Source organism: Alnus glutinosa, chromosome 4 (genome assembly GCF_958979055.1).
Source record: "Alnus glutinosa chromosome 4, dhAlnGlut1.1, whole genome shotgun sequence".
Classification (NCBI taxonomy): domain Eukaryota; kingdom Viridiplantae; phylum Streptophyta; class Magnoliopsida; order Fagales; family Betulaceae; genus Alnus; species Alnus glutinosa.
In genome coordinates this window covers 7,298,399-7,370,487 of record NC_084889.1, presented here as the reverse complement: position 1 = coordinate 7,370,487, position 72,089 = coordinate 7,298,399, and the positions used below count along the sequence as shown (strand labels likewise).

The 72,089-nt window shown below is 36.5% G+C and overlaps 1 protein-coding gene and 1 pseudogene across 1 annotated transcript; both read left to right on the top strand.

Annotated features, from left to right (window-relative positions):
* The first annotated feature begins 2,953 nt into the window (after positions 1–2,953).
* LOC133867164 (laccase-14-like) lies at positions 2,954–6,652 on the top strand. Its single transcript, XM_062303860.1, has 7 exons — positions 2,954–3,249; positions 3,398–3,549; positions 4,002–4,246; positions 4,350–4,475; positions 4,817–5,414; positions 5,511–5,872; positions 6,276–6,652. Exons 1-7 carry the CDS (start codon positions 3,052–3,054, stop codon positions 6,482–6,484), a joined length of 1,890 nt encoding a protein of 629 aa, XP_062159844.1. The 5' UTR covers positions 2,954–3,051; the 3' UTR covers positions 6,485–6,652.
* Positions 6,653–27,369: 20,717 nt separating this feature from the next.
* LOC133866085 (putative laccase-9) lies at positions 27,370–68,198 on the top strand (annotated as a pseudogene).
* Positions 68,199–72,089: the final 3,891 nt, after the last annotated feature.

The following is a 72,089-nucleotide window of genomic DNA, read 5'->3' as shown; positions in this document are numbered from 1 at the left end:
AAATTATTAATATCTAGCTCTTAAGTTGATTTGAAAAGTATTAAAATTACTCGAACTACCTTTATTTATTTGCTACGTGGTTAGGCACGTAACAATTTGCCAACAAAAACACGGACAAAAATAATGCCAGACAAGTATGATTGTTTCGCATCATTCATTTCCATGCATACGCATGGCGAAACACTAGTAAATTAAATATGCTGGAAGCCGAGAAATAAATCTTACAAGAAAATCAAGATATGAATTTTATTGCAGTATAGAGTTACAAGCAATAAAGTTGTCACACCCTAAAAAATTAGACTCATATTGAATAAAATAGATTGTCCACATTAAGTGTATTAACTATTAACTATAAAAGTGCTCATATATGCTAATTTTCACATTAGTTCCTTAATTATTAGGTGGGAGTGAATTTTATAACTCTACGGAGCTCCAATTGTAGCTTGACTATTTTTTTTAGGGTGATAATGTAGATATAGTTCTTGTTTTTCCTGCATTGTTACAAATGATATCAGAGCAGCCTAATAAAACCATGTAACGTTGAAGCATTACATGACATGGACCCTGACAAGGAAGTCAAGAATTTGATTTGAGTGAAGATTGTAACACCCCAAAAAGTTAGTCCCAGAATAGAAAAATTGAGTGGGTACATTATAAAGGTGTTCGTGGGTGCTAACTTTCACATTGATTCTTTACTAGATAAAATTGAACTTTATAAGTGATTTTAGAAAACTCAAATTGAAACATGACTAGTCTATCATATTTCGGACCTCAAATATTCTATGTTTAAAGATTGTATCGGGAAAAGACGGCACACATCTCATTTTTTAAGTTAATGTAGTAATATCTTTAATATGATCAACATAATATATATATTTCATCTTTTTCAAACAAATCTTAGAAAAATGGAGTTGGATGTTGAACTATAGAATGAAGTTCTCTAGTGGTATGAAATTCAAACTTGATTTTTCCCTTGATTGGTTGGCCGAGCTACAACTCCTCCTCTCTCTCTCTCTCTCTCTCTCTCCCACTCCTCCCCCACTCCCACTCTCTGACAATGGGATTCAACAAAACTCAAAAGATTCTTCTTGATCAGCTCAGTCGAAAGAGAGGAGGATCTTTAGGATACGTTATTTAATTGAAAAATGATTTTGTACAATTCATTTAATAACTCTTATAGAATTAAGATATATTAGTGGGATCCATGAATGATGGGACCTACATGCATGGATCCACCAATATAACCTGAATTGTGTAAAAATTATGTAAATAAAATATGCAACGAACACATCCTCATTTAATTTGGTTGAAAAATGGCCAGTACTACGATTAATCGTAGATTTTTCTTTTTCTTCCATTGGGTAATTGATTTGTACGTTGGGCGGTCAGTTTTCTCCAGGATCCACGCAGGCCGAGGAGTAACTTGACGATTAGTTTCTCATCGCAGACCGTGAGTAATGAGAAAGTATATGTAAGATACTTAATTTTGTCACACTCTTCACACTAATTGTGTTCGATTTCCGTGATTCAGAGCCATTATTTGAGGACAAAAGAGAGAGAAAGTGGTATTTTAGTGAAAGTGGCCCAAGTGGGCTTGAAAGAAAAAATAATTGAATGGGTGGGAGAAAGAGAGATGGCTGATTGTCAAGATGCTTAGAGTGCTAGGGTTTGATCTTGTTTTGACACATACGCTGCTTTTTTATTTTTTTATTTTTTTTTTATTTTTTTTATTTTTTTTATAGAGTTGCACTATTTTAATGCCATTCAAGTAACGTTGGAAAGATTCTTTTTTCTTTCTTTTAAAAAAAAAAGAATAAAAAAAAATTAATCATTTCTCAACCGTATTTGTGTATGTCCAACTTTTGATAAATTGAAGTCTAGCTAGTATTATATGGATACAATATACATGCAAAGACTTGTGAGAGATAATTAGGATTGGGTGAATTTTAAATTTTGGATCTTTGAAATCTGTCTATTATGGAAGTAAATGTGCAAAATGATTAATGATGTTGGAAAAACTTGTAAGAACTAATATAGAATAAATGATTTTGCCTTAAATCCTTCCATGTGATTTTTTACAATATATTTTTATGCATCAATGCAATCTAATTAATTTTTTTTTTTCATTTGAATAAAAGTGTAATGTAGGCTAAGTTTATGACATGCAAGGGAATTAAACTAATCAGTCCACTATCCCAAATCCGTAGATCAATTCGCAAATCAGGAACTTAGAAAAAATGGACTATTCCCTTCTAACCCTTTTTCTCTCTAGAGATCTTGTCTCTAATAGGTCACTGCATCAACGTTTTTTATACAGCCTACAGGATATCAATTACACAATAAAGAAAATAGAATTTATATTATAAAATTAAAAGAGATTCGTTTGTGAAATTTTAGAATAAAAAATAGAATGACTGATTCATCATGAATATACAAAACAAAGCACAAAATGCTGTGGATGGGAAAGGAAAGGTGACGATTAGTCACAGATCTTTTGGATGATCACATGGCAAGCACGTTTTGTTGATTAGTCACTTGTATAAGTTGTATGTGCATAAAAGCATATTTTTGTATATTTTAATATTTATATTTGTGAAAAAACTAATTTATGTCTTTTTTTTTTTAATAGAGTTCGACCTCTTTAAAATTGAATTTCGAATTCCGCCCATGCTGATCCTCGCTTTTGGATGCTCTAAGACATGATGGATTTATGATCACAAATCACAAATTAAAATAGAATTAGCTAGGTTGATTAGTCAACTTAATCATATATATATTTCTTAAAATATGGGAAAACCATAAATTTGTCTTGCTTTTTGTTGACAACAGATCTTATAAAAGAGGACTTCGATCTCGCTGCTCTTTTCTTCTTCAGACAACTGCACTCTGTCTCTCTCTCCATCCTATGCACGTGCATGCGTCCCTTACGACGTCCGGTAGTTAACGCAGTTTGGTAGAGATCTTGACGGTCCGGTGTTCATCATTTTATTTTATTTTTTCCCAGCTGACATCGATCGACGGTTCCTCTTAAAGAAGGATCTCAAGCTTGTCATGATCTATATATATATAAGTCTTCAAAATCAAGAGGAATCTCAGATGTATGAAATAAACAGTGCCTTCAAAGGCGAGAAGTGTCAGAAAATGAACAGCAAGAACATGAATACGATGGTAGAGTTTCTGGGCATTATGCTTCTTCTTGGACAGTCTTTTCGCATGGTTCAAGGCGATGTGCATTTCTACGACTTTGTTGTAAGTCCTTACCCCTGGTTAGAGAAGCATCATTGCGTATCGGCTTTTCCTTTGTTCATCATTATACTACCCTCAATTTCTACGTATATGGTACATATATATTAGAATAATGATCACCATCATGATATGTTCTTTTCTTGTTTTGTAGCTTAAGGAGAAAAACTTCACGAAGCTGTGTAACACGCAGAGCATACTGGTTGTAAATGACAGTTTTCCAGGGCCAGTAATCCGGGTTCATAAAGGGGATACGGTTTATGTTAATGTCCACAACCAAGGATATTATGGGCTCACTATTCACTGGTAATGACTCTAGCTATTTAAACAACATCTAGGCATGAACTTCTATGAAGAAGCCACAGCTTACAAAAAAAAAAAAAAGAAAGAAGAAGAAGAAGAAGAAGAATATTAGATTCTCATATGAATTTATGTATGTTAATATGTTTTAGTGATTTTTTTCCCCCATATGATATAAAGGCGCGGTGAGAATAATTTTTGTGTTTGTTTTCTAGATTCAAAATAAAAATATTAATAAACAATTCAGAACACAACACACTCAAATTTGTTTTCACACTTAGGTCAAGTAAAAAAACATTTTTTCAAACTAAAAATATGATAAAAAATAAAATAAAATAAAATTCCTAAACCAGCATTAGCAAACATATCCTTTGGTTTCTTGGCTATCTCTAACATTTTGTCGTGATTCACAGAAAGCTGACTAATTCTATCGATTCGGTATTATAATGTCATTACAGGCACGGTGTGAAGCAACCAAGAAACCCGTGGTCAGATGGTCCAGAATACATCACACAGTGTCCCATTGAACCTGGATCAAACTTCACGTACGAGGTAATATTTTCTGACGAGGAAGGAACCCTTTGGTGGCATGCTCATAGCGATTGGACACGAGCCACAGTTCATGGTGCCATAGTTATCTTGCCGCCTATTGGATCCACCTATCCATTTGCCAAGCCGGACGAAGAAGAGATCGTTGTGCTCGGTATGCAAATATATGTCTTTCTCTATTCATGAGGTGAATACAAGTTTGTGACTAAAGCAATAAACTATTACACGTATTTCAATTTTATTGAACATATATGCAGCGGGCTGGTACGAAGGAAACTTGAAGGAGTTAGTGGATGAGGCCTTAAAAACCGGTGATGACTTGCCACATTCTGTTGCTAATACCATAAATGGCGAACCAGGAGATTTTTGTCCTTGCTCCAAGGGTATGTCTTTAGCTTTGATTTGGCAGCTCAGGTATGAGAGGCATAAGGTGTTAAATCATCACTTATCCCTGAAATATTTAATTGAAATGTGAGGTGAATGATAAAAATACGATTCGAACTCAAAACTTATACTCTGATACCATGTTAAATCACTACTTATATCAAAAGTTTAAATTGATAGAAAAATGTGAATTTAATTATTTAATTTATATTCTAATATAGGGAGACGGATACTAGTAGAATAAAAGTGTAGTATATTGTGTCGCCAAATACAATTGTAGTATTTTCATCTCAAAAATTACCTGTTGAACTCAGATTCAATGATCATCTTAATATTGCAGGAACAACATACCGTTGGATGGTTGATTACGGGAAAACCTATCTTTTCCGTGTAGTCAATGCTATCATGAATGCAGACATCTTCTTCGCAGTTGCTGGACATAATCTCACAGTTGTTGGGATGGATGCACGTTATATCAAACCGATTTCCACAGATTACATCATGATAAGCCCGGGACAAACAATGGATGTCTTACTCACAGCAAACCAGTCTCTTGGCCATTATTATATGGCTATTAGACAATACTCAAGCGAAGACGCCTCTGTTACCGGATTTGACCACGTCAATACAACTGCAATTCTACAGTACAAAGGCAATTATACTATCCCATCATCTCCTTCCTTTCCAAGTACACTTCCTCTTTACTTGGACTTCATGGCTGCCTTGACCTTCACCAGTCGTATAAGGAGCTTAGCGAGCAAGGACCACCCAGTAAATGTTCCCCTGAACATAACTGAGAGAATGTACATTACAGTTTCCATGAATTTGCTCTACTGTCCAATTTGTACAAAAGCGAATGGTAATGAAACATTAGTTTCCACCTTAAATAACATAAGTTGGGTCAACCCAAGTACTGACGTGCTACACGCCTACTACAGGTTGTTCCCTATACTCTTTCCTTGTCAAACATTGTATTTGTTATCAAATATGGTCGTCTATTTTAAAATATGATCAAGCTGAAACCTCTTGCGCAGGAATATAAGTGGGGTTTACACCACAGACTTTCCGGACTACCCGCCTTCATTCTATAACTTTACAGGTGATGAATTTGCGCCCGAAAACATTTTATTAACAAGGCAAGGGACCAAGGTGAAGGTGTTGAACTATGGCGAGGCAGTGGAGATAGTTTTTCAAGGGACTAGCGTGCTAAAAGGCTCGGTGAATCATCCGATGCATTTGCATGGATATAGCTTCTATGTAGTTGGAACAGGTTTTAATAATTTTGATAATGAGACAGATCCAAAAGGGTTTAATTTGGTTGATCCTCCAGAAGTGAATACCTTTGGAGTTCCTAAGAAGGGATGGCTTGCCATCAGATTTGTTGCAAATAATCCAGGTATTTCTATTGTTGTTGTTATTGTTATTTGTCTATTTTTTTTTTCTTTTTCATTTTTTTTTTTAAAATTCTTTTTTTTTCCTAATAAAATTCCTTTGATTTAATAACAGAACTAAATGTGCACTTGAGGCATACCATGGGCATGAGATTACGATTTATTTTGGGTGGAGTCAGATTATAAAATCTCTAAATTAATGTTGCTCTCAACCACATGGATATAATAGTAATGAAAAAGAGAGTGTGTGCGTGAAAGAAATATCCAAATGGTATTTGGCCGATCACAAAATTATACAAACGTATGCAATAAGAATCAAATCTTGGCATCTGGAATTTGATGAAACAGAACATTAAAATGTGAATGGTATACTTCATAGGCGCTAACACATGAAATGATTTTTCGCAGGTGTGTGGTTTTGGCATTGTCATTTTGATCGACATCTGAGTTGGGGTATGAACACTGCATTTATAGTAAAGAATGGAGCCACTAGTGAGACAAGCATCCGCGAACCCCCTGTTTACATGCCTTCTTGTAAAGTTCCGTCAAAATCTAGGATACAATACAACGATGGGTTGGATGAAGAAGTTATGCGGAACAAAACAAGACTTGATTAGGTCCTGTAGTTTTATTATCAAGACAATGGTGTTTTCGTGGTAGCACTAGTAGTTTTAGACTTGTATTGTTCTATCGTATCCTTTATGTCATCTTTTAGACAGTAATTGTCTTTTATCCTAATGCTCTGACAAAATAAACAAATCAATGAAGAGTTATATTTTTTACAATTATTTTCTTTAGTGAGATATTTTGTTTGAGATTAAGATTTATCTTTTTGAGTTGTGATTCCTCTTCCATTTCAATGGTGAGACTCTTCCAAACTTGATTGTTGGTCAGTGAGACTCCGTTTAACTTGGATTCCTATCATTATTCGGTTAGACTCTAAATTAAGGTGGGATTTAATTTAATTTTGTTTTGTTCTTCCTTTGTCCTAGATCAATTATTAGTTTTAATTTATGATTTCTTTAATTTATAAGAGTGAAAGATGTTTTTACAATTCAATAAGTGGGCGTTGCCCTAAATTAATTAATTTAGGTAATTCAATAAATGGCAACAAATGATGTTGCCTTACATTATGTTAGGTAATTAAGTCATTAAATGGGCGTTGCCTTATGGTTTAGTTGTGAGTCAATTAACGCATGCTTTGTACTCCATTGGAGGTAAATTTGATGGAATAAAATTATGAAAAAAGTTGTTAGGTTTTGTGTTGTCTAATTCAATGTCCAAAACTTAAGTCTTATTTGCTTGGAACATGGTTTGTTGTGTACTTAGGTCTACAACTAAGTATTACATGCGCAAGCATTACATGTAGAAGAGCGAGGCCCATCTGCTAAGGAAAATAGCACCCCCGCCAAGCGGACCCAAGCAACTAACAGCGCCAACAGGAATTGATGCAGGGGGACCCGAGTCAGACGATGCTGAGTTGTCAGATTGCACATTGATGGCGCTATATTACCTGGAGCAGACAGATTAGCACAAGATTGACAAGAAATCGTGATCTAGCCTAATTTGGGCAATTTTCGAGTGTGTTGCAGTATTTTAGTCATAACTTTGGTTACGAGTATCCGATTCGCTCATATGACCCCAATTCGAAAAGCTCTCTTCAATGCGCACGTTGTGGCTAGCCAGCTATGCTTGGTGCCCAGAATACACTATTTTCCTTTCCAAAACCCTAATTTTAGATTTTTTTTTTCCTTTTATGGTAACTTTTCTTTTATCGATTAGGAGGTGATTCTGAGCCCGATTTGGGCCAGATTTTTGCCAGCCGACTTATTTTATTCTATATTTCATTTAAATAAGCTAGGTTATTAGGGTTTTGCTATTTTTGACAATTTTCAACTATAATAACCCGGCTTATGGGCATTTTTTGGCAGACAATTTTGATTAATAATATTTTTTCTCAAAGTTTCTCTCTGTGTTTTGGGATCATTATTCTGTTTTCTTCCTTGCAAGCTGCCCGTTGAATAGCCTGCAAAATAATCGCTATTCTGTCCAGCGTCAGGAATGGGGAAAAAGATTTGGGAGAGTTTGCCTATGAAGAGTTCATGGAAGGTGAAGACAAGTAATTTGTCAATTGCATCATCGATCCAACGGGTGTTACTAACACCGAAGCAAGAGGAGAAGACGATGCAATGAAACAATGTTAACATTTTTAAGGCTCGTTACACCATCAACTAGAAGATCTACAACTTGATAATTGACAATGGGAGTTGCGAGAACATTATCTCCAAGGCCCTTGTAGAAGCCTTCTAGTTGAAGATGGAGAAGTACCCAAAGAAGATCAATTGGATCAAGAAGAGAGCCAAGATATGGGTGTCAACCACGACATTAAGTTGTCGCTGATATAATTTTATTTTTGGGTTTATATATATATATATAATGAAACAATGTTAACATTTTTAAGGCTCGTTACACCATCAACTAGAAGGTCTACAACTTGATAATTGACAATGGGAGTTGCGAGAACATTATCTCCAAGGCCCTTGTAGAAGCCTTCTAGTTGAAGATGGAGAAGTACCCAAAGAAGATCAATTGGATCAAGAAGAAAGCCAAGATATGGGTGTCAACCACGACATTAAGTTGTCGCTGATATAATTTTATTTTTGGGTTTATATATATATATATATATATATATATATATATATATATATATATATATATATATATATATATATATATTATCCATGCTATCGTCGTTGCTAATGATATATTCTTGTAGCCAATACCTTTCCGCTACACACCATGCACAGGATAAATTTCCCGCTAGGTTATTAGCAACGACTTGTTTGTTGTTGCTAATATGGATCGTTTCTTTGCATTAGCTACAACATTTAGCAACGATAAAAAAAAAATAATTAAAAAAAAAAAAAAATCACTTATCAGCAACAAGTATTTAGTTACTACTAAAAATATGGTCGCTAATGACCAAATTTATTGTAGTAATTGATCTTGGTAGCTTTTTTTTTTTTTTCTTTTTATTATTATTATTTGTGCGGGAGTTTAGTTTTATTGCTTTTAGATGGTTTTTGTGCAATGGGTTGTTGGTGGTGTGACGGTGTCATCTGGGTGCATGTGTTAGTAGCTGGTTTATTGAGCCAGATGTGCTTAGAATTTATTTGTACTTAAGCTGATGCAGGAGAAAATCAGACACAAAATTTGAAGATTTGATGATTATTTCTTGCATAAGATCAGCCCAAGAAAGGAAAGAATCGTACAAAATATTTGAAGAATATTTTTTAATTTTAGATAATTTTTTTTTTTCATTTATGGTAACTTTTCATTTATTGTTTAGGAGGTGATTCTGAATCCGATTTGAGCCAGATTTTTGGCAGCTTACTTATTTTATTTTGTATTTCATTTTATTAGGATTATTAGGGTTTTGCTATTTTTGGTAAAATCCTAGAGGTCAAATTTTCAGCTATATTAACTCGGCTTGTGAGCGTTTTTTCTGGCAGTTGTTGATTATTGATAATTTTCTTGTTTTCGGGGTAATTTTCCTGTTTTCTTCCTTGCAAACTGCTTGTTGATTAGCCTACAGAACAATCGCTATTCTGTCCGGCGTCAATTGGTATAAGAGCTTCAGCACTTTCCTGAGACGAGTTCTTCATCAGTTTCGATGGCTGGTGGCCGTGGTGGTCGTCGTGGGCAGGTTCCGAATGAGGAAGCTTCGTACCGTGATCGTAACGTTCAGGATGTGATGATTGAGGATTTGTAGAGGCAAGTTGCAAAGTTAGCCCAGCGCCTAGCGGCGCAGGAAGTCGACAATCGTGAGATGGAGAACTGCGATTCCGATTCCACCTTCGACAACCCGTATCACAATCCTGCTCTATACTGGGAACAGCATGGTCGGGATGAAGAATTTGTTGATGAACATGTCACGGTAGAGAGCTGGAGCTGAAGCTGAATGGTGGAAGAAGGAAGGAAGGTTGAAGCTTGAGAATAGGAAGGAAGAAGAGAAGCTGGCTTGAGTTGAAGTTGAGTTGAAGTTGAGTTGAAGTCTCTGGAAGTCGACTGAGTTAATGGGAGTGGGTGGTTATCTGTCTTACACGTGGCAGTTAGATAGTAAATAAGAGATGAGTGTAGTCCAGCTGGAAGGCATGCTGATAGGCCAAAATGGTGCGTGGAGAGGTCCTAGCCGTTCCTGTGTTTCATTTGGTGCAGTTGTCGTTTTAAGCTACTTTTAGTTATTGCGTTTTATGTGTTGGGGTTTGCATTTTATTAACTGTCTGTAAGGCCGGTATATAAGGCCATAAGGATGGAACAGTAGGTCATCTTGCTTGTTGCTTGTTGCTGTGAAAACAGTATTGGAGGGAGGGCATCCTCGAACTTACCATTTATTTGTAATTTCAGTTTATTAATCCATTTCTACAACCATTACTACGAAACTCTTCATCAATTTCATCCCCAAACCCATCCTTAATCCGTGACAGTAGAGTTGACTGTTACAATTTGGTATCAAAGCCTGATCCACATATAAAAACCCGATCAATGGCAGCAGAGAACCCCTCACGAAACCAGGAAGATGTGGTCACTCGTGAAGACATGATGGGTCTTTTACAGGCTCAAGTAGCTCAGCAGGAGGACGTGAACAGACAATTTTCAGCTAAGATGCAGAAAATTCAAGAGCTCTTGGAGAAACAGTCCAGAACCCTTCCGAGTATTCAGGAATTCATGGAGAAACAATCCAAAACTAACCCGGGCAGTAGAAATGAGACGCAACAATTTGTGCTCCATCCTCAGGACTACGGTGGGGGAGAATCATCTGGATCTGGTTTGGAAGATGGGTTGCTGAAACCGAAGTCTGTGAGGTTGGATTTTCCACGCTTTGACGGCGAGGACCCGGAGACTTGGTGCTGCAGGGCTGAGCAATTCTTCAAATACTATAGTACTCCAATGGGGCACCGGCTGTCCATTTCTTCATTTCACATGGATGGCAAGGCGTTGGTCTGGTTCCGGGAACTACGGGCCAGTAACCCCGCCATTTCTTGGGCAGAATTTGTGAGGTCCATGCAAATTCGATTTGGCCGAGGCTTGTATGATGACCCGATGGAGTCCCTGTCCAAACTAAAACAGGAAGGGCCATTAGATGACTACAAGAACTAGTTCGACACCCTGGCTCTTAAGGTCCGTAACTTACCAGAGTACCACAAGCTCAGCTGTTTTTTGGGGGGGATTAAGGGACGAAATCAGAGTGCCTGTGAGGATGTTCAATCCCGCAACTCTGGTGGATGACTATTCTTTAGCTAGGATGCAAGAGGAATGTGTGGCTACATGTAGAAGGTACCCACGACCTACTGTCAATTCTGGCCAGTTTTAGTACTCAGGCCAAGGATTGAATGTTAACCTACCAATGGGATTCACAAAGGGGAATGTTGTTTCCAGTTTTAATCGGAAGTCCCATTAGGATCAGATCAAGCAGAAGTTCTGACCACCAGGAGGAGGTGGGCTACCGGGAAATGAAGGGCTGAAGCCGAGCCAAGCCTTCGTTCCGGTTCAGAAGATTTCGCAAGCACATATGGAGGAAAGGCGACGGAAGGGCCTGTGCTATACCTGCGATGCGAAATGGACACGAGGGCATGTATGTGCTGCTCCAAAGCTATTTATCCTAGAAGCAGTAGAAGGCGATGAAGGGGAATTGGTCAAAAATCCAGATCAATTGGAAAAGGACCCTGGTGAATTTTTCTTAGAGGAATTTCTGGAAATTTCACTAAATGCCATTATTGGCAGTCCCAGCCCTAAGACTATGAGGGTAGTCGATCTCCTGAGGTTCCACCAAGTGGTTATCCTAATAGACTCTGGTAGCACTCATAATTTTGATGATACTAAATTAGTAGCCACCTTGGGAATTAGACCAGTGAAGCAGGATGGAATCATGGTCCAGATTGCTAATGGACAAGAATTGAGGAGCCCAGGCCGAAGTCAAGGAGTGGAAGTGAAGGTGCAGGGAACTGTGTTCAGAACTGAGTTGTTTAGCTTGCCATTAGCTGGCTATGATGTTGTGCTTGGAATACAATGGCTAAGGACCTTAGGTCCTATTGTGTGGGATTTCACCAAACTTCAGATGGAATTTCAATATGAAGGCAAGAATTGTATGTTACAAGGGTTACAAAGGGGGCCAGATGTGAGCTTTGCTGAGGGGTACTCTTTCAAACTGTTGAAGCAAGAGCAGAAGGGTATATTGCTCCAGCTAGTGAGCAACTCAGCAGAGTGTTGGGCAATTCAAGGGCAGAAAGGGGACACTGCAGAGCTTTCCGAGTTGCCTGAACCCATTTCTCCTATTGTACAGGAATACATGGATGTCTTCCAAGAACCAAAAGGGTTCCCCCCTAACTGCTCTTATGACCATTCTATACCATTGCAGCCAGGGGTACAGCCTGTTTCAGTCAGGCCCTATAGGTACCCCTACTATCAAAAAGAGGAAATCGAGCGGATCGTCAAGGAGCTACTTGAATCAGGGGTCATCAGGCACAGCAATAGCCCTTTCTCCTCCCCGGTTTTATTGGTTAGAAAGGCGGACGGCTCTTGGCGCATGTGTATGGATTACAAAGCTCTAAACAAGGTAATAGTGAAAGATAAATTTCCTATACCTATTGTTGATGAACTATTAGATGAATTGAGGGGAGCCAAAGTTTTTTCTAAGCTGGATTTACGATCCGGCTATCACCAAATACGAGTGGTGGAGGCTGACATTCCTAAAATAGCCTTCTGAACTCACGAAGGGCACTACGAATTCTTAGTTATGCCATTTGGGTTAACTAACGCACCCTCCACTTTTCAGAGCCTTATGAACCATATCTTTAAACCTTATCTAAGGAAGTTTATCCTTGTTTTCTTTGACGATATCCTGGTGTACAGTGGGGATATGGGGTCCCACCTTTCTCATTTGCAAACAACTCTTGAGCTCTTAAGACAGAACATGTTATTTGCTAAACTGTCTAAATGCAAATTTGGGAGTGATAAAGTAGAGTATTTGGGTCATATAATTATTGCGCAGGGAGTATGTGCTGACCCAGGGAAAATTTAGGCCATGGTGCACTAGCCATTTCCTAAAAACATTAAGGCATTGAGGGGATTCCTGGGATTGACTGGATATTACCGTAAATTCATCAGAGGCTACAGTTCTATAGCTGCCCCTTTGACTTCTATGCTAAAAAAGAACTCATTTGAGTGGAATGACACAGCTAGGGAGGCTTTTCAGGTTTTAAAGGGTGCTGTAACCCAAGCACCGGTTTTGGCCTTGCCCGATTTCTCTAAGCCCTTTATTATAGAGTGTGATGCCAATGGAGTTGGCATAGGGGCTGTATTAATGCAGGGAAAACAGCCTATAGCCTTCTTGAGCAAGGCCCTCAAAGGAAAAGCCTTGTACATGTCCACCTACGAAAAAGAGCTATTCGCCCTAGTCACTGCCGTTCAGAAATGGAGGCCTTACCTTTTAGGGCAACCCTTTGTGGTGAGAACAGACCAACAAAGCTTAAAGTTCCTGCTGGAACAGAGAGTTGGTACCCCCTTCCAGCAGAAGTGGATAACCAAACTCCTTGATTATGACTTCCTTGTGGAGTATAAAAAGGGGGCGGATAACCGGGTGGCGGATGCGCTTTCTCGAAAGGAGGAGGGGGTTGAGGAGATAACTCTTTCCTTACTATCTATTCCTACTCCTAACTGGACAACAGAACTGAAACAGCAATATGCAGAAGATGAAGACCTACAACAGCTATGGAATAAGTGGAATAACAACGAGCTAGATACCCAGAAATACTCTACCCGAGATGGTCTCCTCTTGTATAAAAACAAAATCATCCTAGGACGCTTCCCTCAACTTAAGACCCAAGTGTTGACATTTGTACACAGTGATCCCACAGCTGGGCACTCCGGGTACGAGAAGACTCTACATCGGGCCAAACGAGATTTCTTTTGGAAGGGCATGAGGTGAGATATAAAAAACTTCATTCGAGAATGTGAGGTTTGCCAGAGGTGTAAGTATGAAAATACCTCCCCTGCAGGGTTACTTCAACCCCTCCCAATCCCTATTAAAGTTTAGACCGACATTTCCATGGACTTCGTGGAAGGACTACCTTCATCTAAGGGGCACTCAGTGATATTGGTGGTGGTAGATAGGCTGTCCAAATACGGTCATTTTATCTCCCTGTCACACCTTTATACTACAGCTATGGTGGCTCAGTTATTCATTTTTCATGTGTTCAAACTACACGGCATGCCTCAGTCCATTGTCTCAGACCGTGACCCTACATTTACTAGTGTGTTTTGGGGTGAGCTATTCAGGTTACAAGGGACTACACTCAAGATGAGTACTAGCTATCATCCACAAACAGACGGGCAGACGAAGATAGTAAACAAGTGCCTGGAAAACTACCTGAGATGTTTCACTCAGGATAGTCCTAAGCATTGGACCAGTTGGCTGCCATGGGCAGAGTACTGGTACAATACTTCCTGGCATGCCTCTACAAGGATGACCCTTTTCGAGGCCGTGTATGGGACACTCCCACCCCGGTTGCTGAGCTACATTCCGGGCACTACCCGAGTAGAAGCAGTTGATGAGGTGTTACGCAATTGGGAGCAGATCCTTAGTTTACTCCAGCACAACATGAAAAATGTCCAGCAACGAATGAAAAAGTATGTAGATTTAAGGAGATCAGAGAGAAATCTTGAAATAGGGCAACAAGTCTACCTGAGATTGCAGCCGTACCGGCAGACGTCAGTGGCATACCGTCGTGCCCTAAAACTTGCCCCCCGTTTTTACGGGCCTTTCACCATCATCCGCAAGATTGGCGATGTAGTCTACGAACTGTACCTGCCTCCAGATGCCCGGATACATCCCGTCTTTCACGTATCCCAACTTAAACCCCAAGCTGGGATCGTCTTCCTTGGCCCTACCAAGGCTTCCACCAGTTGATGCTCACGGGGTGCTCCGTCCTGAACCGGTGGAGATCCTGACTCGCCGTTCACGGCCGAAGGATAATCGTCCATTCATTGAAGTTCTTGTTCGTTGGGAGGGGCAAACAGTAGACGATGCCACATGGGTGGAGTATCACTCCCTCGCAAACGCCTATCCGCACCTTGTGGGCAAGGTGCTTTGATAGGGGGAGGTATTGTCACGGGTAGAGAGCTGGAACTGGAGCTGAATGGTGGAAGAAGGAAGGAAGGTTGAAGCTTGAGAATAGGAAGGAAGAAGAGAAGCTGGCTTAAGTTGAAGTTGAGTTGAAGTCTCTGGAAGTCAACTGAGTTAATGGGAGTGGGTGGTTATCTGTCTTACACGTGGTAGTTAGATAGTAAATAAGAGATGAGTTCAGTCCAGCTGGAAGGCATGCTGATAGACCAAAAATGGTGCGTGGAGAGGTCCCAGCCATTCTTGCGTTTCATTTGGTGCAGTTGTCGTTTTAAGCTACTTTTAGTTATTGCGTTTTATTAACTGTCTGTAAGGTCGGTATATAAGGCCATAAGGATGGAATAGTAGGTCATCTTGCTTGTTGCTTGTTGCTGTGAAAACAGTATTGGAGGGAGGGCATCCTCGAACTTGCCGTTTATTTGTAATTTCAATTTATTAATCCATTTCTACAACCATTACTACGAAACTCTTCATCAATTTAATCCCCAAACCCATCCTTAATCCGTGACAGTAGAGTTGACTGTTACAGAAAAGTTCCAAGAAGACGAGTTCATTGATGAGGAGTTCATACATGAAGATGTTTATGATGATGTTGAACATGAAGATGTTGAAGATCCTTCACAAGGATTCGTGGATTGGGATTCTTCACCAATTTATGATATTGATATCATGGATGAAGATCTTATGGGAGATTCTTTGTCGTATGATCAAGAAAAAAAATATGTAGTAGATTTAGATTGGGTCTCTCCAATAATTTGTGAGGACATATATCCTAACGAAGAGGATTTATTGAATGAGGTAAGTTTTCTGGTTGATGAAATAAAATTTATTGAAGAAAATAATGATTACCATGTGTTTGATGAAAGTCCACATAACGAGGGATTTCAGTGGAGTAATAAGGAAATTAGTTATGTTGATTTCATTGGGATTGAAAGATTTCTATCAAATTCCCCTAGTAATAAGTTGGATTTTGGTTTCGGTGTGTTAGCTGACAATTTTAATTTTTGTGGTCAAGAAAGAATTGATAATTCTTTGAAGACTTTTATGGAGTGTGAATTGGAGAAAATAAATGAAAAACGTGAGAAGATTGATTTATTTCAATTTAGTGTGAGGCTAGTCGTTGTGATGGGTTGCAACTTGTTTATCTCCTGGTTTCAAGTTACTTTGTTATTGAGAAATACGGGATGTAATGAATTGATCGGCCATCCAAAAGATCGAGGTAAAGATGATTCGAATTCGAGGACAAATTCTTTCCAACCCGGTGAGACTGATGCAGGAGAAAATCAGATACAAAATTTGAAGATTTGATGATTATTTCTTGAATAAGATCAGCCCGAGAAAGGAAAAAATCGTACAAAATATTTGAAGAATATTTTTTAATTTTAGATAATTTTTTTTTCATTTATGGTAACTTTTCATTTATTATTTAGGAGGTGATTTTGAACCCAATTTGGGCCAGATTTTTGGCAGCTTACTTATTTTATTTTGTATTTCATTTTATTAGGATTATTAGGGTTTTGCTATTTTTGGTAAAATCCTAGAGGTCAAATTTTCAGTTATATTAACCCGGCTTGTGGGCATTTTTTCCGGCAGTTATTGATAATTTTATCGAATTTCAGAGTTTGTCTCTGTTTTTGGGGTAATTTTCCTGTTTTCTTCCTTACAAACTGCTTGTTGATTAGCCTGCAGAATAATCGCTATTCTGTCCGGCGTCATAAGCTTTCTTATAGTTGGCCGTGTTTAGAGTCGATTTCTTCTTGAATTAGGTTTTCTGTGAAGGTCTGGTTTTGATCATTTTTATTGCTTTGATACAGGATACAACTTGTTTTGCCTATTTCCTCTTGCTCATAGAACATATACGATTTTTCTTCTTCTTGTTCTTCTTGTTTGGGATCGCCCACCAATAAATGGAAGGGTTTGATTTGCATTGATTCTCTATATATTGGTTAATTTGTTAGAGAATTTTGCTTCTCATTGTAATTTTAACAATATTTCTTTGGGTTTTTTTTTTTTTCTTCTATAAATTACTAATTTATTCTTCCAATTATATTATTCTTGATTTTTTTGGGTCATAAAGGCTTATTCTTGATTTGTTGGGTCATAAAGGCTTAAAAGAAGTAAAAACAACATAATGGTTATACAATCATTTGTGGTGGTTATTTGTTGAGTTATTTTGGTTTGACCTACGGTCCTTATCTTATTGTTTTGCCTTTGAAGTCCTTTGATTTTTCATGTGATAATGCACGTACATCTTGGTTGTTTTTGTAAACCATGCAAAGCCTTATTCATCTTATACATTTTTTTTTTAAACAACTCTACCTTTAAATATGTGTAACTCAAATGTGAGTAAAGTAAAAAGTAAAAAAAAAGTAAGAATAAAGAAAAAATAAAAATAATATTTAAATAGAGTAGAGAAATATTTTAAAAATTTGATGTCGGATGATTCTAAAAAGTGATCAGCTAATTTTAGGTAAATAATAATTAGCTAGTTGGATACACATTATGGATGTGTAGTGGTAGCGTTGAAGAACTGCTGCCATATATATTTAAAAAATGTTAAAAGCATATACTGTAGTCCATATGCATGTGGCAGCAGTTCTTGAACGCTACGATGCCACATCCATAATGTATTTGACGCCGCACATTGGCGGGACCAGTACCACCTCACCTAAAAGTCACCGGCGTCAATTCATCAGCACTTTTTGTATAGCAACCTTTTTCTGTAATTTATGTGCATATAATGACATTGAGTGTGACATTACATAGAAAGAGGGTCCCTACGTACCCTGTAGCTGGCATACGTGCATGAAAAATAGAAAGTTACCAAGAAAAAAGCAAGGACACAAATAATGCCAATTAAACAGGTACAATTATTGTAACGATTGTATTGGATCATTCATTTCCATGCATATCCATGGACGAAACACTAGTAAATTAAATCTCTTATATCTTGCAAGAAAATCAAGAGATGAATTTTATAGCGGTATATATAGAGATGCACAAATAATGAAGTTGTACGTCACGTGTCAAAAAGTTAGTTTTATATATATTGAAAAAAAATAGATTATTGCTCATGTACGTTGAGCAGATGAATTATAAAAACATTCAATATATGTTAATTTTTATATTGATTCCTTATTTGGTGGGACTGAAATTTATAAAATAATTTTAGAAAGCTCTAATTGCAATTTGATTAATCATTATAGAGTGATAACGCAGATATGACTAGTGTTTTTCGTGTGCCGAACGTTACAAATAATATTAGAGCAACTTACTAACACTACGTAATGTTGAAGCATTACATGACAGGGACCCTGACACAGAAGTAATGAATTTGACTTTTGAGTGGAGAAGATTGTGTCCCCCTTGTGTCCCCCAAAATTGATGTGTCTCTTAAAATCACAATTGAATCAAAATTTAATAGTGGTCTATCATAAATTCAACGGTGATTTTAAGAGTTACAACAATTTTGGGGGGACATAAGGGTGATATGTAGCATTACTCTTGAGAAAATAGATTGCCTAAATTGAGTGGGTCACTACAAAAAATCAAGCTTTTAGCCACATGCAGTTAGCGACGTGCTAGTAGCGACGTGGCTAATTGTGGCCAACTGTGCATTTCGCTACGTGACCAAGGTGTCCACGTCGCGACACATCAGCGACGTGGATACTCACCACGTCCCTGACGTGTCAGCGACAACGTGGTCATTTACCACGTCACCATGCAGCGACGTGGCCATTTAGGCCACGTCGTCTTCGTTGGCCACGTGGCCAAGACACGGCCCCGCAGAAGGCCACATGTCTATAAGACACGTGGCAACATGCAGTGACGTGGCCATGTCACTGAATGTAACGACGTGCCAGTTGGCATGTCGTTCAATGTTGCCACGTGGCAAAAAGTTTGCCAAAAAAAAAAGGATTATGTACTCCTATGGTCCCTAAGTTTTCATAACTTTATTTTTTAGTACCTGAGTTTCAATTTGCATCACAGATAGTACCTTAATTTTAGGAAAAGACCGAATTGATACCTCGGTTAAGTTTTCCGTCCAAAAACTAACGGCTCACCAATTGTCAACCTCAGAGGTTGACACGTGACACTATATAAAAAAAATTAAAAATCTTTAAAAATTAATTAAAAAATAATAAAATTTTAAAAAAATATATTAAAAATTAAAAAAAGCTGGCCGGTCTGGGGTGGTTCGGCCACCCCTTGGACAGAAAAAAAAAAAAAAAAGAAAAAAAATGGCTAGATCAGTTTTACCTTTGGGGGTGGCTGAACCCCACCCTCCCCCCGCCCCCCGTGGCCTTTGGGGGTGGTTCGGCCACCCCCAAGAGCCAAACCCTCCAAATTTTGTTTTTTCTGTTTTGCCCTTGGGGTGGCCGAACCACCCCTATGGCCCTTGGGGGGTGGCCGAGCTACCCTCAAAGGCAAAACCGATCTTGCCATTTTTTTTCCTGTCCATGGGGTGGTTCGGCCACCCCAGACCGGCCAACCACTCCCTTGGCCAAAATGTCGTCTATAAACACAACCACGAACCAATCAAGGTACATGTGAAAGACCCGATTCATTAAGACCATGAATACAGATGGTGCATTGGTCATGCCAAATGGCATCACTAGGAATTCGTAATGGCCATAACGCGTACGTATTGCCGTCTTCGGAATGTTTGCCTCCTTCACTTTAAGTTGATGGTATCCGGACCGCAAATCGATCTTAGAAAATACCGTGTCTTTCTTAAGTTGTTCAAAGAGATCATCAATCCTTGGCAATGGGTACTTGTTCTTGATCGTCACCCGATTCAGTTCATGATAGTCTATGCACAACTGCAAGGATCCATCCTTCTTTTTGACGAACAATACCAGTGCTCCCCATGGTGAGACACTAGGGCGAATAAAACCCCGGTCTACCAAGTCTTCAAGTTGTATCTTTAACTCATTTAATTCAAATGGTGCCATTCAGTAAGGTGCCTTATGAATAGGTTGGGTTCCCGACATCAGATCAATAGTGAATTCAATCTCCCAATCTGGTGGTAATCCTATTGTGATTTCTGCGAAGACGTCTGGATAGCCGCTCACTATAGGTATGTCTTCTAATTTGTGCTCCCCACCAGATTCGGCTTTGATGTAAGCAAGAAAACCTAGCGCGCCATTTCTAATACTCCGCCGTGCTTGAATCGCAAATAAAATAGGTGGTGTGGCTCGGACATGAGTCCCACAGAATTTAAACTCTACATCATTAGGTAGATGAAATACAACTTCTTTCTGTCTACAGTTAATCTGAGCATAGAATTTTGACAACCAGTCCATCCTTAGAATAATGTCGAAACCTAGCATGTGAAATACTGCTAAATTTGCTGGTAAGACTCTATCTATAATTACAATAAGACAGTCCACAACCATTTTTCTACATGTTACCACGTCTCCAGCAGGTGTTGATACAGTTATGTTTTGATCTAGCGGTTGAGTAATCATGCTACACAATTTAACATATGTAGATGATATGAAGGAATAGGTAGCGCCAAAATCAAAAAGTGTGCTAGCTAAATTCCAAATAGAGGAATGGTACCAGTCACCACATCTGAATATTCCATTTCACCTTCATACTCATCCTCATTGCCTCCAGGAGTGAGGGAGTATATCTGTGCTTGTGCGGGGCGTTGTTGTTGTGCTTCCTTCGTAGGACAATTCCTCGAATAATGCCCAGGCTTCCTGTAGCACCCCAGATTTTAAGACATATAATTTAATGTTTTAAATTGAATTTCGGATCTAATAATAATGTTAAAGAATATATATTTATTTCATTAAATAATCGTTCGTTTTATAAATTGTGTTATAAAAATATTCAATTGATTTATGAACCTTGTTATAATAAAACAGATATTTATTTTACACTCAAAAATTACCGAGTTAATAAATAGACAAGATAATTAATCATTAGATTAATTAACTTTATTATATAATTGTGCAAAATATGATTTGACACTTTATTATTTAATATAATAATAATAATAATTGTGTAATAATATTCTTAATAAAATATCATTAATTATGAAATAAACTAGACTAAAAATGGATTTAGATTGATATTTTTAATGAGACGGTCTGTATTAAAAAGACCCGGTGTATAAAACTCAAACAGTTGATTATGATCTCTCTGGGCGTCATCCCTTGCGTCGCATCCCACTGAGTTTTTATAAACCAAAACAAAGCAACTCCAGCACGTTTTCCAGCCTGTTCTCCAGCTCGTTCGTCCTCCACTCTGGTTTTAATAAACCCTCTAGCTTGATTTCCAGCTTCTGCACTCATTACTCTCACCATTTTCATAACGGAAAACCCATATGGAATAAAAGCTACTGGCCTGAAATTTATGAACTTCTAGAGAGAGAACTGGGTCTTGGAGGAATGTCTTGGTGTCGTCTTGACTGGGTCTGAAAAGGGGTTTTGGTTTGTGGGGATTTCCTGAACGGCTTTGAACATCGGCACTATTCTTGTTGGTGGTGGTCGGGGGATTTGATTGAAATCTCTGAAACTTTCATCGTTGCTCTCTCTCTCTCTCTCTCTCTCTCTCTCTCTCTCTCTCTCTCTCTCTCTCTCTCTCTCTCTCTCTCTTTCTCTCTCTCCAGGAACTGTGTATGGAACCAAGATAAAGGAAGAGAAAAAAAATAAAAGATAAGAGGAAGGAAGAGAGAGAGGAGAGAGTTTTTTTTTTTTTTTTTTTTAATTATTCATTTTACCCACGACATCATTTCATTTAGAAAGCCAAAACCAAATCTCAACCGTCCAAATAACTACAGCAGATTGCTGTTAAATTTTTTCACTGCATGGAAGCGGGATCCGAGAATAAAACCTAAACGTATTAACTTACCTAAAAAAAAAAAAAACCTAAACGCATTATTTTTTTATTTATTTTTGAAAGGGTTATTGGAACACAGAACACATGTTTATTGAGAAAAGCAGTAATAGTTAGTTAGAAGGGTACATATGGGAATAAAACTCAATTTTTTCAACCTCTAATGAGATATTGACACATCATCTAAACACACACAACACATTTGACATGAAAACACTGGATTTTATACGAAAATACCAGATTTTTTTTTTCTTTTTTCTTTCTTGCGCATGAGTGCAGGAGCTTCATGCACTCCTACGCGAGAGATGAGCGCAGGAGCTCTCTTGCACAGGAAAAGTTTCCTGCGCGAGAGCTCCTCTCTTTTTTTTTGTAGTAGTTGCTCTCTCTTTTTCAGTGTATTCTTTTAGCTCTAGCTCCACCTTTTTCATCTAAGTTCCTAACCTGTGTGTTAGTATTTTATATTGGTAACATTCTGGTTGACAAAAACGATTTATGTAACGATTGCTCTTTAACAAGATTATGGAATCTATTCAAAGTCTTCAAGGAATATGGATAGTGTCTCATTTCATGCCATGTGCTTTGGTCACAAGTTTCTAGAAGATATCCATGAAGATTCTATGCAATAATCAATTCAGAACAACCGGTTCCTGTGCAACCATCCGGACGGGCCTTTGAAGGCGTCCGGAAGCCCCGCAAAGTCTAGAAGCTTTAGTGTTGCAGCTATCCGGACGACTGAGCTACATCGTCCGAACGCTAGGTCAAGCTACTCTGAGTTCGACACGGAGTTGGATTTTAGATGACACTATTTGGGAAGGTTCTGCCAGGTGTCAAACGACGTGGCAACACGTCCGGACGCTACCCAGTGTTCTAGAATATTCTGGGTCTCCTTTATAGATGCGAAAAGGAGTGATAGCATTGACCGTCCGGACGCTCGGTCAAGCCATCCAGACGCTTGGTCAAGCCGTTAGGACGTGGTCCTGTTTTGTTAAGAATTGCGCTATTCTGGAAAGGCGGTCGCAGAAGACCATCCGAGAGTAGTTAAGTAACCGTTCGGACGCCGTCCTATTTTGTTAAGAATTGCGCTATTCTGGAAAGGCGGCTGCAGAAGACCGTCTGGGAGCAGTTAAGTGACAGTCCGGACGCGATCCTATTTTGTTAAGAATTGCGCTATTCTGTAAAGGTTGTCGCAGAAGACCGTCTGGGAGCAGTTAAGTGACCGTTCGGACGCTACTAGCTAGAGTTTGAATTTGAACAAAATTAGGTTTTCTGTAAGCCTATAAATAGATGATTTTAGGCTTGTAACTTGTAAGAATTCAGTATAGAATTCCATAGTGTTTATAGATGGTGTTTAGGGAGAATTGAAGATCCGCTAGCTCTCTAGCCGTTGCTAGTATGTGCTCAACTGTTCGTGTGAAATCTATTTTAGAGGTTGGCCCTGAGGTTAAGGATTTCATTAAAGACCCCTTCAAGTAGGAGACATGGTTGGAAAGCGTTCAAAATGGGTTTCGTGTCAGAGTCATAGGAACGATCGCTGCATCGGGGTATGTGAGTGTTAATTTCTATGTACTAGCTTTGTCTTCTAAATAGTGGATATCCTTGGACTAGATGTTTCTTCTTTTTAGCATATTTTTTGTTTTTGTTTTGCTGTTATTTTTCAACCAAAAAAAAAAAAGGGAAAGATGCAGAATTTTATTCTCTTATCTAGCTTTTTAGATATCCTATGTATTTTTACCAGATGTCTCAGTTCTTAGTGCATTAATTATATTGGCTTTTATATAACTGAGGGTTCATGTTTGTTATATGCAAAGTTTTCCTACTGCATTTATTTGATAGATAGTTGCTTTCCTCATGAGATGAAAATGTGCACTATCCAAGGCTCCCCTAAGGTACATTTTTTTTTTTTATCTCTGGTTTTCTGCTTCTGAAAGTTCTTTTAGAGAGATTATTTATGTGATAAGATTGTTAAATTGACCATCTCGCTAGTTGAACCTAGCCCTAGAAATTCTGGCTTCCTCTCTAGGTTGCAGCACCAAAAAGAAACAAGCAGTTATACTTTTGAGCTCATTATTATATGAATAAATTCATTGCTTCTATGTTAACTTAGCTATATACCTTGTCCTTCATAGTGCAAGTAAAAATTTAAAATAGCGATGCTTCTTAAGGGGAGAGTATCAGATGAGGGTGACTAGGCCCTAATAAGATAAGGTTTGACTTTTGAATGATCTAATTGTGAAAAAATTTTCTTTAGAAAATTTAGTTACTTTAAATCATATCAGCGAAGATCATACCTTACCGAGAAAGTCTTTGCACATACACGCATTGCATGAGTTAAGTATACTGTTAAAAAATTCTTCTACAAGGAAATTTTTGCTAGTTAATTACTTAACTCTCTGTTATATTTTAGCATCTGTGTTAAAATGCTATTGAACTGCGTTATCAGTTTTTTATACATGCGTGTTCTGAAATTATTTTTGGGAAAATATTTTTTTGCTATTTTTCTCTTTGATTTCAGCTTTTCTGTGTGAAGCGTCCGGACAGTTTGTTCTGTATGTCCAGACGAGGAGACATCGTCCGGACGGGGAACCCTATAGGGTTCTATCGCATTCCCCCTGCACCGCACGACACTCCTCACCTTTTCTGTTTGGGTTTTGGACATTTGTGCGTTATTTTTCTTGAGTTTTCATGTGCTTTTCTCACGTGCACTTGTCCTTTTGTGTTTAATATCCATCCCAGGTATGTTTCTCTACCATTTTTCATGTTCTTTTTCAATTTTTATGTTTAAAATAGTGGATCTTTAGGGATTTTTTATTGTTGTTGTTTATGTGAGTTAAAAGTTTCTTTACTGATCATATTCTCTATGTTGGGTTGAGATATTGATATTGTCTGTGTTGTGGAGTATATTTTGGATATTCATGCTGTCTGTAATTTTTGGGATAGTCCATTTTACAACCGTCATAATGCCCAAATTTTTTTTAACTAACGGGATTTAATGTTTTCATGTTATTTCTTGGAATATTTTCCTTGTTTTAGTCCAGGAATCTGTACATGACAAATGTCTCCGCATGGAAAAGCGGCAAGTTCTATCGGAGCGGAATCTTCTCCGCGTAGATTTGAGGGATCCAGTCCTATTCCCTATTGGCTAGATGATTCGGGAGAATCAGTGGGAGTATCTCTACAACTGTGCCTGCCCTACTTTTCCCATACTAGTGCGATAATTCTGCGGCCATATGATTGTCACTCAGGATGATGACAGAGGCCTGATCATGAAGACTTTAGTCAAAGGGCACACCATTCAGATTGACCCACAGCTTATCAGTGCTGTGATCGGGGTCCCAGTGCTACGTGTTCCAGGGGTTCCATTCCCTGAAGGAGTTATGGCTCCCAGCATTGACTGCCTCGTGGATTTCTTTGGGGCTCGACCACAGGGGGAGGAGAAAGCCTACTCTCATATCAGGATTGGTGCCTTTGCTCCTATGCATAGGTTTTTGACAAAAATTGTGGTGACAAACTTCTGGCCTCAAGCCCGTTGGAGTGAGCTTACCCTCAAGAATGCCAACCTTCTGTATGCTATCGTGATGTGGACACCCTTCTGTATGTGCAAGAACATTATGCACACATTGCTTGAGGTTCGTGATGAGACGAACACTAGTCTGTCCTTTGGGTGTTTGATCACTCAAATCTATCTTCAGTTTGTGACAGACATTTCTGATTCTGAGCCTAGATCGAGGATACCGGATCCTCTTGGAAAACAGACTCTCATGAAGTCCAATGCTCAGTTACAGCATGAGGGTCAAGGCGAAGTTTCTCAGCCTCCACCAATTCAAGTTGACACTTCAGCTGCTGCATCATCATCTCAGACTGTACCTCCTACTTTTAACATTGAAGCTGCTTTTGCTCAGCTTATGTCTGCTATGGGATCTCTCCAGCGGGAAGTCAATATTATTGGAGAGCGTGTCGAGCAGAGTCAGATCGACATTCGGGAGTTCTTGAGCTATCATCACCCGAAGCCTGATGATGATGAGGATTGAGAGTTTTCATTGCTCTCTTTATTAGTTCTTATTTTGTTGTTATTGTTTAAAAACAATTTACCTTTATGAGACTTTGTGTATTTTTCATACCAATGGTTTTTCTCTAATACTTTGTTTACCTTTTGTCCTTTTGAGACAAAAATTGGGAGTTTTTTTTTTTGTTTTTGGACTAGGAATGTATTTTCAAACCGGTCAAGTTTTTTTTGTCCCAAAATGGCCAAAGGGAGAGTTTATTAGTATTTTATACTGGCAACATTCTGGTTGACAAAAACACTTTATGTAATGGTTGCTTTTTAACAGGATTATCGATTCTATTCAGAGTCTTCAAGTAATATGGACAGTGTCTCATTTCATGCCATGTGTTTTGGTTCACAACTTTCTAGAAGATATCCATGAAGATTACATGCAATTATCAATTTAGAACAATCGGTTTCTATGCAACCGTCCGGACGGGCCTTTGAAGGAGTCTAGACGCCCCACAGTGTCTAGAAGTTTCAATATTGCAGCTGTCCGGACGACCGACCTACACCTTCCGAACGCTAGGTCAAGCTACTCCGAGTTCAACACGGGTTTGGATTTCAAACGACACTATTTGGGAAGGTTCTGCCAGATGTCCGGAAGACGTGGCAACATGTCCGGACGTTACCCAGTGTTCCAGAATATTCTGGGTCTCCTTTACGGATGCGGAAAGAACTGACAGCATTGACCGTCCGGATGCTCGGTCAAGCCGTCTGGACGGTGTCATGTTTTGGGAAGAATTGCGCTATTCTGGAAAGGTGGTTCAGAAGACCGTCCGAACGCAGCTAAGTGACCGTCTGGACGCTACTCGCCAGAGTCCGAATTTGAACATAATTAGGTTTTTTGTAAGCCTATAAATAGATGGTTCTAGGCTTGTAACTTGAAAGAATTCAGTATAGAATTCTATAGTGCTTCGAGGGGGTGTTTAGAGAGAATTGAAGATCCGCTAGCTCTCTAGCCGTTGCCAGTGTGTGCTCAACTGTTCGTATGAAGTCTATCTTAGGGGTTGGCCCTAAGGTAAATGATTTCATTGAAAATCCCTTCAAGTAGGAGACTTGGTTGGGAAGCTTTCACAATGAGTTTCGTGTCAAAGTCATAGGGACGATCGCTGCATCGGGGTATGTGAGTGTTAATTTCTATGTACTAGCTTTGTCTTCTGAATAGTGGATATACTAGGTTTGGCTGCCCCAGAGTGGTTTTTTTCTTCACAGAGTTTCCACTTCGTTAACAAAATATTTGTCTCTTTTAAATTCCGCAATTTAATCATTTTGTTGCACACTATCACACACTTGGTAAATTAGAAGTCAAATTTTATTTTCATTGTGTACTCTTTTCTCACAGTGGCACTTACAATTTCAGCCTCAATTCGTTGAGTCTATGAATTTACATGGAAACTTGTAGTGGGTCGTAGAGGGAGAGATTGAAAATGGGGTTATTGAAAAAGGATTGGGTATTTTCATGTCTATTGTATTTTGTTGTTTTTGATGACTTGTCCACTTATAATTGGTTGTTGTAAAATGAGGGATTTATAACCCATCCGGACAGAAGGTATTCCCTGTATATGTGTGTGTATATATATATAACAAAGATATACATTGGTTTCTCGGCTATCTCTAACATATAATTCTATCGATTGGGTATCATAATGTCATTACAGGCACGGTGTGAAGCAACCAAGAAACCCGTGGTCAAATGGTCCAGAATATATCACACAGTGTCCCATTGAACCTCGATCAAACTTCACGTACAAGGTAATATTTTATGACGAGGAAGGAACCCTTTGGTGGCATGCTCATAGCGATTGGACATGAGCCACAGTTCATGGTGCCATAGTTATCTTGCCGCCTATTGGATCCACCTATCCATTTGCCAAGCCAGACAAAGAAGAGATCATTGTGCTCGGTATGCAAATATATGTCTTTCTCTATTCATGAGGTGAATTCAAGTTTGTGACTAAAAATCGTGAGCAAAACGTCAGTGCGCAGTGGATGAAATAAGTACTCATACATTAGCGTACATCTAATTCAATTTTGTTGAACATGCAACGTCTTGGTACAATGGAGATTTGAAGGAGTTGGTGGATGAGGACCTGGAAGCCAGTAATGCCTTGCCACATTCTAATACTTATACCATAAACGACGAACCGGGAGATTTTTGTCCTTGCTCCAAGGGTATGTCTTTAGCTTTTGATTTGGCAGATCAATTTCATATAGTGTCGCCAAATAATGTCACTACAAAAAATTTAGATTTTAGTAACCTTGCTTTTTTGCACGTTACTAAAGTGTAGTAACCTTACTTCAGTAACATGATTTTCAGGTTACTAAACCCATAGTTACTAAAATAATTTTGGTAACTTGAAAATCGTCATCACGTTATTATTTAGTAACATGGAAAAATTTGCAGGTTACTAAAATTTTAGTAACACGCAAAAGTGTTGCATGTCACTAAATAGTAACGTGCGACATTTGAACGTTACTAATTTTTTTAAAAAAAATAAATAAAAATAAAAATTCCCACGTTACTAAAGTATATAAAAAAAATTAAAAAAAAAATTATAATTTTTAGTAACGTGTGTTCACACGTTACTAAAATTATGTAAAAAATAAAATAAAATAAAATAAAAAGGTTTACCCCCAATGCACCCCTCTGTTCATCTCTCCCTGCAGCTTTGATCCGGCCATTTTTTCAGTGGCCCTCACCAAGCAAACCGCCCGGAGGCAAGGTTCTGAGGAAGCAATTGGCCACAAAGACTGCCCGGAAGTCCACTCTGGTCACTGGCGGAGTGAAGAAGCCCCACAACTCCATCCTTGACCCACTCAGGAAGGACTGGACGAAAAGGGTGGCAGCCATGTACTGGGTTTGACCAAAGTCAATCTTTCCAGCGGGGATGAACATGAAGCCGACTTGGGAGCTGGAGTCACACAACACGAAATATATTTTTAAAAAAAATAAAACAAAGAAGATGAAGTATAAGAATTTAAAAATGACCCACGAGGATCACATAGCTGATAAAACTTCTGGACATCTGCAAATTCAACCCCAAAGAAACGAATTAACAAAATTTGCAAAAAAAAAAAAAAAAAGAACAAAAAAGAAACTGAAACCCACAAAGACGAAGAAGAAAGGAGAGAAGAGTAAGGTACCTTTTCCTTCTTGTTTCTCTTTAAAATTGTAGCAGATTTCAATAATTGCAATAAATAAACCAAAATCTGAAACAAAGATGAGAGAGACTGATGTCGGAAGATTGACAATGTCATCTCGGACAATATCCGAGATGAGGTTTCTGGATCGGCACACAGCCGAGATGTGTTGGGAGTTGTCTCGGCAAATAACCGAGACCCATCTCGATCCCATTCGGCAAATAACCGAGACCCAGCTCGGTAAATTGAGTAGAAGACTCCTATGGAAGGATCAGCTGAGCAGAATTCCTGGAAAAGCAGTCGAGTAGATTTCCTGGAGATTTTTGTGCGGAAATCATGGAAGAGTTGTTGACTTCCATATTTTAATTGTTTTTGTCGTACTTTTCCTTAAACCATGGGATTACCATGTCCATCCGATCTCCTCTCATTAATGAGGATTTGATGGTATTTTTACTATTATTTTATTCCTTTACAAGCCACTAGGGCTTCACTATAAATAGGGAGGCAATGTAAGAAGCATTATCATTTATTATCATTGAATTGAAGTTATTCCTTTCAACTTGTGAGTTGATTGTTTGTATTTGAGAACGAAGTTTCTCTTTCATTGTTTATCCCTACGCTTGCGCTACGTCAAAGACGGAGCTGAGATATGTCACAAAATTTGAAAAAAAAAAAAAAAAAAGAACAGAAAAGAAACGGAAACCACAAAGACGAAAAAGAAGAAAGGGGAGAAGAGTAAGGTACCTTTTCCTTCTTGTTTCTCTTTAAAATTGTAGCAGATTTTAATAAACCAATATCTGAAACAAAGACGAGAGAGAGAGAGAGAGAGAGAGAGAGAGAGAGAGAGAGAGAGAGAGAGAGAGAGACGAGAGAGAGACGAGAGTTGTGAGAAATGACTGAGTTGAGAGAGAGAGAGAGAGAGAGAGAGTAAATATATATATATTTGTTTTTTTTTTTTAAGAAAAATTCTTTTTCGTTTTTTTTTTCTTTTTTCTTTAATTTTTTTAATTTGTTTTTTTTAAATAACTTTTTAATTGGTTTTTTTTAAATTTAATTTTAAGTTAATTTTGGGTTTTTTTTTAATTTTTTTTTCGTTTTAATTTTAATTTTTTAAATTTGTTTTTTAAAAAATTTATTTTTATTTGATTTTTTTTTGGATTTATAAACATTTTTGTCTTATTGAAAAAAAGACATTTTTGCCTTATATAGTATGTTAAACTAACATATTAATTAGTTATTAATACTTACTATATAACATATATTGTATAGCTAGTATATAACTAACTATAAAATATAGTTTACTTACAATATATATATATATAAACACATATATTAAATTACTCATGGTTTACCGATCAGATTGGAGTAATACACTTTGATTGATCAGATATTCTATCAATCCTATGATCCCGTCATGATCGATCGGACTAGTACTTATTAGGATCGATCGGACGTTCGATCGAACCTTCACTGTGCCAAGTATGATTGATCGGACTAATTAATGCACTATGATCGATCGGATGATCTATCGATCATATTTTTTTATCATGATCGATCAAACTACTACACTAGGATTGATCGGACGTTTGATCGGACCTTCACTAATACACTATGATTGATCAGATTGTGTCATGATTAATCGGACTAATGCAATAGGTTAGAGCATTCTTAGCAGCTTCCCTTCCCTTCCTCTTCATTTTCCCTAAATGTAGGGAATAAAACTACTTTTTGCTTCCCTATCAAAAAACACCCCACAACAGCTTCCTTTCATTTTTCCCTATATCATTAAAATATTATTTTGTTACTTTTACTTTAATTAAAAGTAAGAAAAGAAAGAGATAAAAGTAAGAGATAGATTATATTTTTAGAATAAACAATTGATTGGGATGTGAACAGTGCTTCCCAATGCATTGGGAAGCACTGTTCACTTTCTAGGGAACAGATAATTGTAGGGAAGCTGCTGTGGGATGGTTTTTTTGACTTTCTTAAAATTTTCCCTAAAATTTAGGGAACAGATCCCTTGTAGGGAAGCTGCTAGTAATGCTCTTAGATCGGATGTTTGATCGATTGGAGTAATGCACTTTGATCGATCAGATATATATTCTATTGATCTTATGATCCTGTCATGATCGATCAGACTAATGCAATAGGTTCGATCAATCGAACTAGTACTTATTAGGATCAATCGCATGTTTGATCGAACATTCATTGTGTCAAGTATGATTCATCTAACTCTAGCACGATCGATCGGACTAATTAATGCACTATGATTAATCAGATGGTCTATCGATCATATTATGCTATCATGATCGATCAGTGTACTACACTATGATCGATTGGACGTTCGATCGAACCTTCATTGTGTCAAGTCTGGTCGATCAAACTCTATCACGATCGATAGATCATCCGATCAATCATGATAGATCAATAGGATCGATAGATCATCCGATCGATCATGATAGATCAATAGGATCAATAAATCATCCGATCAATCATGATTAAGGCTGTAAACGAGCTGGTCCGAGTCGATTTTTGGCAATCCTGGACCGGCTCGTTTTAAGGAGAATTTAAACAAGTCGATCTCGAGCTCGAGCCCAGCTTAAGGACCTTTGTCTGGGATCGACTCGTTGGGGTAATACCCTAACTCGGGACCGAGCTCGGGACTGTTAAGTCAGTCCTCACGAGTACATCCGAGTGCTCGACTCGCTCGAGTCGACTCAAGCTCGGATCAAACCCAAAAACTTGTTTAGGTTCGATCCGAGCCCGAGCTTCGGGTTCAGGGCTCGGCCTGTCGAGCCCTAATTGGGTAGCTCGGCCCAATTAGGGCTCGTTTAGTTCAAATTTCGAATTTGGTAAAAATAAGTGGAAAAAAAAAAAACTAAACAACTTCAGCCTTCAGGGGTTGAAGAGGAACAACCGAACAGGCACAACACAAGCACAAACCGCAAAACAATATCAAACCAAAATCTCAAGAAAATGGGTCTCCTACAGAGACCAAAACCAAACAGCACAAAACATAAATACAAAGAGTATAAAACTTACACTAATATATATATATATATTACAAATCATCGATGGCGGAAGAACCACTATTAGAGACCGGCAAAGATGGAGGAAGACGGTGGAGAGCAACTCGCATGGCATCAGGCTTCCAAAAATTGTGGATCACAAGAGTCCGGTCCGGTTGCAGAGAAGAGAGGGAAAGAGGAGAAAATGAAAAGAAAAAGGGGGGGGGGGAGAAGCTTTCTCTCCCATGGCGGGAAGCATAGTGAAAAGAACTGTGTGTGAGAGAGAGAGAGAGAGAGAGAGAGAGAGAGAGAGAGAGAGAGAGAGAGAGAGAGAGAAAGAGAGAGAGAGAGAGAAGGAAAATGAAGAGTAACGAAGGAAATGAAACGGCGCATGAGAGAAAGTGCAAAGGTCTTTAAGGGTTTCTAGAATTGAACAGTCAAGATCGTTTGATGTGTATGAGCTCTTTTATCCACAGCCGTTTGATCAAATTTTTAAGTTAGTGGGGGTAGTTGATTGCATTTAATGCAGATGATAAGAAGTGAACTGTTAGGATGTGCTCAGATAAATCAAGTGGCTGAGATGTGTTCGTGAGTCTCTATATCTGCATGAGCGACACGTGTTATCTTTAAAAAAAATATCAAACGGCCAGATCCAAATCTGACCGTCAGATCTTTAAAAAAATCAATTTGATATTTTTTTTTCTTAACGACTCATCGTGTTTCTTCTTTTTCGTTTTTTACTTTTATTTTATATATATATACACACAAATTATACCTGTGTCTTGTCTTTTTTTCTTTGAAAATTGACAAGTCTCTTATCTTCTAATCTTGGTTGGCGTGCGTGGAATGGAAATAGCGGGAAATAAGGGATGTGAATTTTTTCCAATGTGGAGGTGAAATCGAAATGGTGTAACCCACTATAAAAAATTAAAGGTTAGGATTTAATCAAAATTAATCGCACGGTCAAAAATCAGTCTTAAAAATGCATCGTTTTGGCCTTTTTTGGAATTGAAATTTGTATTAATTTTATGTCATTTAATGGAACGGTTTTTGAATTACCATTCAATTAAATGCACAGCTAACATTAATGCCCATTTTAAGCATGTTAACTTATATGTTGAACCATAAATGGATTAAAAAAATACACAATTTTTCATTAACATTCAATTCGATGCAATCTTTTTTTAACATTAATGGTAAGCTAATTCAAAGCATAACATTAATGCCCATTTTAAACTTATTAAATTATTGAACCATATAAATTATTCTTATTAATAATTAGGGAGATGATACACTCACAACCCCCACCCAACTCTCACACAACTCCCACTCACATGTGTGTGGGTCCCATGCACGTGGATCCCACACACATGTGAGTGGGGGTTGTGTGGGAGTTGGGTGGGGGTTGTAAGGCAAGCATTTCCCTAATAATTAACCTAAATTACTTAATCAATTTTTGAAAACTTATCCTTATTGACTTATTTGGAATATTGGATTCTTAATCAGCTTTTGACCTTATTAACCTATTAACATTATAACATATTAACTTATTAACATATCAAAATTTCATGATTGTCACTTAGTAATAATTATACTTATTCCTAGGCTCATAGCCTGTAAATTATAAATTTTGAAATATTGCTTAGAAAATATATATGTATTTTTTTTTTAAAAAAAAAGGAGTTAATCATGTATCTTGGAAACTGCTCATTAAGTTAATCATGTATTCATGTATGATATATGACAATGATACGATGTATCATGTATAAGTTAATAATTTGTTTATAGAATTAGATACTTAGTGCCCGTTTGGGGTTGCTTATTTGCAAAAATAAGCTGTGATTTTAAAGAAAATCGCAAAAGGTGGGGCGTTTGGGGATTGCGATTTAAAATCGCATTTTCTAAAATCGTGGAAAAAACCACAATTTTTGGCAGTAGGATAGGAGGTGCTTAATTGAAAAAGCGCGAATTTAAATGAAAATCACGATTTCGCATAGCAAGCGGAAAAGAAATATATTACAAGAATACCCACCTAAAATATGTCAAACCCTTGTTTTTTCTTCTTTCTTTTTTTTTTGTTCTTCTCTCTGCCTCTCTTCTCTTTCTCACTGGCGTTGGACTGCTCTTGACTGTTCTTGCACTTTCGTTGATACTGCTCTTGCAAACTCTCTAGAATTTCTGCTTTTGCAAAGTTGCACTTTCTTGCCTATTTGTGTGGTTTTGTATGAATAAATGAAAATGCTTTGATAAACCAGTGCACATAGGGAAAGAATGGTGGAGAAGGGTAGTTCGTGAAAGAAAAGAGCAGATGAAAGTGCAGATGTGCGTATATGCGTATATGTTGAAAAATTACAGGTAAAAAGGCAGATGAAAGTGCTTTGATATACGTGTAATTGGTGTTCTGCGAAAGTTGAAACTTGAATAGACAGATTTTCAGTGAACGTTGGAAACATATTTTACGGTCTTAATTTAAATTTGCAAACATCACTGCAATGCACAGTGATCAATCACTGAGCACTGCGGTGCACAATGATAGATCATTGTTCAGTAAACAGTGATCAATGCGAGTGAACAGTGACTAAAAAGATTTTTTTTTCCTATTTTAAAAAGAAATGAAGAAAATGGTAGATTTTATTGCCAAACGCTACAAACAAAGCATAGAAAACCGTGTCTCACTAGTTTTATTTATTTATTTATACATAGAATGGTGGGTCCAAATCAATTCATCTTATTTGTGAGGTCTTAAGTTCTTAACAGAGACTGTGGGGTGGGGGGTGTCCGTCTTTTGAGTCTCAGAGTCAGACTGCAGCAAGTTCCTTCCCTAGGAAGTAGATTATGATCTCCATCATCCATCATCCTTGGTTGCTATTGTCATACTCCTCTCTATTAGATTATGTTTAAAATTGCCTCGAAAATAGAGTTTTTTAAAGTTAAAATGACTTTTTTTTTGTTTTTAACATCATCCTTAGCTGCTTTTGTCATGCTCTCTCTCTTGGATTATGTTTGAGATTGCCTCAAAAATAGACATTTTTAAAGTTAAAATGAGGTTTTTTTTTTTTGAAATATTCTTCATTTGTGATAGTTTGTACACAATACGTAATTAATATATAAGCCATAATTTAGTTTGCATAGGGGTTGAAATGGAGGGTTAAACAATATTAGTTATTTTACTGTTATAAACAAATGTCCTTGTTGGTAATTTGCTTATGAAATCCCACTTTTATATTAATGTTATCCAAACACTCAATTGATAGAAAAATCACTTTTTAATCAATATTACTAAACGCTAAGTACGATTTTAAAAATTGCGTTTTTAAAATCACACTTATTGAAATCGCTACTTTTTAAAATTGCACTTATTGAAACCGCAATCCCAAACGCACCCTTAATAATAATAATAATACTAAATCATAGGCTCATAACCTATAAAATATGAATTTGGATATAAATTATACATAGGCTATATAATAATAATAATACTTATTAGGTGGATTTGGTCAATCTCATTCTCATATTTGCAATCACCAAGATCCTTTATAATTCAAATATTGCATTTAATATCAAATAATATTTGAAATCTATACATTAAATTTGTATTTGATCTTCTAAAGAATTTGGACTTTTAATTCTAAAATACTTTCTTTTCTTTTCTTTTTTCCTTCCCAAGTGATCATCCAAGTAGTTGAATTGTATTTTATTAGGTTGCTTTGAGCACCTACTTAATTGTTTAATATTCATAACATAATTTGTAATTATATGAACATATACTTATAATAATCCGATTATGTGAACTCAAACTTATAACTTATTTTCTAATTATACATTTATAAATTATGATACAATAATTCATAATTTATATACCTAATCATAATCAAGATAAAAAATTTATATACTTACATACTTAATATATAATGATAATACTTAGATCATATGATCATATTTAATAATTATATGGAACAATTTTAGATCATATGAGCACGTGATCTAAATTGTAATGATAATACTTAATTTGAGATGATAATTAACAAATTGGTGATTCTAATCCTAATTACTTAATTGGGGATTATATGAATCAGATTATCATTGTATATGATAATTAAGTTTCAGAATTGCCGTTATATCATATAATTAGTGTGAATTCATTGTATTAGTATGAATTTGTATACTTATATGACATTATGTGACTATAATTTATACTTGTGCTTAGTTTGTAATTATCTATATTTATAATATATTTATGAATTATGAATCAATATCATATCATATGACTTATGGGATTATCTATGATAAGTATGATCATCATGAATCATAATTATCTTAATTCCTTAGTATCTAATGATCAGATGATCTAAGTATTATTATATGATCATATGATTTAATAATTTAATGATCTTAAATCTTTAATCACGTGATCTAATGATTCTTAAGTAACTAATTATAATACCTAGATCATTCTATCATACTAGTTAATATAGTTACTAGTAGTTTAGTAATATTAGTTAATATCATATATGTTAATGCTGATGCTAATGTTAAACTATAATAGTTTATACATAATGTCACACACTAACAAGCAACATAATTATATATTAACTAACTCTCTTATTACTTATATTTTAATCTAGTATATATTAACTAAGTTACTATCATGTATTTATTCGATATATTAATACTTATTATAATGATTAATGGTTAAGTTGTGATTATATTCACATTTTTTATATTATGTAAATTACAATGTTATTGTTGCACTTGCATACATTCATACATACATTAATAAACTAAATATGATATTAGTATGAATTTGTATATATTATACTTACGTTACATTATGTGCCTATAATATTATAGTACTTATGAGTTATGAATTATGTGATCTAACGATTTCTAGGAGTCTAATGATAATTCTTGGATCCTATATATGATCATATTAATATATGCATATGATATAATATAATGATTAAATGATAAAATGTTATATCATATGATCGTGTGATACTTATATGAATTATGTGATCATATGGCACAATGTTAAATCATTAGTTACTTCAATACTAAACACTTAATTTAATAATATATGAATCACATTGTCATTGGACTTACATATATTCATACATACATCAAGGAATTAACTAACTAACTAACTAACTATATATATACTATTCATATGAAGTTGTATATATACTTGTGTGACATGATATAATTATAATATTATACTTATAACTTATGAATTAAAAAATAATATTTTATAATATGAAATTATCTATAATAAATAAGAAGTAATGAAATATAATAATACATATATAAATATTAAGTAACCTATATAAATTCCTACTTTTATATATATATATCGAGCTAACGAGTTCGGCAATCGAGCCGGGCGGGCCGGGCGAGTTGAGCCCTTAACGGGTCGAGCTCGCGAGCCCCCTTCGAGTTATGTCGGGCGAGTCTGGTATGTATCACTAACTAATCAAGCGGGCTTCAACAGTAACGAGCGGGTTTCAACAGTGCCGAGCTCGAGTCGGGCTAAATCGGGCGGGTACCGAGCGGGACCTCGAGCCCGGCTGGCTCGCTTACTGCCCTAATCATGATAGATCATCTGATCAATTATGATAGATCAATAGGATCGATAGATCATCCGATCGATCATGATAGATCAATAGGATCAATCATGGTAGATCATCCAATCGATCATGATAGATCAATAGGATCGATAGATCATCTGATCGATCATGATAGATCATCCGAGCGATCATGATAAATCATCCGATCAATCATGATAGATCAATAGGATTGATAAATCTTCCGATCAATCATGGTAGATCATCTGATCAACCATGATAAATCAATAGGATTGACAGCTCATCCGATCGATCATGATAGATCAATAGGATTGATAGATCATCCGATCGATCATGATAGATCAATAGGATCGATAGATCATCCGATCGATCATGATAGATCAATAGGATCAATAGATCATCCGATCGATCATGATAGATCATTATTATTTAGTGAGGTATTAAATTTGACACGTCATTAATAATTTAAAATTTAAAATTATTTTTTAAAAAAAAAATCATACCAACTTAGTAACGTGCAAGAATTTTGCATGTTAATATTTTAGTAACGTGCAAGAATTTGCATGTTACTAATTTTGCATGTTACAAATTTAGTAGCATGCAAAAAATTTGTGCGTTACTAAATTTAATAATGTGCAAAACTAGTCAGGTTATTAATTATTTAAAATTTTATTATTTTTTTAAAAAAATTATATTGACATAATATTTAGTAACATGCAAATTTGTGCACGTTACTAAATAGTAACATGCAAATGTTTGCACGTTATTAAATAGTAACGTGCAGATTTTCGCACGTTACTAAATAGTAATGTGCAGATTTTCGCACGTTACTAAATAGTAACGTGTGAAAATTAACAGGTTACTAAAGTTTTTAGTAACGTGCAAATTGTTAGCACGTTACTAATGTTAGTAACCCACGAAAATTTGTACGTTACTAAATCCTCAATTTTTTTTTTGTAGTGGCATGTTGTAGTATTTTCGTCTTTCAAATTAATTACTTGTTGGACTCAGCTTCAACGACGATCTTAATATTAATGCAGCAACGACATACCATTGGATTGTTGATTACGGCAAAACTTATCTTCTCTGTGTATTCAATGCAATCATGAATGCAGAAGTCTTCTTTACAATTGCTAAACACAAACTCACAGTTGTTGGGATGGATGCACATTATATCAAACCGATTTCCACTAATTACATCATGATAAGCACGGGACAAACAATGGATATTTTACTCACAGCAAACTAATCTCTTGGCCACTATTATATGGTTGTTAGACATTACTCAAGCGAAGACCCTGAAATAACCGGATTAATTTGACTACGTCAATACAACTGCAATTGTACAATACAAAGGCAATTATACTATCCCATCATCTCCTTTCTTTCCAAGTACACTTCCTCTTTACTTGGACTTCGGCGCTGCCTTGTACTTCATCAATTGTATAAGGAGCTTAGCGAACAAAGACTACCCAATAAATGTCCCCCTAAACATAACTGAGAGAATGTACGTATATAGTAGTTTACATGAGTTCCCTCTACTGTCCAACCTGTTCAGGAGGGCTTGATGATGCAATATTAGGTGCAAGCATGAATAACTTAAGTTGGGTCAACCCACTTAGTACTAACGTGCTACAAGCCTACTACAGGTTTTTCCCCATTTCCCAACTACTGTATCATTGTAATGATGTATGTTGTTAAAACATGATGAAGCTTAAGCCTCTTGCACAGGAATATCATGTTGAATAATAAACTTAATTTTAATAACATTTGTTTGAGTCTTTTGTTGTTCTTGTAAGTTACTAAGAAGTGACTTGAAGAGATTGTGTCTTTTGGGTTTTCAAGAGTTATTTTACATAGGAGTTACATGGGAGTTATTTGAGATGTAAATGAATGGAGTTAATGTGAAGAAGTTAGAAAGGTCATTTGTATCTTATAAATACCCATGTTAACAAGTTATTTTTAATTAAGTTGAATAAAAGTATACAAAGTCCTCTACCAATTTATTGTCTCTCTTCCTTTTCATTCTCTCTCTTAGTGTGTGTGTGGTTTCCAATTTCCAACAAACTGGTATCAGAGCTCAGCTTATTGATCCTAGAGAAATGGCCAATTCAACCTTTCCATTTCAATTCCCTCACCTTTCCAAAGACAATTTTGATAATTTGTGCATTCGTATGAAGGCATTACTTGGATCGCAAGATACTTGGGAGATTGTAGAAAAAGGCTTCGGTGAGCCTAGTGACGAAACTCCTTTGAGTCCTAATCAAAGAGAGGCTTTACAGAAACTTCGAAAGAAGGATCAGCAAGCTCTCACCCTTATTTATCAATGTTTGGATGAGGCTATGTTTGAGAAGGTGGCAAATGCGACCACCTCCAAGCAAGCGTGGGAGATTCTCCAAAACTCTTACCAAGGAGTTGATAAAGTGAAGAAAGTTCGCCTTCAAACATTAAGAGGCGAATTTGAAGTTTTGCGAATGAAAGAATCCGAGTCGATCGCAGATTATTTTTCAAGGGTGTTGGCCATAGTAAATCAAATGAAGAGATATTGAGAAAGATTGGAGGATGTTCGTGTCATTGAAAAGATCCTTCGTTCCTTGCAACAAAGATTTGACTATATCGTTGTCTCTATTGAAGAGTCAAAAGATTTAGAAACCATGAGTGATGATCAACTCATGGGATCTCTTCAAGCCCATGAAGAAAGGCTCAACAATAAGAAAGAAGAGCCATTGGAACAAGTTCTTGCTACAAAGATTTGTTTCAAAGATATGGAAGAAGAACAAGAAATGAGTCAAAGAGGACAAGGACGTGGACGTGGATGAGGCCGTGGCCGTGGTAGAGGAAGAGGAAGAGGCGAACGTAATAGTTTGAATTACGAAGAGAGAATTCAAGCATCAAGAGGACGAGGAAATAATTTGAAGCAATATGGAAGAAGGTATGATAAATCTCAAGTTAAATGTTATAATTGCCAAAAATATGGTCATTATGCTTGCGAGTATAGAAGCTATACTAACAATGTTGAAGAGAAAGTTAATTATGCTGAAAATGAGGAAGCAGAGCCCACTTTGTTGCTAGCTTATAAAGGATAAGAAAGAGGAGAAAAGAACTCGTGGTATCTTGATAACGCAGCAAGCAATCATATGTGTGGAGACAAAAACAAGTTTGTGGAGCTTGATGAATCAATGAGCGGGAATGTTACTTTTGGAAACTTGTCTAAAGTTCCAATAAAAGGGAAAGGTACAATCTTAATTTGCTTGAAAAATGGAGAACATCAATTTATTACAAATGTTTATTTTGTTCCAAGTATGAAAAGTAATATTTTGAGCTTGGGACAACTCTTGGAAAAAGATTATGAAATTCATATGAAAAATTGTAGTCTTTTACTAAGAGATGACAAGAAGGATTTGATAGCCAAAGTTCCCATGACAAGTAATAGAATGTTTTTATTAAATATTCAAACGGATGTGGCTAAATGTCTCAAGACTTGTTTGAAAGATTCATCTTGGCTTTGGCATTTGAGGTTTGGACATGAAAATTTTAGCGGATTAAAATTGTTGGCACAAAAGAAGATGGTGAATGGCTTGCCTTCCATTAAGCAACCGGATCAACTTTGCGAAGGATGTCTTGTTGGCAAACAATTTTGGAAAAGCTTCCCAAAAGAATCTACTACAAGAGCAAATGAGCCGCTTCAACTTGTTCATGCGAATGTTTGTGGACCAATTAAGCCATCTTCATTCGGTAAAAACCGTTACTTCCTTCTTTTCATTGATGACTTTAGTAGAAAAACTTGGGTCTATTTTTTGAAGGAAAAATCTTAAGTCTTTGAAGTTTTCAAAAAATTCAAAGTCTTTGTAGAAAAACAAAGAGGTTATTGTGTTAAATCCTTGAGATCCGATAAAGGAGGCGAATTCACATCTAATGAATTTAAAGAATTTTGTGAAGCAAATGGAATTCGTCGTCCTTTAACGGTTCCGAGATCACCACAACAAAATGGTGTTGTTGAAAGAAAGAATAGGACAATTCTCAATATGGCTCGAAGCATGTTGAAGACAAAGAGAATGCCTAAAGAATTTTGGGCGAAAGTTGTTGATTATGCTGTATATTTATCAAACCGTTGTCCTATAAAAAGCATATGGAACAAAACACCACAAGAAGCATGGAGCGGAAGAAAGCCAAGTGTCTCTCATTTGCGAGTTTTTGGAAGCATTGGCTATACACACGTACCGGATGAAGAGCGGTCCAAGCTTGATGATAAAAGCAAAAGGTACATTTTCATTGGCTATGACTCAAGTTCTAAAGGCTACAAGCTTTACAATCCAAATTCCGGCAAAATTGTGATTAGTAGAGATGTAGAGTTTGATGAAGAAGATTTTTGGGATTGGAGCACTCAAGAGGAAGAAAAATATGATTTCTTTCCTTTTCTTGAAGAAGAAGAAGAAGAAGAGTCGAGAAACGAAGAGGTCACTACACCTTCTCCATCACCAACAAATTCTAGTACACCGTCGTCATCATCTTTGAGAGGAAGTTCTCGTGAAAGGCCACCACACATGAAAAGTCTCCAAGAACTCTATGAGGTAACATATAATTTAAATGATGATCTAACTCTTTATTGCCATTTTGCGGATTGTGAACCAATAGGTTTTGAAGAAGCGGTGAAAGATGAAAAATGGAGAAATGCCATGGATGAGAAAATCAAAGCAATTGAAAAGAACAACACATGAGAGTTGACGACTACTCCAAAAGAACAAAAATTCATTGGAGTGAAGTGGGTGTTCAAGGCAAAGAAGAATGCTAAAGGAGAAATCGAGAGATACAAAGCAAGGTTGGTTGCCAAGGGTTATAGCCAACGACCCGGCATTGATTATGGCAAAGTTTTTGCTCCTGTTGCATGGTTGGAAACCGTAAGGATGGTAATTTCTCTTGCTGTTCAAAATAAATGGAAGATTTATCAAATGGATGTAAAATCCGCTTTCTTGAATGGAATTCTTGAAGAAGAAATTTATGTTGAACAACCTATGGGCTATGTCATAAAAGGGGATGAGGAGAAAGTCTTGAAGTTGAAAAAGGCATTGTATGGCTTAAAACAAGCACCAAGGGCATGGAATAGTAGAATTGATAACTACTTTCAAAAGAATGGCTTCACCAAATGTCCTCATGAATATGCTCTTTATGCTAAGGTGTGTGAAAATGGAAATATTTTGTTTGTTTGCTTGTATGTGGATGATTTAATTTTTACAGGCAACAATCCAAGTATGTTCGAAGATTTCAAGAAAGCAATGACTCAAGAATTCGAAATAACAGATATTGGCCTCATGTCCTATTATCTTGGAATTGAAGTAAAGCAAATGGAGAAATGAATTTTTATTTCTCAAGGAAGTTTCACAAAGGAAATGCTCAAAAAGTTCAAGATGAATAATTGCAAACATGTTAGCACTCCGGTAGAATGTGAGATTAAATTGTCAAAGTATGAAGAAGGAGAAAGGGTGGATCCAACAAACTTCAAGAGTTTAGTTGGAAGTTTGAGATATTTGACATGCACAAGGCTGGATATTCTCTATGGAGTTGAGCTTGTTAGGCGCTATATGGAATCACCTACCACAACTCATTTCAAGGCGGCTAAAAGAATTCTTCATTATGTCATAGGTACAATTGATTTTGGTTTACTTTATCCATCCTCTAATGAATTCAAACTTGTGGGTTATAGTGATAGTGATTGGGGTGGAGATGTAGATGATAGAAAGAGCACAACAGGATTTGTTTTTTATTTAGGGAGTTCAGCATTTACTTGGAGTTCTAAAAAGCAACCAATTGTGACACTTTCAACATGTGAAGCTGAATATGTTACCGCTACATCAAGTGTTTGTCATGCAATTTGGTTGAGGAAATTGTTGAAAGAGCTACACATGCCACAAAAGGATGCTACGGAAATTTTTGTGGACAACAAGTCGGCAATTGCATTGGCGAAAAATCCAGTATTCCATGATCGGAGTAAACACATCGACACGAGGTATCATTTTATTAGAGAGTGTATTGTCAAGAAGGAGGTACAACTCAAGTTTGTGAAGACTCATGATCAAGTTGCGGATATTTTTACAAAGCCCCTAAATAATGAGATTTTTAGCAAGCTACGAGCATTGCTTGGAGTCAGTGGAAATTAAGTTTATAAGGGGGTGTTGAATAATTAACTTAATTTTAATAACATTTATTTGAGTCTTTTGTTGTTCTTGTAAGTTACTAAGAAGTGACTTGAAGAGATTGTGTCTTTTGGGTTTTCAAGAGTTATTTTACATAGGAGTTACATGTGAGTTATTTGAGATGTAAATGAATGGAGTTAATGTGAAGAAGTTAGAAAGGTCATTTGTATCTTATAAATACCCATGTAAACAAGTTATTTTTAATTAAGTTGAATAAAAGTATACAAAGTCCTCTACCAATTTATTGTCTCTCTTCCTTTTCATTCTCTCTCTTAGTGTGTGTGTGGTTTCCAATTTCCAACATATCAGTGGGATTTACACCACAGACTTTCAGACTGTAAAATAAAATATAAGAGATAGAAAGGAAGAAAAGGAGAACACAAAAGAGAGAAAACGCTACATTGCTTCTTATTTCATTGAGTGCTTTTGATTACAAAAGATATGAATATATAGGCTAATAGAGGGGAGCACATCCCACTAATCATGGCACACAATCATGAAATATTAAAGTGAAAAATATTGAGGAAATCATGTAGGAAAATAAGGAAAGAAATTGGAGAGAAAATCAATGAGATATTCTTGATATGCTGCAACGGCTCTTTATTTTCTATCAGTCTCCCGCAAATTGATGGGAGGAACTTCCTTCAGTTTGTCTTCTGCGTCGGATCATCATCATGAAACCTATTTTTTTTTGTATGGTGGCCCGGGTTTGCAAATTGTACCTCAAAGGCCAAAATAAAGCCAACTATGAGCCAAAAGAAATTAAAGACATGCTTGGGTTTTGAAACATTACCGCAAAGCCAATAATATAAAAGAGAAGCCTGGACTTTTTAACTATACCACAAGGCTAAATTAGAAAGAGAGAGAGAGCCAAATGGCTTTAGGAGCTTAGGTTTTAAACATTACCACAAGCAAGAGATTTGAGAGTGGGCCAACAATGGGCCTCTTTTTTTTTTTTTTTCTTTTTTCTTTTTTTTTTTTTTTTAGTTTTTTCAACTCAACTTTCTAGCATCTTCTCTAACACAGTAAAATACAAAAAAGGAAAAAAAAGAAAAGAAAAAAGAAACAAGACAAATATAAAAACACGATAGGAACCGGGAAACAAAAACCAAAGAAACTCCAAAACAGGAGGATTCGCAGCTGCCAGAGGTGGAAGATTTGGGAACAATGGTGCGTCTGAGGTTTGATGGAGGCGACTCGTGCAGTGAGTCGTTGGCGGAGAGTGGAAGGTCGGCACTTGGGCTGTCAAAGGCGTGTTTGTTGGACAGAGGATGCCGGAGATCTCATGGTGGTGGCCCGACCCTCTGTGGCGGCGGCGGCGGCAGCAAAGGGCTGGTGATATGCATTCTTTTTTTTCTTTTTCTTTTTTGAGTGAGAAAATTTTGGGAGATGGAGATGAAAACTGAGATAGATTAGAAACTGGGAAAGTTTCTATGTGGATGGAGTTGGGATGTTAGGAGTGGTAGAGATGAAGCTCAGCGAAGAAGAAACCAAGATCGTGAGGTGTTAGCCAAAGGGCTTTGATACCATGTAAAATAAAATATAAGAGATAGAATGGAAGAAAAGGAGAACACAAAAGAGAGAAAACGCTACATTGCTTCTTATTTCATTGAGTGCTTTTGATTACAAAAGATATGAATAAATAGGCTAATAGAGGGGAGCGCATCCCACTAATCATGGCACACAATCATGAAATATTAAAGTGAAAAATATTGAGGAAATCATATAGGAAAATAAGGAAAGAAATTGGATAGGAAATCAAGGAGATATTCTTGATATGCTGCAACGGCTCTTTATTTTCTATCACAGACTACCCGCCTTCATTCTATAACTTTATAGGTGATGAATTTTTGGAAAACATTGAATTAACTGTGCGTGGAACCAAGGAGAAGGTGTTGAACTATGGCGAGGCAGTGGAGATAGTTTTTCAAGGGACTAATGTGATAAAAGGCTCGATGAATCATCTGATGCATTTGCATGGATATAGCTTCTATGTAGTTGGAAAAGGTTTAAATTTTTTTGATAATGAGACAGATCCAAAATGGTTAAATTTGGTTGATCCTCTAGAAGTGAATACCTTTGGAGTTCCTAAGAAGGGATGGCTTGCCATCAGATTTGTTGCAAATAATCCAGGTATTTTCTATTGTTTTTATTTTTCGTTTGCTTAGCTTGTTTCCTCTCTCTCTCTCTTCTCTCTCTCTCTCTCTCTCTCTCTCTCTCTCTCTCTCTCTCTCTCTCTCTCTCTCTCTCTCTCTCTCTCTCTCTCTCTCTCTCTCTCTCTCTCTTTTAAATTCATTTGATTTAATAACGCAACTAAATGTGCACTTGAGGCATAGCATGGGCGTGAGTTTAGGATCTATTTTGGGTGGAGTTAGCTTCAAAAATATGGTCGGTATAAGTCGTAGGTGCTAATATAATACATGCATCAAAAGATTTTTCACAGGTGTGTGGTTTTGGCATTGTCATATGGATCGACATCTGAGTTGGGGTATGAATACTGTATTTATAGTAAAGAATGGGACCACTACTAAGACAAACATCCGCCAACACCCTGTTTACATGCCTTCTTGTAAAGTTCCGTTAAAATCTTGGATACGAAACAACGATGCATGGGTTAGATGAAGAAGTGATGCGAAACTAAACAAGACATGATTGGATTGATGTGGGATGAGATAGAGTTAATTGGCCGGATCTTATATTGGTATTTAGATTTATGGTGCATCTAATTTTTAACAGCTAGACTAAAGTTATAATTTTGTCTTTTAATAATCCTCTTGGCTCAAAATCAATCAAATTATGGTTAGGAATGTTGTCAATATCTATTTAAGTCTTCTTTTGTACGGTAATGAAGTCGTAATGAATTTTATGAATAAACATTTTTCCTTTTGAGTAGTACTGACTCATTTTCTTTCTCTTTTCTCTTCTTCCTAATGGTGAGACTCCACCAAATTTTCCTTGATCTTTAGATTGTATTATTCCGGAGAATGATGTTGGACATGACAGAGTTAATTGAGTCTTATAGTTTTATTTAGGTCTTATTAATTAATTGATTTATTTATTTTTGGATTTATGTTTTATTTAATTTTTGAAAGACTTATATTGTTATTTTGTAATTCAATAATAAGGGTGTAAATCCGGACCGGATATAACCGGCCGGGAAACCGGATCCAGACATTAACCGGCTCCGGGAAATCGAAAAACCCGGGTGGTACCCGGGTACTCAGAGACGGAGCCGAGTATTTATTTCAAAACCCCGGATATACCCGGGTACCCGTCTCCGGGTAGGTTATTTAATTAAAAAAAGAAAAATTACCCCCTGCCCTTTTATCCTAATACTACACGGCTTACTATGGGCTTAAGAAGGGTGAGGAGCATTTTGTCATTTTCTTAAAAACTCTGTTGCCCTATCATTATCAAGTATCAAAACTCAAAAGAGTCAAAGTCCCTTCAATTTCCTCACTGCCGCCGCTCACCTTCAGACAAAAATCCATTCAAAAATCAAAACTCTGCATCACTTCTCTGAAATTCTGAATCATCTCCTTCTCTCCATCACAAACTCACCGCATCACGTTGAAACTGAAAAAGTCTACCCTTCACTTGTTCAGCCGCTCGCCGACTCGTCGCCAACTCGCCGCCTTCTAGGTAACCAAGCGGTCCAGCCTTCTTCTACTTCTTTGTTAAGACACCCGTCACCCACCTGTTAGATCAGTTAAGCATTAATGGTACGTGCTTGTTTCAGTGTGCATTTCTTAAATAAATCACATTAAGTGTAAATCCTGAAGGTTGCTGCCACAACAATTGGTTAGGCAGTCTTTCTTAGTTAGTCCCCTCCCTGATCTCCAGATCTTTCTCATTTCAGATTGCCTTTTCAGTTGAGTAGAACTTTGTAACCCCGTGGGGTGTGAGAACTAAGCTTTGTGTGTGTGTGTGTGTTTTGTTGAGTGCATTTGGTGAGTTATATATCTTGTGTGCATTATATCAATGTATTTGTGCTTCAATAAAGGGTTGCATAACTTTATTTTCAAGTCTTTCAATTCCGTCAACGTTTTTTATGACAAACATGGGCTTGTTATTGTATCTTTTCTTTGGATCTTAATGTAGTCAATGATATATTTTCTGAACCACAAAAAATAGGGGCATTTCATTCCTTCTGAACCACAAATAATATATATATATATTTTTTAAATACCACCCAGACCGGATAACCGGGGTACCCGGGTCCGGGGCCGGGTATTGAAAACAGAAAAACCGGGGACTCGGAGCCGGTTCCCGGTTTTTACCCAATACCCGGGAACCCGCTCCGGGTTTACACCCCTATTCAATAACGGGCTTTTCGATTAAAGTCAGTCAAATTAGGATTAATTAGGGTTTTGTTTCTTTCTATTTTAGTGTTCTCTTGTACTCCAATAGAGACAAGCTGTGACTCATCTTCTTCCTTGTTAACACAAATTTCGGTAGGTGACGTGTCGATCAGTAATTCGTCGATGTGCTCCTTCTTGGAAACCTGCAAGTAAATACTGCGTCGGGGGATGCCGACAATCCCGCTCCGATGCTTAAGTAAGTGTATCGTTTGAGAGTAAATGCGCATAGTAATGTTAAAGGAGATAATCAGTGCGTATCTCAACTTCTGAAGAGACCTTGATATTTATAGAGATCGAGGAGTAATTAAGATAGCTCCCAATACACACGGGGATTGATAATTGAAGAAGACGTGGCCTCGGTTGTACGGAAATCTCGGGTTCCACAACCGCCTATCTCGGGCGCACGATCCTTTATAGGTGACATGTCATTCGAGAAGTTTCGGACACATGATCTAGTTATGTATCATGCGTTGTGTCCCTTAAATCTCGGGTAATCCCGAGATGTCCTCGGGCTTGGGTGCTACTAAGTATCCAGGTCGACCACCTGAGTCGGGTGGTCGGGTCGGGTAAACCAGTTGGACCCAAATGATTGGATTGGGCCTGTTGGGCCGAGATGGCCAATATTTTCCCTAACATTCCTCTTCTCTCTTCTTCCCGGTAGTGAGACCGCCAAATTTTCATTCTCTTTAGACTATGTGACTCTATCCCTATAGTTGCACCTTTGATCTGTTCCTTTAATTAGCTGTATACCCAACTGGTAAGCCTCATCAATACTCAGCAACTTTTTAACATGGACCTAACTATTTGTATTTGCAAAGCCAGTGTGGCCCAGATCGACTGTTGAACGTGGACATTGGGCCTTCGAAATACAAATAGCCAGGTGTACAAATAGGTTAATTTGGATAATCATACCTTGAGATAAATGTAATAGTAGTTTTGACATGTACAATATATATATTAAAAAAAAAAGCTCTCGATGGAGGTGGCTGTTGAAAATCGGCTGGAACGACGATGAAAACTTCTTCTAAAAGTTGGTAAAACGAATAAAAACACAAGCATATATAGACGACCAGGAATGCATAAATTATCGGATGGACTCTCTCAGAGGAACAGGATGGGAAGGTTCTGTTGTGTTAATTTGCTTTACTGTTTTTAACTGCCGGAGAATATATATTCCATCATTCCATGCGGGAAGATAAGTTCGCACTTGGTCGAGAATACTTCATTTACAGGCCGAAACAGATGCAAAAAGATTTATCTGACAAATGTTTTCAAAAAACAGAAGACATTAGGGATTAATTTCACTTTTTTATTATAATAATAAGATGTTGTGTTGGGAAATATTCTCAATAATTAGTAAATGGGTTTGACAATCCATGCATGTTAACCCATTTACTATTTTTGGTCCTAGAGAAAAGCCAACTATAAGATCCATTAACCAAGCCCGGCCACCTATTAATCTTAATCCTAAGAATGGGCCCAGCCACGTGATCTACTCGGTGGATCACAGCCCGAGCCCATCCACGAGCAACTTGCGAGAAGTCTAGAGTGGATGAAAATCCCGAGATACCTGAGTATCTCGAGAATGTCGGAAAACATAATCCAGAAGTTAATCCCCACGTTTGGGAAGACATGAAAACCCATGATCTACAAGTGAAGACCCACATTCCAGAAGTGGCAGCACCCACGTCCCGGAAGTGGAAACCCACGATCAAAGAGTTGCTTTCCTCCATATCCGGAGAAAACCAATTCTGCTCCTCAATATAAATACGGACTAACCTTCAAGTATTCTCTAGCTGAAATTATTGTGATTAAGGGATTCATTTACATTCTCTCAAAAAGACTGACTTAAGCATCGGAGTGGGATTAGCGGACACTCCCAGCAAGCTCCTTTATCGATGTTCATTGTTTTGTAGAGAGAATAAGGAAACTTCTATTACTGTACCAGAAATTGTCTAACATGTTGTATAACTTGTATTGTAATTTTAAAAAACCAAAAAACAAAAAAAAAAAAACCCTCGAGACTGCCTTTTAACACTACCCATAAAAAGAATTCCAGCGTAACACGAAATAGGATCGTTTTTCAAAATGAATTCGAGGGTATCTAATTTGTTATAGTGTAAGGATATTTTAGTTCCAAAAAATATGAAAGGATAAAAAATAATCTTAAATTAAAAGGAACGTATTGACAGAATAGGATTTTGGTAGGAGGGTCGAAAAAATTCAGCCATTTTTTAAGATAGGACAGTTTTTTTTTTTTTTTCATTTTACCTCTGACATGGAAAAAAATTCAGCAGTTTAAACAATCATATATAAGGGTAGAATGGGTAAAAAAAAAAGCATATTTTGCCTGAGTAAAACATGCTCTTTTTTTTTATCCGTTCTACTCCTGGCAGGGAAAAAAATTGTTAATGTATACGGGGTAAAACGAAAAAAAAAGGGGTTGTCCTATCGTGAAAAAATTAGCTGAATTTTTTCAACCCTTCTGCCAAAAGCTTGTCCTATCTGTGCGAGTTAGAAAAGGCGGAAGGGGATATCAAACAGGGCAATCGTGAATGACACGAGCAAAGCTAGACAAAAAGTTGTTCATTGAGACCACAAAGCTGCAACAAAAGGCCACGACTAGTCTATTAGGGAAAAGTAAAAGCAAAAAAAAAAAAAAAAAAAAATTGACGGAGACTAGACTGAAGTTATCAAGTTGCGTCTGAAATTCGCGTAACTTTTAAAGGATTTAAATAAATTAGAATTGATTTTATTACGATTGTTTTTCGTTCTTTCACTATAAAAATGGTGCAATTAACCACGTGATTACAATACTCGTTATTGTAGTTATGTCATCATGTGTGTTCATAAACCACATCGCTGAACCATTCAGCGACGTGGCCCATGTACCACGTGGCCATGTTACGACGTGCTGATTGGCCACGTCACCACAAGGCCACATGTCATAGAGACACGTGACTGATTTTGGCCACGTGGCCAATGGACATGTGGCGTCATGCCTACGTGGCTCCTAGCCATGTGGCCGACTGTGGTCACGTGTCTTTGGCCACGTAGCCAATTGGACACGCCGCTGCATGCTGACGTGGTACTTGACCACGTTGCTGCCACATCAGCGACATGGTGAATCCACGTCGCCCACGTGCTGTGACGTGGCTAGGAAGCCACATGGCACTGTGACGACGTGGACAGTGTGACCACGTCGCGAAATGTATATTTTGCGATATCCTGATCAGCCACGTGGACACCACATCGCCAGTGACATGTGGTTAACTGCTTGCGACAAAAAAAAAAAAAAAAAACATTAGTAGTATTTGGAAGAAATAAGGTAACAATTCTGATTGATATTCTCTTACTTACCTATAAACAAAGTCTGTATTTTATCAAGAAGATACCAAGTTAAGCATAGGTCAGAAGATTTTTTTTTCTTTTTTCCTTTTTTTTAATTTTGTTTCAGGTTTAATTTATGTTACTAAGAAATTCTTGAATTTGCTTGAACAAACATAATTAAAAGTAATTAATTTGGAATCCTTTTCGCTGCGTATTTTAGTATAATAATTGTTTTGTAGGCTAAATATTCAAACTCGGGCTTTCATATGATTGGATGGCTGAGCTACCCTGCTACAATTCCTCCCGTCAATTAAACACAGCTAAGCTAACACCTCCAGCGAGCTGAGCCGTTCGTTCAGTATCTCTCTCTGATTGTAAATTTTCTTTTTGTTTTCCTCCTTCTAGAAAGAAAGAATACGTCATTGTAATTGAAAAATTTGTTGGCCATTCAAGCTGATGAGGAGTTGACGATTGGGTTAAGAGCATGCATAAAGGTTGTTGTTGGTAGGATTCGTTGTAGAATTTCGGTTGCGCATCACAGCACGAGTAATGAGTTGAGAACTTTAGGTTGAAACCGTAGTAAGAAATTGGCCTCAGCTTTTATTACACCCTTCACAAAAGAAAATTAAGCTTTTTCAGGACCCAAAAACAATATATTAATGCATGCGTTCAATTTCGGTGGCCGTTCAGAGCCATTATTTGGCAACTCGATCCCTCCGCTCATATTGGGGGAGAATTGTTTATTTATTTATTTATTTTTTTAGTGATAGTAAAATGTAATTGATATGATATATATAAAGTTAAAAAAAATTATATGAAAAATTGAAAAAAAATTGTATTGTAGTGAGTTTTTTTTTTATTAAAATAGTAATAAAAAAAGTATTAATATGATATAGAATGTTAAAAAAGTTATAAAATTTTTGAAAATTAATTTTTTTAGAGAAGTTAAAATAAGAGAAGGAGAAGGGAAGGGAATTATCAAACGCAGCCATTATGGTTACTAAGTACGTTTTAGCGTTTAACCTATCCCAAACATTCCCCCCCTCTCTCTCTAAAGGCTCGCATAATTGTACATAGAATTGAATTTTCTGCCCACCATCTCATTCACCAAAATTAGAATCATCTTCGACCTCTCTCGAAGCAAAGAACAATTCCATATTAAAAGGTGAACAATTCCATCTTTTAAATTATGTCTTTCTTTCGTGTTTAAAAGGTTACACTCTCCAAGTGGTACAAGCTTTGCGGATAAAAGATAAAAATTTAAGTAAATATGATATGATCATTTGATTGAGAAGGCCGGTTAAGTCAATATTAAGTTGCCTCCTCTAGTGAAAGGTCACTCATACTAGACGTCTTGCTAATTATGGAGTTGCGCATAGTCTCGCGAAGCATTTTCTCGTAGTGAAAAATATGTAGTTCTTGAAAATATCATCCATTGTACTATTGATGTTACTTCTGCTGAGCGTTGTGCTTAATTTAATTAATAATATGTGAGCACACAGCTAGCAACGCAAAATCCACCCCATGCACCATTATTACACCAGCAACACAAGAAATCCACAACCACAAATCCATCCGAAACTTTGACATTCCATCAAGTTTACGTCACCCGGCCCGTACTCGATCAAAACCCACCTCTTGGAAGCAACCCGTTCACCGAATCAGCAACCAAGTTGCGTCAACCAACACCATCCCACACTCCACAGTTTGTTTTTTTTTTTTTTTTGTCTCAACTCAACCACAAAATTAAGTCACAACACCCGATGCCAAAATTCACCAGTTGTTTGTTCTTTTATATATATATATATATATATATATATATCCATCCTTGTCATTGTAACACGTACAATGACAATATCGCCAGAAAAAAAAAAAAAAAAAGAAAAAAAAAAAAGAAAGAAATATGCACATGCAGCTTCAACCAAATTTCATACATACCCATCCCACCAATTTGTGTTCACTTCCTCTTATTCTCTTTTTAGGATTGAAAGAATTGCATAACGGTACTACTTCAGTAATTTTTCTTTCTATTTTCGAAAAGCATTTATGAATGTATTGATGGAAATGGAAATTTGTGTTATGGAATTGGAATAACTGCAAATTGACTGAAAGTAAAATAAGCTATTTCGAGGATAGATCAATCAACCTCCTTACAAAGACTAAAATTGGTTCATGAATCATAATTGGCCCATAATAACTCTAACAGAATTTCCCTCAAATAATTATGCCATTTCATCTGTACTAAGCTCACGTAATAATGCCCTCGCCAATTTAAGCCCACTCCTTTAATTAGCTCACCATCCACATAGGCACAATAACACACGTGAATGTTTATAAGCAGCTCAGCCCTACACCTCATGCGATTACTGACCAATCCCAGCTTGACAGTTATGTAATACCCAAAATAATAAAATAAAATGTAAAACAAATATCCGTTAATCACGTTTTATAATAAAAAAAACCAACATCCGTGACTTACATTTAAAAAGAAATTTAACGAACGCCTTAAAAGAATTTATTTTTGCTCAGAACCTAAATAATTAACAATTAATACCCTATCCGAACATTCGATGTCTCACTAATACATTTGGTGGTTATCCTATCCGAACATTCGACATTCCATTGAAATGTTCGACTTTTCATTTCCCCGAATGTTCGATCACACCTGAAAAACATTTCAACTTTTCATTCATCTCAGTCAATCTTATCCCTTTCTCATAGTACCTATAAATAGTACATCGCGACCGTCAGCTTCATCCTTCACTCTTTCACTTCAGCAAACCCTAAACTTGTAAGAGAGAGGTTGTAGAGAGAGAAATTGTGGCATTTGGAGTGATTACATCCTCCATACAATAACCTTTGAACCTCAAGTCCGTTTTTCACAAGGATTATAAATTGAGATTGTTGTTTATAAAGCATTTTGTGAATTCCTGTTATGTTGAGTTTATGATTTATCACATGTGGTAATTATATTTTTCAAAAACTATGAACATGTCCATATTTCTCATGTTTTGTCACGTTGTTATGGTTTAATATGTTTTCATAAGAGTTATTATAACCTTTAATTGGTTAAGCTAGAATGTGGTTTAAATAGAAGTTTTGAGTTTTTCATGCATTCTGATACCCATCAAATGTTCATTGCATTTAACTGAACGTTCGACCCTTGTTGGTCGAACGCTCGACCTCAAAGTCGAACATTCGACAGTGAACAGAAATGGATAATTAGGTTTTTAAGGATAGATTAGAGTACCTAGAACGTTATTAGGGTTTTTAAGTGCATGAATTAAGACTCTCAATGTCTTATATGTAATATTAGATGTTTCACAAAAGCAAGGAGTTTGAGATGTTCGAAATTGTAGATAAGTGATTGAGGTAATTAAGTAAATGCTTACAAAACTTATTCTACTTAATATGCGATAAGTCATAGGACTAAGCATGCTTTAATTTTTGAAAATGAAATATCATGAGCCTACAACTTTTATAATATGTTTGGACTGCTTCAAATGGCCAGATAAATAATTACATATGATTTTTTTTTTAAATAAATTAACAATATTTGCATTTTATGATGGTATATCAATACATGCGGTATAATGGTCATGGGCTTAATATTATACAGGCTTGGCCCTATGGTCACATATATTTATGTTTATATTTGGCCTAACATCCAATGGTGTTTTTGTGACAGACACATCATGTAAGAATAGGGTCACGGTTACGGCTTTGCTACTAGCGTGGACCACCCGAGGTCAAACTCAGACGGGTTGGCTAGTATATGCCGGTATGCGGTAATATCTAGGGCATTGATTTGTACTACAGGTTCATCGAAAAAACGCCAACCTTACGAAGAAGGGGTTAAGGGATTGGATAGACAAAAAGAGGAAAGTTATATTGATTAAACATTTTGATATATATATATATATATATATATATATATATATATATATATATATATATATCAAAATTTGTACCCTAAATCTAGGAAAGTAAAAGTGGTTTTCTTAACATTATTTTAATATTAAAAAAAAAATTATCTTTCTTCTCTCATTCCCCTAATATTTATTTAAAACATTATTTAAATGATTTATCTTTGCTCTCTTTCTCTTAACATTTAATTTAAACAGTATATAATTGGTTTAGATAAAGGATGAGGGAAGCTATTTATGATTATATTTAAATAGGAAAGCAAAAAGTGTTTTACAGTGTGTTTGGCATAATTGTGATTTCGTATACAAATAGTACGATTTTAAACCAAGTTGCAAAATATAGATTGTTTGATATTGCATTTTTAAAAAATTGCAATTTAAAAACATAAAAAATCTAGATTTTCAAATCATAAGCAATGAGATGAGTTTTTTAAAATAAAATTTTAAAGGTCAAACTGCGATTTTGTCAAAAGCTTAAGTAAGTTGTTAAAAATCACGTTTTTAAATCGCCAATTTTAAAATTGTTATTTTAAATTCCACTTTTTAAAATCGCAAATTTAAACAAATTTTTAATTCTCTAAATTGAAGTAGAATTTAAGATAAACTGCTATCTGTGCTTTTACATATGGCGCAAAATTATCGTTTGCCTCAAAGGTGCAATGTCCGGACTATCACAGTCAAACATGAGCCCCGCATATGATAGAAGTTAGGTTGAGATTCAATGTTTTATAACCAAGAAAATTCGGAAAATAATTTTTGTACAATTAAAAGTTCACAACTTTTACACAATCAAGACATATTGATAGACCCATCATACATAAGTCCCATCATATTTTGATCGTATCAAATATGTTGTGCAACTAAGCATCCCAGAAAATTCATGGGTGCATGAATCGTGGAACACATCGGTTTGGTGGGTTTAACGTGAGTGGGAAATCAAGCGTGCTTTGGAAGAGCCGAAGAGGTGAGTAATTTGTACGAAAATTAAAAAAAGTAAACACAATAGATTCGGTCCCAACCAAAAAAGTGCATACCTATAATGTATGCATGTTTATTTGTTCCTCGGCGTCCGTACAACTGAAAAGTGTTTGACAAAACAACAAAGCACTGGCCCTATCAAAATGTCCATTCTGAAATCCATGGAAGGTGAATCACGTGGCCGATTGCTCATGCCCTTCAACACTTGATTTTATTGTTTCAACAAATGGAAAGTTTGGTAGCTAGGTTTATTTGTAGACTTTGTCAATCGACCAAAAGATCTTGAAGGCTCATCATTTTCTTTTTTCTTTTTCTCGGCAGACATCGACGGTTCCTCTTGAAGATCGAAGGATCTAAAATTTTTTTTTTTTTGGTCAAAGAAGGATCTCAATTAAGCTTATCATTATCTATTTCTATAAGTCTCAAAAAATCAAGGGGACAGATGTATGAAATAAAGAGTGCCTTTTAGGGTGGGACCGTGAGATTAAAAATTGATGGAGTTTCTAGGCGTTATATGCGCTTTTTTGTTTTTTTTTGACATGTCCACAAAAGAGGATCTCAATCGACTAAAAGATCTTGATTTTATTGTTTCAACAAATGGAAAGTTTGGTAGCTAGGTTTATTTGTAGACTTTGTCAATAGACTAAAAGATCTTGACGGTTCATCATTTTCTTTTTTCTTTTTCTCGGCAGACATCGACGGTTCCTCTTGAAGATCGAAGGATCTCAAACTTTTTTTTTTTTGGTCAAAGAAGGATCTCAATTAAGCTTATCATTATCTATTTCTATAAGTCTCAAAAAATCAAGGGGACAGATGTATGAAATAAAGAGTGCCTTTTAGGGTGGGACCGTGAGATTAAAAATTGATGGAGTTTCTAGGCGTTATATGCGCTTTTTTTTTTTTTTTTGACATGTCCACAAAAGAGGATCTCAATCAACTAAAAGATCTTGATTTTATTGTTTCAACAAATGGAAAGTTTGGTAGCTAGGTTTATTTGTAGACTTTGTCAATAGACTAAAAGATCTTGACGGTTCATCATTTTCTTTTTTCTTTTTCTCGGCAGACATCGACGGTTCCTCTTGAAGATCGAAGGATCTCAAACCTTTTTTTTTTGGTCAAAGAAGGATCTCGATTAAGCTTATCATTATCTATTTCTATAAGTCTCAAAAAATCAAGGGGAATCACAGATGTATGAAATAAAGAGTGCCTTTTAGGGTGGGGCCCTGAGATTAAAAATTGATGGAGTTTCTAGGTGTTATATGCGCTTTTTTTTTTTTTTTGACATGTTCACAAAAGAGGGGGAATTGAGGATTCGAACTAATGACCTCCACTTCATGAGGCATAATTTCCAACCGATTGAGTTATCTCTTAAGGACATATATATGCGCTTCTTCTTAAATATTGGACAAGTCTTTTTGCATGGTTCAAAGCGACGTCCATTTCTATGACTTTAAGTCCTTGCCAATTTCCTTTACTGTAGTGGGCAATCATGTCGCGTTTATTCAATTTGGCTAGAGGACCATCAATATATTATTGAGGGCTTTTCTTTGCTTCATCAATTTTTTTTTTTTTTTTTTTGTGGGGTGGGGCCGTGGGGGGTTGGGACGTTTTTGAGTTGAGAACATAAAATAAAGTGGTAACAAACATGGCCAATTGGTTTGTCTTTTGTTTTCTATTTTTAAAATAAAAAATTCAAAACACGAAATGGTTAAAATTATGTTTTATATATCATGTCAAAACACATATGTTAACAAACATACTCTTGGTTTATGGCTCTCTCTAATATTTTGTCGTGATTCACAAGAAACACATTCTAATGATTGGGAATCATATTATAGGCACGGTGCGAAGCAACCAAGAAATTTGTGATAAAAATTTGCTTATATATATATGGGGAAAGTACACTTTACCTCCCTGATCTATCCACCTATTGACAATTTGACACCCGATGTTTAAAAATTGGTAAATGACCCCCTTAATGTTAACAACGTATGGCACTTAAAACCTTCCGTCCCCTTACTTGTCAATTTTGACGGAAAAAAGACCACGTGCATTGCATGTGACCTTTTAAAAGCCAGAAGTTCCAAATTTGCCCCATGTGTTCCAAAGGTGAGTTTTAGAAGGGCGCTCCACAAAATTTAATTTGCTGACGTGTTGGCCTTAGAAGCTAAGCGGACCCACATGTTGGCCTTCTCTGCCTTTTCTCTTTGGTGTTTGGTTTGCTAGAAAGCGAAAGAAAAAAAAATGGAACTCGACGTCCTCCCGTCAACCGGCTTCCAAAGAAACAGAGAGTTTGCGTCTACTGTAGTACCATCGTTTGGGTGTGATTGAGTTGGATTGGTTGTGCTGTAACAATGAGAATGGGGGAATTCTCAAATATGGACACCAACTTTCCGACCTGCACCGGCGACGTGTTCCCCAGATTGTAGACTCTCAGCTGCGCCGGGCCAAGCTTCTTGCCTCTGCTGACGATGCTCTTCTCCGCCGTGTCCAGCGGCCTGATGCACCCTTTCACAATGTCGTTGATGTACGATGTACGATAAATCACGCACCACCTCCTTCTCCTCCTGTATCTGGTACACGTCAATGGTCTTACCTAGTAAGCTGTCTATTGCAACAAATATGGGAACTGCTGAACGGAAGGCAATGAATGTGTCAATTGTGAAGAAACCACACTATGAACATGTATTGCTATCTCTTCTTTTCACGAACTAGGTGTTCACCAGTCTTCAGCTTCGAGCTTTTCCTCAGTATCTTTATCTTTGTCGTTGTTTTTGCTTGACTCTCCTCTGGTGGTCTCGCTAGGGCTCTCTCTAAAACCCGAGTTCACGTCCAAACTCAAAAGTGTTATTCTTGGCCCTTTTGTTCTGCCACTTCTTGACGTGTTTACGAAGCATACGATTTGATTTTCAGGCAACCCTCTATTTCTTACCGCTTTGATGACTCTCTCAAACACTTCAGGCCCATGTTTATCAATGTAACGCTCTACGGATTTCTTGCGTCGAGGGTCATCATCTTGAGCACCTTCTTGTGGTCCTCAGAATAAGTTGAGCTCACAACGTCCCCCATCTTAACATACTTCCTCACAATACTCCCGTAAAATATGCTGCCCCGTTAAATATTGGCAGCACCAGCCACATGCAAAACACGAGCTTCATGTATGGCAAAATTGGAAACCTGCAGGCACTCACCCATTACCCAGACCCAGACTCATATATATATATATAACCCAGAAAGAAAATCACTGCTTTAAACAATATTACGTACCAAGCAAGAACTTTCCAACAAGAAAGCTCGAAAAGGGTTATGAAGGAGTATAAAACCCAGTATGTTAGCCATTGCTGATCGTCTAGGGTTGATGGACTCTCGATTGCTCGCATTGATGCGTATCTGTATGTTCATTCATATATCAATTAGCCATATCATGAATATTACTTTTCATATCTGAGAACGCCCATGTTGAAATTCTATTCCTCCACGATCCAGTGTTGATGGACAAAGCCTACAATCTTTGGTGAGTTACGTTTGATGGAAAATACGAGATGCATGCGGCAAGTTTTTAAGGTAGGTGGGGTCGACGATAAACGAAGTAAAGCATTTCTGTTGGATACCCTAAAGTTTTGTTTGTAGATTCCAGTTTTCTTTCACGTGCAATCTAGATATTCTAAGAGGTTATCCGTTCCTTGATTTTTGTTTGTAGGATTCTTGTGTCTCTAATTAGCAACTGTTCAGTTGTTCTGTATGTCTTATTGGATTCAGCATGGCTTTTTGGGTTAAATGGGAGGGAGACATCAATCAAGGTGTGGAAGGCCCTGTATTATACTTGGCACTATTCTGATGCTATGTTTAATCTAGGGGTTATAAACATCAAGAAACAGGATCCAAGATAGTTCACAGGCTAAACGTCGACACTCTGTTCTCCCCTGTTCTACACAACCAAAACAGGGGAGAATACAGTTGTTCTCACTCTCACTCACTCACTCAACCGATTGATGGTGATGTTAACGCACATTAGCTTAGGTTACTGCTTGCCTGCTAATGTGCTCTCATGGTTGATGGGTGCATTGTAGAAGGGTCTTTGAACTTGTGGACAAGGTAGGACATGTGGGTGCATCATCTGAACGAAGCTCCCTCATCTTCAGCACACATCTTGCCAGCTGACTCGCTTCCTCTTTTCAGTATACCAATATTCTACGAACTGATTTCTGCAGCTTTTTCATTGGACCTGTTAAAGCCTTTTCAGTGGGAGTCCAAGCATGGCGATAATCAAGTGGTGTAAAAAAAAAATGTCGTTAATGGCTAGAAACTGGTGTAAAAAAATATGTCAACTGGTAGTCGAAGCCCTCAAGCGGCAACTCAGCCAGAACTCAAAATGCAGCATCGATTCAGTACGTGATCATCATGAACTGATCGAGTTCTGGGTCCTTTGAAGTATCTCTTGAAGTCAAAACAACACCGTTTCCCAAACTAAAGTCGTTTCCAACAAGGAGAAGAAATCTAAACACCAGCTCAGGCCGGTGAGGGAGAGGCCGTAGATGTAGTTGTAGGTGTGGGCGATTTCTTCGCCGGCCTTCTTGGTGGCAGCAGGGCCGGCCCGATATATTTGGGGGCCTTAGGCGAAAAGTTTAAGTGAGGCTTTTTATTTAAAATTAAATATAAATTAAATATTATTTAATTTAAAATTATATTTTTATTTAAAATGCATTCTTTTCACTTTTTGGGATGCAAAATTACTTATTAAATTTTTATATTCAAGTTTTTTTAACATTTCCTTTTCAATTGATAATATGGCTAATCCATTTAATCTTTCTTGTGACATTGTTGATCTTAGGTAGGATTTTATTAATTTAATTTTGAAAAACTTCTTTTTGCAGAAGCAACTGTAACTAATATTGTCAATAAAATTCTATAAACAATACTTGCATTAGGAAAAGAATCAAGTATTTTTATATAATTTAATGTGTCAATTGGAACACTTTCTTCTATTTGTAAAATTTCTGTTAAAACTTTTAGTTCTGAAAATAAATCTAAGCCATCCATATCATCTTTTAGAAAACCTTTAAGGTTAAGACATCTTTTTTTTTTTTTTTCTTTTTTTTTTCTTTTTTTTTGTTTTTTTTTTTTTTTAAGTTTTTCATATTCGGAAGCATATTTTCTAGTAGACATCTATAACTAAAAGCAATTACAAATTAAATAAACACAATTTATATATATAATGACTATAATAAAATAAATTAAAAAATAGAACAAGAAAACCCGATTTGTCAAAGATTGAATTCTCCTTAATCTTTATGGTAGAATTATCTTACACTTTTAACCTGCACAAAAAAAGACAAATTAATATAAAAATATTTCCTAAAATCAAATAAAAAAATTAATGCAATTGATTGATTGAGTAGATATGGAATGATTTTAAGGACTTGAATAGTAAGTTATAGGGAAAGAATGAAAATGGAGAAAGAAGAGAGAAATTCAAATTTTGAATAAAATTGACTTGAATAGAGAACTTGAAATTAAAAAAAAAAAAAAAAAAAAAAATAGAGGAACGTTGGGCGTGCTGCGTACAGGACTTTCCATCTTCAATATATGAGGCTTTCCATTTTTCAAAAAAACTTTCCATCTTCTTTCATTCTTAGCATTTAATTTTATTTATTTTTTCATCCTAAACGTTGGGCGTAAAGGACAATCAACTTAATTATGTCTTTTTTCTTTTTTTTTTTTTTTTTAATGAGACTTTCCATCTTCATTGATTTTTCCTAAATTGAGGTCTTATTAATTTTATTTTTACCAGATTTTGGAGCTTTAATTGGAGCCTTATTAATTTTATTTTTACCAGATTTTGGGGTCTTATTAATTTTATTTTTAGTTTTTTACCATATTTTGAAGCCTTATTAAAGTGTATTGATGACAATTAAAGTTTTTATTTTTTAAAAAAAATTATTAATAATTTTTTATTAGGGACCTTATTAAATTGGAGGCCTTAGGCGACCGCCTAATTCGCCTAAGGCCCCAGCCGGCCCTGGGTGGCAGCGTAGAAACTGGCATGCTGGTCGGTCGGGTGCAATTCGGAGAATGGGTTATCGGTGTTGAAATTGTGTGTTTTGACTAATTAAATGAAACGGTGTGTTTTGAATGGAAGGGATGATTTTGGAATGCTGGGCTTTAAGTGCTCACGTGCATTGCACAAGACCCTCTTTCCGTCACTTTAGACGGACTAAGTGGACGGAAGGTCCAGATTGGCACAAGTGGTAAACGTCAGGGGGGTCATCTACCAAAAATTGAACATTGGGCGTCAAATTGCCAATAGGTGGATAGATCAGGGGGTGAAGTGTACTTTCCCCTATATATATATATATATTCCCATACTTCTTCTTACAACACATTTTAAAGTCATTTTCTATCGGATATGTTTTTGACAATTTTTTTATTGAACCATATATAACAATTTTTTTATTGATCATTAATCAGTTACCTTCTTCCATTCTTCAAAATAAATCCTCATATGAATTGTTGTTTTCCACTCCTCTTTTTGATCATTTCTGAATTTTTGGTTGTCTATGTTATGCTTCTACTTTAACTAGACAACGTACACAATTTGATCCTAGAGCTAAACCCTCAGTTTTTGTTGGTTATTCGTCTATTCATAAGGGCTATAGATTGTTTGATTTTCACACACATTCCTATTTTGTATCCCGGGATGTTGTTTTTTATGAGCATATTTTTCCTTTTGCTCATTCTTTAGATTCTTTTGTTTCTCCTCTTCCACATTCTACAGATATTTCTACATTTCCTCCTACTGATGGCCAATTTGTTTTTCCCGATTCATCTTCTACTGATATTCCTATTGCTTCACCCCCTGTTGACATTTGTACTACTTCTGACTCTTCTTCCATTCCTGATCTAGTAGTTTATGACTCCTCTGTTCCAAAAGCACCATCTTCACCTCCTAATCTTCGCAAATCTACTAGGAAGAAGTGTATCCCCAGTTATTTGCAGCAGTATCACTACTAGCTTGTTCAACATCCAGTTCAATCCATTCCCAAGGTAGATTCTGATCCTCCTTTTTCTTTATCTTCATTTCTTAGTTATGATCGTATTTCTCGTAGTCATAAACAGTTTTGTCTATCTGTATCAACAAAGCCCGAGCCCCAGTTTTTCCACCAAGCTGTGAAGCACCAGCATTGGTGTGAGGCTATGGCTGTTGAAATTCAAGCTTTGGAACAGAATCACACTTGGCTTCTCACTAACCTTCCCCCTGGCAAGAAAGCTATAGGCTGTAAGTGGGTGTATAAGGTGAAATTCAAGGCTGATGGCACTGTTGAGAGGCATAAAGCCCGGTTTGTTCCAAAGGGTTATACTAATGCGAAGGTCTAGATTATTATGAGACTTTTTCCCCGGTTGCTAAGCTTACCACCGTTCATTGTCTTTTGGCTTTGGTTGCTTCTCAAAATTGGTATCTTCATCAATTGGACGTTAACAATGCATTTCTGCATGGTGACCTTCATGAGGAAGTTTACATGAGTCTTCCTCTTGGATTTGCTAGTAAGGGTGAGCACCGAGTTCGCAAACTTATGAAGTCCCTATATGGTTTGAAGCAAGCTTCCCGTCATTGCTTTGCTAAGTTTTCCTCAACTTTGCTCAACCATGGTTTTGTTCGATCTCGAGCAGATTACTCTCTATTCACTCGGTTGCAAGGTTCAGTTTTCATTGCTATTTTGGTGTATGTTGACGACATCATCATTGCCACTAATGATTTAGTTTCCATTTCTCCTTTGACATCTTTCCTTGATACACAGTTCAAGCTCAAGGATCTTGGTCCCCTCAAGTTTTTTCTCAGCCTTGAAATTGCCCGCAGCTCCAAAGGCATTTCCATCTGTCAAAGGAAGTATGCCCTGGATATTCTTGAAGATGCTGGTTTACTTGCTGCCAAACCAGTTACTTTCCCTATGGAATCTAATCTCAAGCTCTCACGCACCACAGGGGACACCCCTTAGCTGTTCCTACATCATACAGGCGGCTGGTGGGCAGATTACTTTACATTACTATCACCAGGCCAGATATTTCATATTCTGTCCAAATTCTCAGCCAGTTCATGGCCAATCCTCAGCAACCCCATTTTGATGCTGCAGTTCGAGTGTTGAGGTATATCAAATCAGCTCCAGCTCAGGGTCTTTTCTTCCCTACCTCTTCCACTCCTCATCTCAAGGCTTTTTGCGACTCGGATTGGACTGGATGCCCGGATACTAGAAGATCAGTGACTGGTTTCTGTATTTTCTTGGGGGATTCTCTGATTTCTTGGAAATCCGAAAAGCAAACTACCATTTCCCGGTCTATCGATCAATGGCTTCCACTACATGTGAGATTGTGTGGTTGCTCAGTTTACTCAAAGATCTCCATGTTCCTCACTCTTCGGCTGCCTTATTATTTTGTGACAGCCAAGCTGCTCTTCATATAGCAGCTAATCCGGTGTTTCATGAGCGTACAAAACACATTGAGGTCGATTGCCATCTTATCCGCGACAAGATTCAAGAGGGCATTATTCGGACTCTACACATCAATACCCATCACCAACTCGCTAACTTACTCACCAAAGCTCTTGGTTTTACTCGTTTTCATCATCTAGTCTCCAAGATGAATGTCCTCAACATTTTTCCTTCATCTGATCTCAGAGATTTCGGCCCTTCATCTTGAGGGGGGGGGTGTTAGCTAGCATTTCTAGTCTTTGTTAAGTTAGTTAGAAAGTATATGAAACACGTGTTAAATGTGTTACATGCTGATATTTGTAGTTATCTTGCTGATCAAGTCTCTTTCCTCTTATATATAAGAAGAACTTCTATTGTAATTCATAAGATACTTCAATACAATTTACAGAGAAGATTTTCTCTCTTCCAGTTTTCTTCTTCTCCAATTTTCTACTTCCGCAAACACAAATTTCAATACTTGACAACCTACCCTGTGAAAACACTACATGTGAGGAGTCAGGAGATCGATATGGCTATCTGTTTGCTACAGGTGCGAATAATATAAGTTGGTTTAATCCTACAAGTACTGATATACTGCTCGCATACTACAGGTTTTGCCTCTTTTCCCCCTTACATTTTTTTATTAAACATGCTGTCTCATTTTTGGAAAGAAAAAAGTATGCATTTTCAAAGCATTCCCTTCTTCTGCTACGAATATTGCATCTCCTTATTATCATCCCAATGATATTAATTTGATTGACGCATACTTTCGAATAGGTTTTCTACACAGATATTCTATAGAAACAAACTTTTGTAGTTTTCTTTCAATTAATTCTCGTAAAATTTCTTAGTTTTAGCTGTAGTAATCGATCAACTCTGTTGTGGACAGATAAGATACCCCCATGGCCTCCTTTGATTTATATTTATTTTGTGGAGAGTACGTAGAAATTTCAGTTATATATATGTTTCATTTTCGCGCCCGTTCTACTCGCCCTTAGGAGTTGAATCCTGTTATCAAGCAATTTCCTTTTGAAGTGAACTTAGAATTAGGTTTTATGGGCATATAAATTTAGATTTTAATTATCTATACAATTAATTATTTTATAACATTTGTCTGAAAATTTTTCTAATTAAAAATAAACAACTACTTTAGGCAACGACTTTTCCATCTTTTGCGTGGGTTGTTCAGTTGGGACTTTATTTAATGCTTAGAGTTTAAGAGAATAAGTGAGATCCGAGAATTTCGATCGCAGTCTTGGTCACAGGAGATGGAGGTCTTAATATTTCAGAAATTTAAGTTCCCAAGACGTTCGGTTGCAATGGTGGTTGCATCAAGTTCAAACGAATAAGAAATAAAGTAGTTTACAAGCCTACTCGAGAGCCTCGGTCACAAGTCTCAAGAGCCACAAAGAAGCTTGGTCACAAGCCAATCGAAGAAGGTTCGAACACGATATATTATTGGGGTAGACCCGAGACTTCGATTGCAACAACGGTCGTACAACATTTGAATGCCACCATCGAGAAAATGTGAAAGCATAGAACGCGTTCAAACGCGCTACTCTAACCCTATGAATGCTAGCTCCTCTCATGGCTGCTTAAAAAACTGACTTTCACCTAAACTTTAGTTTTTCTCAAGGCCTATATAAGCATCTTTATGCATGATTTTCAAAGGTACTTGAGGCAATTATTTTGTGAGCAAAGAGAGAACTATTGTATCTTTTTGATTTCAATTAAGTCATAATGTCTCTTAAAGTTTAATAAACCACACAAATTCTCAAAAAATTTCAAGCCACCAAAGTTTCGGGTGGTAGAGGAGAATAAATAGAATATTGGCCAGAGTTTTGTATCTACTATGGTAAAAGACAAACAGATTGTTAGTTGGATACAAATTAATAAGGTTTTTACTACAAAGGTTTTATAAGTATAAACGTATTAATGTATGTTTAATCTTCTATAGTAAATTGGTTTCCTTGGTTTCGTTGTTCTGGAGTGGTTTTACTTTTAAAGAGCTCTTCAAATGTTTCAACTTCATCATCAAAATTGTTGTCTTGAATCTTGTTATTTAATTTTGGTGATATTATGTGTGGTTGCTATATATATTTACACACGGATAACTCCCAATGAATGGTCGTTTCGTGTACCCACCCCTAAAGAGCAAACCCCTGACTTGTGCTAGGCGCCCCCCATACGAATCGGATAAGACTCGGCTTTGTAACGGGCTTAGTCCCATAGAATTGTTTGCACCTACAGGTATTCAAACTTTAGACCTGATGGGGTTCTACGAAGTCCAAGGCATTCATCACACTATATTTTTGTTGATTGAGATTGTTAGAAATCCACGTATTCACCCCCCTCTTTATGTGTTGTTTCGGGTCGTTGAACAAATTTCAAAGTATATATCCTACTATTATATATGCTAAAAATGATATTGAATTGGAGACTTCAATGCAGGAACATTAGTGGGATTTATACTATAGATTTCCCAGACAAGCCCCCCTATTATTTTAACTTTACATCTGATGACACTAAAGATGATAGTGGAGTAACAAAGCAAGGCACTAAGGTGAAAGTGTTGAATTATAACGAAGCAATTGAGATACTTTTTCAAGATACCAACTTGTCGGGAGGTGGGGCAAATCATCCGATGCATTTTCATGGGTATAGGTTCTTCGTGGTTGGAATGGGTTTTGGGAATTTTGACAACAAAACCGACCCAAAAAAGGATATAACTTAGTTGATGCACCTGAAGTGAATACCTTTGCTGTTCCTAGGAATGGATGGCTTGCCATCAGATTTCTAGCAAAAAATCCTGGTATGTTCTATCCATGCTTTTATCTATTTCTTTTTTATTAATATTTTTATAGTTATTGTTGTTGATATTATTATTATAATTAGAGGCATAGCTTGGACATAAGCCTAAACCATATTTCGACTCGAAACATTGTGGTCTTTTCATTGTGAATATATTTGGCAGGTGTGTGGTTTTGGCATTGTCATTTGGAGCGACATTTTACTTGGGGTATGAATGCTGCTTTTATAGTAAAAAATGGAGATACTGCTGAGACAAGTATCCACCAACCTCCTGCTTACATGCCTCCTTGTAGAGTTCCATTCAGATCTTGGCTCCAAAATAGTGATGGTTCGGATGAAAAAGAAAAAGAATCAAGTTTGATCTAAATGCCACCATGCACTGGTGCGTGAGATCCACTCCCTAGAGCATGTGTCCCACGCGCCGGTCAGCATGTTCCACTCTCTGTGCCCCAGTCGCTGCTACTGTTTGGTAATTGTTGTGTTGTGTTGTGTTTTTTTTTTTCTTTTTTTTTTTTCTTTTGTGTTTTAGTCACTTTTTATTTTGTGTTTATGTACCCCTGTATTTTTTGGTCAGATCCCGTTGTGGAGACTTTTAATTCGATCTTTGTGTTGGTCCGTCTCTCTTATTCAGTCCCCTGATTCGGACTTAGACAGTGTATTTAATGTTTCAACTTCCTTTCAATGGTTGTTGCTACTTCTATGTTAGGGTTCAAATAGGTTCGCCTTAAATATTTGTGCATCTTTTGTTTTTGTAATCACCTTGCGGCCTCTTAAGAAGATTGGGTCACTTGTTTAACTTATTTCCTATCCTTTGTATGTATTTCTGCACTACTTTATTTCATTTTGAGTCTGTAGTTGGGAGCATGCCCCTTTTTTGTTTTAGGATTTTTCACTCTCTCTTCCTTCCGGATCAAGAGTGCATGAGAAGGAAGGATCCTCTCTTATAACTGTTTTCCCATATTCAATTAGAAAGAAAAAAAATGCATTAATCAATTTTATCAAATGTTTTTTAAACACTAAATTGCATTAGTTGAACTTTTGCTCTTCTATTTGGCAGTAAATCCTCTAATCTCTCGTTGTTATATATGTTAACATATACACTATCTCTTGACTTTTGTCACTACAAAGGTGTAAAAAATATATTCCAGCGCATGACATGGTTTTATGGTTTTAATGTGAGTGCGGGAATCAAATGTGCTTTGGATGTGCTTTGGATGAGCCGAAGAGGTGAGTAATTGTACGAAAATTAAAAAAAAAAAAAAAGTGCACTGGATAGATATTAATATTGCGTCCCAACAAAAAAGTGCATATATGTGTAATGATATTTGCACAATTTATGCATAACTTGTACACAACAATCTATATGGTTAATGATTAAAAAAAATGCTAAAATAATATTACACATAAGAATTATTGTGCACAAGTTGTAGGTTTTCTTTTTTGTTTTCCTCGTAGCTAGTAGAAAGAAAGAATACGTCATTGTAATTGAAATTTGTTGGCCAGTCGGGCTGAGGAGCTGCCTATTGGGTTAAGAGCATGCATAAAGGTTGTTGTCGGTAAAATTCGTTGAAGAATTTCGGTTGCGCATCACACTCACAGCACGTGAGTACTAATGAGTTGAGAACTTCAATTAGGTTGAAACTGTCACAAAGAAATCTACTGGTGCTGCCAAAATTGGAATCTAATTAGTGGGGACATCAGTTTTATATATACATATATATGGATCATAGCGGTGGTGCAAATCGTGGTGGCCGGCCATTACAGTTAATGCATGCGTACGTTCAATTTCGGTGCTTCAGAGCCATATATTACATGCGACCAATTTAAGCCCACTCCTTTACCTCACCTTCCAGATGGGCACGTACAATAACACGTACACGTATATGTTTATAAGCAACTCGATCAGCCCTACACCTTATAAGATTACTGACCAATCCCAGCTTGACAGATTCTCTAATACTCCGAAATAATAAAATGAAATATAAAACAAATATACGTTTTAATTACATTTTATAACATTTATTTGAAGCAATATTTAAATAATTTATATTTCTTCTCTCTTTCTCGTAACATTTAATTTAAACAATATTTAATTGATTTAGGGAAAGGATAAGGGAAGCTATTGAGAATTATATTTAAATAGGAAAATAAAAAGTGTTTTATAGTATGTTATGCATGGCGATTTCGTATATATACAAAAAGTGCAATTTTAAACCTATTCGCAAAATATAGATTGTTTGGGATTGCGTCTTTTAAAAAATTATAATTTGAAAACATAAAAAATCTGCATTTTCAAATTGCAAACAATGAGATGTGTTTTCGAAAACACAATTTTAAATGTTCAACTAAGATTTTATCAAACATTTAATTAAGTTGTTAAAAATCACATTTTTAAATTGCTTAATTTAAAATCGTTATTTTAAATCACACTTTTTATAATAACAAATCAAAACAAACTCTTAATTCTCTAAATTAAAAAAAGAACTTAAGATCAACTTGCTGCCTGTGCTTTTACATTTGGCGCAAAATTATCGTTCGTGGGTGCATGATTCGTGGAACACATCGGTTTGGGGGGTTTAATGTGAGTGAGTAATTGTACGAAAATTGCAAAAAAGTGCACAGAAAACTGGGTTCCAGCAAAAAGGTGCATCCGAATATATGCATGTGCATTTGATTCCTTCGACGTCCGTACAACTTAAAAGTGTTTGACAAAAGAACAAAGCATTGGTCCTATCAAATGTTCTGAAGTCCATGGAAGGTGAATTATTCACGTGATTTTCTTGTTCTAAAAAAATAGAAAGTTTGGTACGTTTATTCATTTGTAGACTTTTGTCAGTTGACTCGAAGATCTTGAAGAATGACGGTTCATCATTTTCTTTTTTTCTTTTTCTCGGCCGACATCGACGGTTCCTCTTGAAGAAGGATCTCAAGCTTGTCATTGATTGTATATATAAGTCTCAAAAATCAAGAGGAATCGCATGTTAATGAAATAAACAGTACCTTTTAGGGTGAGGGCGCCTTGAGAGTCCGCTCGTGGCTATCAATGTTCTGAAATTTATAGAATTATTTATTGAGACAAGAGTTACAAGTTCATAAATTAAATTTATTGTTGTTAATATAAAAATAAAAGAGATTTATATCGTTCAGACTATTTCTCTATAAATAGAGTCTTATATACAATCAAATAATTAAGAAAAGATGTAGCAAAAAAAAAAATTATGTATGTGAATGTAAATAATAGGTCGAATCACTTAAAATCTATGTTTTATCGCTTTTCTTCATCTCTTTCAATTATTATTAATTCTTACGTTTCTGAATCACGTGCCCTATTACCCTTCAACAATTGATTTTATTGTTTGAAAAAATAGAAAGTTTGGTGGGTTTGTTTATAGACATTGTCAGTCAACTCAAAGATCTAGCTTCTCATTTATACAGAGAAATTATGTATTCCTCTTGTGGTCCTTCATTTTTTAAAATTACAATAGTTATTGAATTAATTTGTGGGACCACGTGTAGGACAACTATAGACCCAACAGATTGAATAGTAATTTTCAAAAATGAAAGAATATATAGCACATCTCTTTTATATATATAAAAGTCTCAACTATAGACCCAACAGATGGAGTTTCTAGGCGCAATGTGCTTCTTCTTAATTGGACAGTCTTTTTGCATGGTTCAAGGCGACATCCATTTCTATGACTTTAAGTCCTTACCAATTTCCTTGCCTGTAGTGGGCAATCATCATTAATATTGAGGGCTTTTCTTTGCTTCATCAATATTTTTTTTTTTTTGATTGGGGTGGGGCCGTGGGGGATCGGGGCGCTGCTTTTTCGGTTGCTCTATAATGGGTGTTTGAACATTAATTAAGCTTCCTAAGCCGGGTGGGAGTTTTCCAGTTCAGTAAGCCGGGTTCACAAAGGGGATACGGTTTATGTTAATGTCCACAACCAAGGATCCTATGGGGTTACTATTCATTGGTAATGACTGTCTACGAGCTAGGCTCTCATCCATTTATGTTTGTTATTATTTTTAGTTTAAAAATGTGTTTTAACGTGACGTAAAAATGAAAATAATTTCTTATTTTGCCCACCCTTTCATTTTGAGTTGTTTATTATCGTTTTTAAGTTGAGAACATAAAATAAAGTGGTGACAAGCATGACCAATTGGCTTCTGTCTTTTGTTTTTTATTTTTTAAATAAAATTATTAATAAAAAATTCAAAACACAAAATTCTTAAAATAATATTTTATGTCAGGCCAAAACACATGTTAACATACTCTTGGTTTCTAGGCCGGCTATCTCCAACATTTTGTCCTGATTCACAAGAAACACATTCTATTGATTGGGTATCATATTAT

Coding starts and splice junctions, on each gene's coding strand:
- LOC133867164 (XM_062303860.1), top strand. CDS start 3,052: ATGATCTATATATATATAAGTCTTCAAAATCAAGAGGAATCTCAGATG. Junction 4,247..4,349: donor AGAAGAGATCGTTGTGCTCG/GTATGCAAATAT, acceptor ACATATATGCAG/CGGGCTGGTACGAAGGAAAC. Junction 5,415..5,510: donor GTGCTACACGCCTACTACAG/GTTGTTCCCTAT, acceptor CCTCTTGCGCAG/GAATATAAGTGGGGTTTACA.